The following is a 69,281-nucleotide window of genomic DNA, read 5'->3' on the forward strand; positions in this document are numbered from 1 at the left end:
CACATTTGAATGGACAAAGGAGCCTATTTTGAAGGCGATAAATTCTATTTGTACTACATATAATATATTTTGTTATATTTCTTAAGACGGGAAAAAATTGATCAGTTGGTATATGAACTGTTCAGGATCCTTCCTTCAATACAAAACTAGGCCTCCATCATTCGCATTCCTTCTTAAAACAAAAACATTTCCCTTTAGATTGCTTTGTTTCTATGATATTTTTGGAACTAAAACACTCTAACAACTTAATCATCTCAACGCTTAATAAGGGATAAAAGACTGCATGCCGTATATAATTACTCTGCAGTTATAAAGTAGCTAGCTGAACAGAGCGTGTACGCAAACACTCTGGGTGTTCTGGTCATTCGCGAGACTCCTGTGACAAATATCCGAATGTTACACTCATTCATCGTTTTATGAGATTCAAAATGTCAACCAAAATGTATTGACTAAATATATTACACAACAAAAGCAAAAACAAAACAAGACACTTATCGACACACGGACAATATGTGAGCATGTTGCAACTTTATTAACGCATTTGTGAGTTCATTGTTTTCCTGCGACTCTTCCCTTTCCATGAAATATCTGCTATGCATTGTTGTTGTTGTTGTTGAAGTGGCATAACTTATGCTGTCCGACTTCATTGGCAAACATTTGTGAATCCTAATGTGCTGCGCTTGCGGTGGGTATATATGTAATTATTGTTGTTGTTATGTTAGTTTGTCTCTTCTAACCTCACTCAAGTGGCATAAATATTACACTGTGGCAAAGGCAATCAGACAACAATAATAACAACATGGAAGTTAAATAAATGCGCTGGCAACATAATCAAATTGTCATCACACCAAATCTACAACAACAATGACAAGAATAGATTAACGCAATAGCAAAGCAATCAAAACAACCACAAAAAGAGCGAAAACAATTAACTGTCAAAGGAACGGTGTGTTTGCTTGTGTGTAACCCCACCAAATGGCAAACTCAAGCACTTTTGTGGCAACACAAACACTTTTTGTTTTTGCAATGTGCCTGTGTGCGTGGTATTTGGAACTGCCTTTCCCTTTCTATTTGTTTGCTATGTCCTGCATAGGACCTTCTCCCCTCTTACAGACAGAGTGTCACCATAAACACATATGCCACACCGCAACCGCATCATAAATCATCGCTGCAACGTGCATGTACCACAATGTGTGGCATTGTTTGACAATACCTTCGACTCGGCAGTTTACGAGGTTGTGGAGCGGCGAAAGGCTGAGCGATCGTCCTTCCTGCTTCCTAGCGACCCTCCTTCGTGAATTCTCTGCTTCCGATTGCATTGCGCATGCGTGGCATTAATACGCTATCTATTGTGGTGAGATGCATGAGGCGCATCCGTTGCATACGCATGAGTGATGAATAAATTTGCGAGTGTGGCACGAATTTAATGGCGATTCAATGAGGTGTGAATTTTCACGCGGTGCTTCCTGCCACAGCAGTTGCAAACGAAACAGGTGTTACCAATATAAACATGCCACTTTGTGTTGCACGATGATGAAGCAGACAAGAAATAGAAATGTATGCGGGATATTAGCAAATCTGTTGCAAATTTCGATGAAATATGAGACACCTCGTTCATGTGGCAAGTGTACCGCGCACCGAGAAGATAAATTGCCAACTTGCCACTTCTGATGCAAGTAGTTCGTTCAACCGAAACGCTTCCGCGCAGTTCAGCATTTTTGCCGAAATTTATGCAGCCTCCTCGCACAGTGAGTACCACGTAGCCGCTGGCAGTTGCATGCAACCATAAAGACAAGCGATGATCAGCACATGTACCGGTGTGTATGTGTTTTTGTGTACTTTCCGCCGGTAATTACTGCCACACTGCGACGCATTTTAGCGCCTCAACGCATGCAATCACAACAAACACCGCAACAACGCGTGATTTTTATGCGCCGATAAGGACAACGCGCGGTTGCAAGCAGCTCCGCAGCCACTGCGCCACTCGCTCGCTAATAACTGTTATTAATTATATTGGCCACGTAGCGTCCACCCAAAATTGTTGCACGCTACATATACGCAGTTTCATGCCGCACGTTGGTTGCCGTCCGCCACTTGCGTGCGCCTCGCTTTTGTTCGCATGCATTTCCGCACCCGCCACCCCTCCGCAAGTGCTCTTACCGCACATATTAAGCCATAAAATTGATTTCTCATTGAAAGCCATTAAAAATTTCGTTAAAATTCTCTAAGTGATCATTGTCATCAGCAATTTGGTATGCCTCGAGCTCTGCCTCTTTTGCCAGCACTTGTCGTGTTGCATGCAAAATTGCTGGCTGCAGCTGCTAAAGAGTCGCAGGCCACGAGCTTTGCCTGCCTTTTTATTACCCAAAATCATGGGTTAACAAACAATGAATTTGTGAACATGTTGTGATTAATTTCCTCGTAACCTGCAGCCGCTGCGGCCCGTTGATAACGGTTTAAATGACCGACAACTAATTATTGGGTGTTTAGTGGCGATGGTGTTGCGAATGGTGCATCAAAAAGGTTGGAAATGTCGGCTGTGGGGTGTTGTGGCTCTCATTATGGTCACTGTTGGGTATGGAAAATAAATGTTTGCTTAAAGAGCCAAGAAGATTTAGTGGAATATAGCAAAGAGTTATAAAATACTTGAGAATAACCGAGATTTTGGAACTCCACTTTTTCGGTAACGTCTATGTCTGTCGACCAATTAGAGGCTCTCCTTTATATTTTGAAAGAATATGAAAACATATACTAATTTAAGCATAAAAAAAATGTTGACATTAAAATTGGTGATAAGTTAGGTTAGGTTAATCTGGTAGTTCAATAAGCCACGCATAGACCAGTTTGGTCCTTTGCGATACCAAATGGAGAAGTCATCCTTTAGGATGCTTGCGCTTGATTTTAACAGACTCTGCGACCTCACTATCGATACCTCCTCCAGTGTATCATATCATAGGGACGCCAGATGCTCACAGCATAGTCCTTACAACGCAGGTCAAGTGCACAAGAGATTGTCCATTGTTTCCCTGGTGTCCTTCTCTAGACATTTCCTGCATTCTTCTCGATCTGTCGGTCCCATCCTTCGGGTGGGTGTCGCCAACAAACAGTGACCAATTAGTATTCCTATGATGTTCTTGCAGTCTATTCTATCGAGTACCAATAGGAATTTTGTGTACTTTCGTTATACCATTTTGCATATTAATTTGCAGTTTTGCACTCTGGTAGCTCGATCCATCGGGTTTTGAGTTTCTTTATCATACTTCTGTCAAGATCGTCGTATAAACTATGCATGGGAATCCCAATTTTGGTCACGTTTTAGAATGTTAGCCGTACACCATTCTTGACAATCTCGTCCACTATTTCATTACCCTCAATGCCTTTGTGGCCTAGTACCCAGAAGAAGTGAAGATGCTTACTTCTGACAACATTTTCAACTGCTGACCTGCTTCCCAAAACACTTCTGGCCGATATGCATTACAAGGTTACTGCCTGAATTGCTGCTTGGCAGTCTACGTAGATGTTGACTCTGGATTTGACTGCAGATGCATCAGAGGGCACCTCCACGACTTTCGCAATAGCAAAGACCTTAGCTTAAAATGTACGGCAGTGGTCCGGCAACTTATGCCTAATTCTTGCCAAAAAGGCTTCTGATTCAGCGTTGTTTAGCAGGATCAATACCTATTGTCTCGATACTACTTAGAATAGATTTCGTAGAAACGTTTTTGAATGCTCCAGATATGTGCAGGAAAGAGAGAGAGGAAAAGAGCGTATTACTTAAATTCAAGAACTATTTCGATCTGTTTATACATCAGCTATACAAGTATGGTATAATGGTCCGATATCGATGGTTCAGACAAATGTGAAGCTTCTTGGGGAAAAAAGATATATCAAGAATTGCAGATAGATATCTGAAAAACTGAGATCAACAACAATCATCTTCAAGAGAAGATTCCCTCAAAACGTGGAGAGAAGAATATTAGAATGCTTTTTAAAAAAACACATTTTTTTTTTTTTATTATTCTTGCTTTTTTTCCTATTTGTACTCATATAAACATTAATGAAGTTGGCAAGTCATTACAACAATCTGTCCGTTAGGGAACTCCCCACAAACTCAACATGCAACATAAACATTTCAACAAATTTGTTAATACTCTTAAGTCCCTTGTAATCGCAATTTTTACATCATTAAAGTCAAGATAATTAGAGTTGAGAGGGTACAACAAGTGGACGCGTGCCACGAATGGCTCGGCTTGTAACCCTTTCGGTGTAGGGGAGAATGCCTGATGACTGAAAACCAACCAACAAAAAAACATTTGAGAAAAGTGCGACCAAAAATCGAGAAGGCACTTACGACAAGCCCTCGCATGTTAAGGCAAACATTAACTGATGGCAAAAAATTGATTACACACCTCGGCACCGCCAACACGAACAACAACAAAACCAACATATGCCTTGCTCAACATATTAACTGAACTTTACAAACTCCCCGTTACCTTTTGCAACTCCACTAAGTTTCATCGACATTTTAACGCTTTGCACCACAGATTGCGATCGGTTAATGTGCAGTTCGCAATGCGATCGTTGCTGGAAGCGAGTCACTTGTGGTTCGCATGTCGGGGTTGCGCTGCAATGCAAATACTCGGAGACTAATTACAGATCATCACGTTAACGTGGTTGGCAAGTGCACACCGTGCATTGGCCGGCGGTGGGCCATTACTCTTCGCAACCAGCCGATCGATTGATGCAGCGATCGAATGAAGCGTAAATCGTCGAAGGTGTTGGTTGCGTTTTTGGAAAATTAAAGGTTCTGATTGTGTCCGCAACGGCCGAGCAGTGCAACAATCGGCAAAAATAAATTGCAGAGTTGCATTTACAGAACGGCAGGTGAGCATAAGTAGCCAGCGATTGCCCACACGACAACCCAATCATTATGATGGTTCCGATTAGCTGTTTCGTCTGCCGTTGCCGGATGGAACAGATTGTTGGTTTGATTTGGTGTAAGTGAACTCACACTTTAAGCATGCGCGTTCGAGTCACGCCCACTTCACCCGAAACGCGCGCAAGCGATAAGAACTCAGAAAAATTTGGCAATAAATAAACAGAGAAGTGGCCATTCATTAATTTTGATTTGCCACTGTTGCTGAGCAAGTGTTCACTGGAAATAAATAAATGGCACCTTTAAGACATAAATGCGTTCCGGAAACTTTTTTCCAATTTCTTATATTTAATTTCTTTTGAATTTGAAAAACCTCTTCAATTGGTTCCTTATTGTGCAATGCACTCTTTTTTGTACGGGAGATTTTTTATTTCTAGGTTAGTACTTCCATTAGTTAAATATGCACACAGTACTTAAGAGCGTTAATTTGATTAGACAATTAGTTAAACTATATACTTGTACTAGTGGGGTTTACTTGAAACCTTTAAAATATATATAAATTTATACAGGGTAATCCAATAAGATTGATATGATTTCTTAAAAAAACAAACACGTAAATTATTAAGAAAATACAATTTTTTTTTACAACCATTCAAGTGGTATCCATGACTTCTTTTGCAGATACGAATTTGATGAACCCAATTTTCTAGTACTTTTTCCATTAAATCATGGCATGTCATGAATAATACGTTCAACATTGACTTCTAAGGCTTGAAGAGAGTCTGGTTTAATGCTAAAGACCAATAACTTCAAATAACCCCACAAGAAGTTGTCCAAAGGTGTTAAATCACAACTTCTTAGAGGCCAATCAATGTTACAATTTCTTTAAATAATCGAATCTCCAAACTTTTATCGCATTAATTCGGTTGTTGCACTTGCTGTGTAGCACGTAGCCATGTCTTATTGGAATCAGATGATGTCAAGGACAATTTCTGCCAATTGGGGCCATAAAAAGTTGTTTATCATCGATTTATACCGGTCTTTGCTGCCATTGACAGTAACAGTGTTACCAGCTAAATTTCGAAAGAAGTAAAGACCGATGATTCCACCAGACGAAAAACCACATCACACTGTCAATTTATGTGAATGTATCACATAATGAATGTATCAAAATCAGCAAATTCATGACGTTTATGGTGATCCAATGGCTTCAGCTCTTGGGTGAGAACTATTTTACATAAATGAAAGCCCAAACCTTTCCTCAAATCCGCCAAGGTGTGTTTTGAGACAGTCCCAATTCTTGAGAACATCTTGTGGTCTTCAGCGACTCTTGTCTGAACGGCAACAATATTTTCATTACTTCGAGCGGTTCTTTGCCTTATTGGCACTTGAACGTTATGTAAATCAAATGTATGTATGCTCGAATATTATGAGAAGTGTACAACTTGAGAAGAAAGTTTGATGTTAGTTGCAACTAGCGGTAAGAAATTACAGGCAATATTTGTAGCTCTATATACTCCGTTCTTCAGTTCTGAAATCCCTTGAATTTTAATAATTGTTCTCTTTCCCTGTCATTTACCTCTTTCTTTTAATATCGCCAGACATTTGTACTTTTACCGTCGTAAACAAACAGCTACCAAGCACCCTCTGATGGACATATAGAAATGAGTTTTAACGCCGACTTAAAAAGGTTGTACCAATGTAGGATTTTTGAATACAAATTGAAGAGATTATATTCTAGAATAATTATTATTGGTTATGTGTTTAGAGATTATGATTAGCTTTTATAAAAAGAGTGTGAAACTCCATAACAATAAAGAAAATGGTTTGTCTAATCTACTATTTGGACACCTACATACACACACACATATATCCTCAATTTCGTGCGCTTGTAAATCCTTTAAAAAAGCTGCAAAACAAGTAGAAGTTCATTTAAAAATATTCGAATCAATTTAACGGTTGTCCATCTTCATGCACCTAAAATGGGGCAGCCTGGAGGAACAGGCTAAGCCACAACAGCCACGTTGGTAAACGCTTCAGCCGAGAACCGAAGTTTAAACAATGGCGGTGAAAATAAAAGTTTAAATATGAATGAGATTCATAGAAATAATTTAAGTTTGCAATTTTGAGTGAAATTTTCCAAAAGCATGAGCATTGATTGTAAGCACTTATCTAACAAATATATAAATGGATCTATAAATTTAATTTCATTTATTTTTACATTTAAATAGCTCAGCCAGTCACCGCTTTAAATGCATTTTAACAGTTATTATTTTTTAGAGGATACGTGTAGTTTATCTCCAGCATGAAAAGCTCGCACCCTTTTATGAGCATGCGTACGAATGATTGCGGCGAACCATTAAAATAAACTAAAACTGAGATTTTAACCGTTGACCTGACCGACCACCGCCAAAACGAAGAACTGCGCACTGGCGCAATAGCGATTTTACGAGCTTCGCATTCTCATTCACCTTCAACTGCCGCCATCAGCAGCCGAACGTCAGCGAGAAGAAGTGTGAGCGCATGCGCATCCGGATTTATGCGTGCTACTCAACGGCGCAGCCTTTCTGCTACTGTTCACATACACACATGCAGACATGCATGCAAGTTCAGAGGCATGTGTAGGCTGCAGCAGAGTTGATTGTTTTTGCATAGCTGCCAGCGGAAAAGAATTTATATTCCAAGTTATTTATGGCAAAAGTCGGCAGTTAACAAGATTTAATAGACCAGCTAAATACAGTAGCTCTACTAATTGAAAAAAATTGCAATTGGCCGCAGACTACCGATTATTGCAGCTATGAGTTCGTTTGTGGAAGAATCACGCCGTCGGCGATACCAAAGCTTCGAGCGCGCTGTTAAATGCTCAGTTGCGACCAGACGGCTGGGATTTCGTCGTCTGCGGTCGAGCTGTTCTTCAATAGCCGAGGTGTCGATGCCGATTGCAGTTGCAGTAGCACATTCCACATTTGTGGCCGTAAATCTTCCGGTTATGCATGTGACGCTCAAATTAGTCAACGGCACAATTGGGCAATGAATTCGGCTAGTATGTCGAAAGCGGTTGCTGCCGCAATGGCTGATGGTTGGTGGCTCATAACAATTGCACATTTTTAAATTTAACTCGCTTAGGAAGTATTAGAAGGAAAACAAATTTAATTAAAAGCTAGTAAAATACCTTTGTCTAGAAATATCAGGCGTTGGACTTCACAATGAGTTACGAAATGCTAAAATATCACATAAGCAAACTTATTTCTTGTAAAGTCAAACTAATTTGACGCGTTCTTAAAACTTAATCGAAAACGAATCTACAAGAATTGTGTACAAATATGAAAATTGTTGTCGCGGAACATTAAATAATTACAGTTACATAAAATATCAATATTCAATGGAGAATTCAAGCTTTTTAATAGTTTCAGTCAGATAATGCTAAAATAACTTCAAAGAATCAAAAGATCAAACAATTAGAAATCAAGAAAAACAATAAACTTCGGTTGCACCGACACTTTTATGCCATTCACAACTAAAAATGTTTTCAATACAAAATCTTAAGTGATAGCTTTATTCTAAAGGCGTCCGATATCGGTGGTTCCGTCGAATGAGCAACGTCTTGGCGAGAAAAGGACGATTCAGATCGATATCTCTAAAACTGAGGCACTAGACGGAGGTAGATGAATAGATTCCAACTTCTTGGTGTAATAGTGGTCTTAAGATTCAAATTCAAGGAGCGCTTGGAAAATACGACATGTAAAGCAAATAAAATCTATAATGCTTTATCTAGAATGATGGCAAATAAAGGCTGCGCGTGTTCCCGTCGACGATTTTTAATAGCTTAGCTAATGAGATCAGTTATACTATATGCGGCTCCAATATGGATACAGGCGCTAGACATATAATCATATGCTAGACCAACTGACGCAGTGCATAGGCTTTCTGCAATATGCGTGATAAGGCTCTCCGAATAATATTAAATGACGCTGCTGAGATACTTATTAGTCAGTATGGCGCCGATTGACAATCAGTGAGACGAATTCGCACGAATATATAACTTTTGAGAGACATCTACCGCAGCAAAAAGAGAGGACAGAATCAAATCATCACAATGTGGTAACGGTGGAAAACTTCATGCAAAGGACGGTGAATTCTCAGACCAATTCCGGACATACATTCGTGGATAGATAGCCAACATGGGAACCCGGATTTCCACCTGACCAAAATGCTCAGTGGCTATGGGTGCTTTAGAAGCTACCTATACAAATATGGACATGACTTTAGTCCATATTGTCCAAAGTGTAGAGAGTGTATAAAAGACTCTGAAAACTCCGTAAAATTGAATTAAATAATTATGGTAAGATTAAACCATTTACCACAGATTAGGCGTCAGTCAATTCGTACAATGGAGGAAACTTAAACATCTTATTCTCTCCCATAAAGTAATACTTAGTCTAGTGGTAAGTATTTCAGCTATACTAAGCATCCAGTGAGGTTGTAAAGACTCCGAAAACTTGCGTTGCTCAATCGAGTCTAAAAAGTTAAATAAACATTGCTTAAACATCATCGTATTGGCATCAGAGAGATAGAAAATAATATCCGCACCTCTTATAAATCAACTCAACCAGTTTGGTTAGTAATTTACGTATGAAGATTGAAACCTGCAAAAATTACGTCGATTAGAGGTCGCCAAAAAATACATATGATTGACAACGTAGCGGAGGCTCCTACATACATCAACTGCATCATTACTAGATTTTCAATTGTGATTTTTTGGCATGAAAAATTTACTATATTAATTTTATTTAAAGCTACATACCAAAAAGATCAAGTATTTAGGTATCTACTCAGTAACCATGTATAAGCTTTTATGTATCCTTTTGACCTAATAGACTCATTTCGGCATTTAGTTTTATTGCGTCAAGACTATATTGGTTCAACTTTTACAAATTAGTTTTGGTTTAAAGGCAATTTTTCCTTTTCTATTTTACCTCATTTACACTTACCCATGTCCTGAGACTCACCTCATTCATCTACTTTACATTAAGTGTGGTAGATTTAATATTGAACTTCTGAAACGAATAATATGGTTTTCATGGTATAATTTAATTTTAGATTTTTATTCAATTCTAGAAAGTAAAAAGTGTTTTTAAATCATTGAATGGAAACTTAATACAGTGTTGTTGCGGTTGTACTATTATATTTGACCAACTCTCTTTTTGCCAATAATTCAATACAAATGAACATGTACAAAAATATGATCTTTTCGAGCGAATCCGATTTCACGACGCAAAACTATAAAGTGCGCAGTTTTCTACCGTTCATCGGACCCGAGAGCAGCAATTTGCAGCAATTTCAGTCACTAATCCTTGCGAAAGCAGTAGCTATTTACTCATGAGCCAATTAACGACAGGCATATTATTAGGCTGTCAACAGTCCCACTTTCGCAATTTCGTGAAACCCGTTAGGAAAGCTGGCTCAATCATTAAACTACAACTTGGTCTTTAATCTGTTGAAATAAATGAATAATTGAGGAGTAACTTGATGGAACATTTCAAACCTAAAATTTTTTCAGAGACCTCTTATCAAATTTCTACTCCTTTTCACAGTGAGTGCGATGCTAAAACTTTTATGAAGCCCCCCAGTAACTGACAAATACAAGTATTATGATAAATTTTTTGTGCAATTTCGAGTCCATAATGTCTATTAAACTATAACGGAATTCGAAATAAATTCCAACTATGTTAAAAATTAAATAAATTAATGGGTGTGAGGGCGGTTGTTTGCCGGCCGAGCTACTCATATACGACAGCAAACAACTGATAAGGAGTATGCGTTGGATACCAAACGAGGTTTCAGACAAGGCGACTCCCTGTCGTGCGACTTCTTCAATGTACTCTTAGAGGAAATAATTCGAGCTGCAGATCTTAATAGAGAAGGTACAATCTTCCACAAGAGTGTACAACTGATTTATGCTCCTTTGCGAATTGGCAACGGCGAATACCGCATTCGATGGAACGATGAGCTGTACGAGATATATAACGACATTGACATAGTTCAGCGAATTAAAAGACATCGGCTACGCTGGCTAGGTTAATGAACGAAAACACTCCAGCTCTGAAAGTATTCGGCGCAGTACCCGCCGGGGAAGCCGAGGAAGAGGAAGACCTCCACTCAGTTAGAGGAACCAGGTGGAGAAAGACCTGGTCACACTTGAAATCTCCTATTGTGATATCGGTCCACGCCAATAAAGAAGAAGAAGGTGAGATATAACTTACACAATACAAATTTCATCCATATTCTGGGCTCGTTAAGCGAAGAATATCTCTCAATATCCAAATTTTCTTACAGGAAATTCTATTATTGCTTACCAAAGTCCAATACAAAGTCGCTTATAATTTTATTTGCAGAAGTGTTTCCTTAAGAAATGAAGCCCCAATGCGATGCCTACTTTGTTTCAAAAAGATAATAGCTGCTCTTGCCATTGCCCGGAGTCACCAAAGTTTAACACATTCTAAGGTGCTCATGTGCTGCGAATATTCTTCTATATGTACCGCGCGTACAATAACTGCTCACCACTGTCGCCCTGAAATCCTTACCGCTGTCCTGTCACCGCCATCAACTTTATTGTGTTTGTTCAAATAATTTTCGGTTTTATCGCATTCAATAAACGTCTTATTGCTGCTTCTGCTGCCGCCACAGCCAATTCAACTCGACAGGCTCATCCTTTTCGGTTCCTCTTTATTGGCACAGACACACGCACGCACACAAAAGCACGGCAGTGTTTATTTCAATTTCCTAATAATTATGTCAGTCATTTAATTTATCGCTTTTGCAAGAAACTCGATGCGCTCGCCGCATTTCGCCGGCTGCCAGAGCCACGGCTCGCATTATTGCTGCGATTCGGTTGCACGCAAACTTTTATTTACCTTTTGACAGTGTCCTTTTCGAAAATGTCAGATCAAACACACTTTTGTGAGTGTGTGTGTTTTGTCCTGCCGCCGCACTGCTTGACTTGCGCTAACGCTAGTGGCACGTCGCCAATAATTCTCGAATTATTGCATTCTGGGTCGACCGTTTTGGCTGTCGTGGTGTCCTTTATGTGTCGTCCTTTCTTCGCTGCCAGATTGTAGTTCTCGATTGTCGCTCACATCGGGCGAATCCTGCAAGTGAACAGTCGACGGCAAACCTGCCGGGCTTCGTGTGTACAATGTGAGAAAATGTTACTACATAATGTAATTGGCCGACATTATCTTGATGAGCATCTTGCCAACCACGCACTGTGTCCTGTGCCCGGCGCTCCTTTGGTCACGACCCGCCTGCATTGTTGCAGGTGTTTGCGTCGCTGCCGCTGGCGTGCGCCAGGCGGACAATGCACTCATTACGGACATTACGGTACCGTTCGGCAATTTGGGCAGTTCGTTAATACATCAAGTCTGCGCCCATCACCTGAGTGTCCCAGTGTCCCTTCGCCTAACAGCGCACTAGTACACACACATATGTATTTGCAGGTATATTTTTTGTTCACTTAATTGCACTTATTAATTGGGTCATATTTAGTGCCTTTTTGTTGTTTTGTTGCTTTTTTTCGGGTGCGTGCGCTCTCGTTTTGTCCTTTATGTGACGCAGACACGCGTCAAACGCCAACCACTCGTGACATTTGTAGAAGGCTGGCATTTTCCGAGTGGCGTTGCACATAATATGAGGCTGTTAAAACAAGTTGTAAAAAATGTCGTATAAATTATGTAAGTGTTTACTTTTATATTCAATTAATAAAAATTTCCTCAACACATAAACGTCTTACAACTCACATTTGTCTTCTTTTAAAGATGCAATAAATAAATTTCACTCACCTTTTTCTGGATAAGCGTATGTATGAAATAGACCTCGATTAAAATTTGTAGATGAAAGTAGTTCCTTAAGTGATAAACTTTTTTAAATTGAGAAGTTCTTAAATATTTGAAGACAAAATGAAGCACGTGGACTCATGAATGATAACGCACTAAAAATGAAAAATATAAGAATAAAATATAATTTATATATATTTAAAGGATTATATCAACTTCTCAATTTCCAATCCACTCTCAATTTCATAAATATGCTCCGAGAACTTGAAGTTGATTCGGCAAATCCCGAAACTTTGTTTCTAGAGTTAGTGAGCAAAGAATATTATCCTTATTGTGCGCTCGAAGCCAGCTAGGCTAAGTGCGTCGTCTTCAAACGCGTTTTTCTCGAAACTTCTCTTTGAAGTCGATTAACAAGATTTCTTGAGAACTACTCAGCCGTTCCTCATGAAATTTTGCACAAGTCTTCGAGATACTATTTTTATATACCTGGATGAAGAATTTTTTCGATTGCAAATATTTGAAAAAAAAAAATTTGTTCATTGAAATTTTAACTTATTTGTAAAAATGTCTGCCAAAAGTCCAAATTTCAGTTTTTGTTTCCTTCGTCCAATTTCTAAGTTAAGATTTTAACTAAAACCCGTATTTCTTCTCACTTTGGATGATCCTGTAGGAAGTTAGCCTGCCAGCACGGGCGCTTTTTCTTGCCGAGGAGTTACCGGCGTCGCAATGGCTGAGTTTAAAATTTTTTTCCAAAAATTTCAAATATCTTTGTTAATAATATATGTATGTTTGTAACAAAAAAAATCTAATAAAACAATTCACTTTTTATTTAAAAAAAATTGTTGAGAAACCCATGTAACCCCTTAAACGACTGGACCAATCGACCTAATATTTTCACAAAACCTTCTTAGATTTACATAAGTATGCACTTATCAGGTAATAATCGAGAAAATATAATTGTTAATAATAATTTTGAATTTTATGCTACTCTGAAGTGTAAATTTTTTCGCAAAAACGGACTTTTGTTGGGAAGCCGTTATTTCGTCAAAAATTAAAATTTTGAGTAGTCTTTCGATCAGCATCTGTATTCAACTATAGCAATAATAATTTTTCCAGCTTCCTCGCCCTTGACTACGGCATCAAGGGAATTCAAAATTTTCCTTGTTGAAATCTGTGAATGAATATATTTTTATTTATTAATTAAATAAAATGCCTCTTAAAAATAAGTTCACAAATGACGCGTTTATCGGACTTGCAAAAAGGTATTAGCCCTTAAGGGATTACGTAGATTTTAAAATTCCAAAAAATCATTTTTTTATTTTTTTTATGAATAGAATGTTTTCCCAAAGTTGCAAAGCAATCGCAACTAAAGTGTAGAGAGAGCAGCCCGTCAGACAAAACTTGACAACTTGTTTAACAATTGTTCTCAATAGGATGAACTTATGATTTATCAAAGGATTTTTTTTTTCGATTACAACGAATTTTTTAAAGGCAGTTTGCGGTGTTTTATTTCTACCAATTATTGCTGTAGAGGTGCTCTCTTTGCTCTTCAATGCAATTCTTAGTTTCGGATACTATCCAATTTCATGGAAAAAGTTGCAGATTATCTTGATAGATAAACCTGGGTAAGACTTAACACAGCCGTCTTCATACAGACCAATCAGTCTTCTACCCTGTCTTTCAAAAGTACTTGAAAAAGTATTACAATACCAACGCATCAATTCGGTTTTCGTGCGAAAAATGTTACAATAGTGCAAGTAAATAGAATTACTAACTTATTTCGCATTTGAGCACAGGGAGTACTGTTCAGCAATATTTTTAGATGTAGCTCAGGCGTTTGATAAGGTGTGGCACGAAGGTCTTTTATACAGGATTAAAAAGATTCTACCTTTAGAACTGTATAAAACATTGGAGTCTTATTTAAAAAATAGACGATTTATGGTAAAAGTGGGAGATTTCATATCTGATGAACGACAGATAAGGGCTGGTGTACCCCAGGGCAGTGTTTTAGGCCCAACACTATACATCATATATACAGCAGATCTTCCAACAGCTAATAATGTATTAACTTCAACTTTTGCGGATGACACAGCTATAGTGAGCCGTAACAAATGCCACATTTTAGCGTCACGAATATTAGCGAAGCATTTAAGTTCTGTCGAAGAGTGGCTAGCGAACTGGCGTATAAACGTGAATGAACAGAAGTGTAAGCATATTACATTTTCGCTAAGACCAAAGATGTGCCCGGCAGTAAAAATAAACAATATATTAGTACCCCAAGCGAACGAAGTAACATATCTTGGTATTCACCTAGATAGAAGAAGATGGAGAAAACACATCTCTAGTAAAATAACATGTATGAAGATTAGAGCTGCAAATTTAAATTGGGTTTTAAATAAAAACTCAAAACTTAGCCTAGACAACAAAGTGCTTTTGTATAATGCGGTCATAAAGCCGATTTGGATTTATGGCATTCAACTGTGGGGTACGACCTGTGCAACCAATATTGATATATTACAAAGGTTTCAATCAAAAATGCTTAGAACAATCACGTGTTCACCATGGTACATGCGTAACGAAAATATCCATAAAGACCTTGGTATCCCTATGATAAAGAAAGAAGTAGAAGACAGCAGAATTAAATATATATCTAAACTCCGAGATCACCCAAACCCTCTGGCTAATGCTTTGGTACATTCCTGCGATCAAACACGACTTAAAAGAAGAGATATGCCTGCGTACTAAGGAGCAACGTATCACCAAAACAGCTCAATCACTTGCTTGAGCCTGTCTAGTTTTTAATTAGATTTAAGATTTTATAACTTATTGTTAGGCTTTAAGAAAAAGCAGATTCAATAAATAAAATAATTTTGAAACAAAAAAAAAAAATTTATCACAAACACAAGGACTTGAGAGGCTCAAAGCATTCAGTAAAGGTTGTTAAGTCATCGAAAACTTTCCTTGCCTCAAGCAAGTCGTTGATCCAACTCTGTTAATAATTACATTTGAAAAACATTGAAAAAATTAAAGAAAAAGTGCTTGAAAATCATCGCTTTGGAATCAGAGAGATCTGACATCAACATCTTTTATGAATCAAAGCATTCTTTTTGGGTAAAATTTTGAATATGAAGTGTGTCAATGCAAGACTCGTACCAAGAGACCTGACAACTTGCATCGATTTGCGTTGCTAACGGCAAATTCAACGACTTGCTGTGGTTGATTTGATGAGTAGCGAAGAAATTAAAGCTCATATAAAAATTTAACGAAGACTATTTTTGATTTAAGTTCAAATAATATATTTGAAAATCCGTTAGTGATGTTTTTAAAACTTCCATAAATAAAACTACATACCAGCAAAATTTCGAAGGCTTGCATGGAGTTTGTAAATAAGTACATGATGCGTATTTGGTTGTATAATATAAATGCTCATTTTAAGTGATGAAAAACTAAGAAATTTCAATCTAGATGGCCCTAAGTTGCAAAAATCTCTTGGAGAGATATGCGCCAGGATCAGCGATCCTGTTTAACATCTCTGGCAGTGTGATGGTATGTGTTCAAGTTTGCTATAGAACCTAATCTACATCCAACCAAAATGCTCTTATTTATATCGGGTGATTTTTGAAGAGTGATATAATAGAGTTTTGGCAAAATATCATCAGGACAATTATCAATACACGTAGCTCAGGTCACCAAATCCCTCTTTACACAGCAAAAAATACCTGTATTGGACTGACTCAAATATGCACATATAAATATTTAGTACGAAGACTATTTTTGATTTAAGTTCATTATTAAATATATTTGAAATTTGTGACAACTTTATGTTTTTATTTCGTAAACTTCATCTGTAAATAAAACTACATACCCAAAATTTCGATATTAGCTTTAGTACTTTTTTAATCCAGAAAAAACATGATGCACATATAATTCTTTGTATAATATAAATGCTCACAAGCTGTAACTAATACTAAGAAATTACGCCTCAAAATCTATACTAAGCTCGTCCGAATCTCTTCAAAAAATCCAAATCCCAAAACTAATTTTAACATCTCTAATTAGAGAAGAGTATAAATATTCAAGCTTGCTGACGAACCCAATCAACCCAACCTAAAATGCATTCTTATTTATATAACGTATGACTACCATTCAGAAAATTATCTGTACCCACGAAGTGCTCATCATAGCATTTTATCTACCTTGTACTACATGTACACATTTATATTGCTCCACTCCGATAAAGAGATAAAAACTAATAAACACTTACTTAGAGTTCCCTTAGGAAAAAGGCATCTTACACATCTTATATCTGGCCTTTACCCTCAAAGCGCCACTGGTGTCGGATTTTATTGACTGCAATTACGATTACGTAAATGACAGATAACGACAGTAGACACTGCATTTCGGCCAGTATTGCAAGTGCGGCGCATTCAGCGAACAGGTGACAAGGTGTAACAATGTTTGCAGGTGATTTTTCGGCCAATTTTCTTAATTTTTATTCTCCATAATTTCGCTTTGCCATTGTCTAAGCGCAAACTCCTACTTTTCCCTTTCCCTTCCTTGCGATTGCACTTTCAACATGCCTGTGTCACCGTCGGTTGCGCACTGCAGAGCGCAATTTTTACAATACCTGCCACGAAATGCATTACACAATTATAGCAATGTACTGTTGGTGTTGTTGCGATCGCGTGGCACGCACTGCAGGCTACAACATTTTTGGCCATGCACTTGTAGGTATCTCATTTTTGGCTTCAATCAAACGCACGCATTTTGATGTGTTGGCGTTGCATTCGCATGCGCATGCGCCTGTGCTGCTACAACGCGCGCCAATTTTTGATGTTTTTTAACGCTTCTCAACGGCCGGCTCTGCCACGTCAGCCACTTTGTCAGAGAGTATCAGTCAATCAAACCGACGTCAATTGCCAAAGACGCAATAAACTGCTTTGATGGTGCAGCGTTGCGCTTGCATCTGCCTAGCGTGCACGCTGCCGCTGAACCAGTAATTAGCCCGCCCCTTCAATTATGCCTCGCTCGCCTGTGTCGAATGCAAAAAAAAGCAAGAAAACACCGGAGGTTTTTTGTTATACTCTCCAAGTTACGGAATTTCTAAATAATACTCCGAAATTCCTGTCGAATTACAGTCTGTGTGTGTCTAATTTTCTAAAATTCAAAACAATAATTTCGCTTGCGTGCTACGCTGATGAGTCTGAGGAGTCAGCACACCGTAAATATATGCCGCCGACGCATATCACGGGTACTGCACCCTCGCAATCACGGGTGAAGAAACTCAGAATTTGGCAAGCCATTCCATAATTTACGCATTCCACCACGCTAGCGTATGCTCAAGCCATGGGCGCGTCTACAGTAGCCGCGCCAATCGATTTTAATGCTATGGTAGCGCGGCGGCGGTCCAGTTAAGCAGCCTCAGGCCAGCCACTACCAGCGCAACACACACACAACACAATCTGGATCTTCACTGGTCTTTGTTGGTCAAATTTCGTTAATGACCATGAAATTTTGCAGTTTTTAGCCTGCGGTCCGAATTCGCAGACATGTATAGCCGGTAGCGTCGGTGCTTGACGTACTGCGCAGGCGCTGATTGACGCAACAAACATTACCACGCGACCGTCATCAGCGTCAACGTCTACACGGAGGCACGCTTTGTTGCTTTTTGTGTGCATCTCTGCGAATCCTGCGGCAGCCCCTTCACGGTAATTGCCAAAAATCACGCATGCGCCCTAAGTGCCCATGGCCAAAGCAGACCTCATGGCACTTGACTGTTCACCTTCGATTTCGTGCGTTTTTAATTAGGTTTCGTAATTGAGAGACCATAAAAAAGTTGTAACTCTGCCTATAATTTGCTCATTCTTCTGCAAATTCAATTTTATGCAAATCAGTTGCACGCCAATGTCCAAGTGTCGTTACTTGTCTGCTGTGGTCTGTGCCTGAAATCATTCGTGCTCAATGAGGATGACCAATTAGTGTGTGGTAAGAAAGTGAACTTTTGTTGGAAAATGCGTGTCAGAGCAAGTGAGCATCATCTATCTGCTGTTAGCTCATGAGATAAGTTAGCAGTATAATAAGATTATAAATATAGAAACTTAAAGGTTTTCCAAAACAAGGCATCGAAAATTTGGAATAATTGTTATTCTCTCTGAATTTTTGAAATGCAATCCCTTGGTTTGGCTTAATTTTTCATCCTCCAGCCAGATTTTTCGACTTAGAGGCAGTAAATAGAGCTGTGAGTACGAACTCGGTGGAAAAACATAGGCGGTAACTGTAGCATAAAATGTAAAGAGATTACTAGGGATACTTCACCTGCGCATAATATCACACAACTTCAATAAAATACGACGAAAAACAATAAGAGCATCTATTGTGTAGTTCAGAAAACTGCAACGAACCGAATTCAAGCTGTTTGTATGTAGGTCCGAATGTAAAATATATAGTATATATCAGTACTATTCGAAAATACGATTGCAATTATGCCGCGATAATGAAATTTTGCATCGAGAAGCTTTAAGAAGAAGGTCTGATTTAACAGGACTAAAATTCCTCAAACATTCGAGCTATTTTAACAAAACTCTACGGGAATAGTAGATACATTTCCTTGTTTCCTACTACAAAGTGAAGATTAATGAAACAGGGTAATAACAGCGTCCACCTTCCACACATAAAATACAATTTAGCACATATCGAAATCGGTTCATATCTACCTTATATCTGTCAGCAAAAATCGAATTTGAGGCCCTTCTCGAGGTTCCAGTCGACCATAAACGATCTGATCAAATTTGAACCGGATCTTCAAAATTAGGAGAATATTTTAAAGACATTAAAATCCGGGTCAAATTTGATTAGATCGTTTATATGCCAACGATTATTTTAATTTTCCATGCACTTGTTATAAGGCTCGACTGGATGGCCTCCAGTGCCTTCAATGCCATCAATGAATTTTTGTTCGGTTGCGACTCATTTCTGGAGTGCCATTACAATGTTGGACAGTTTTCCAGTCAACAATAATGATGCGTTTAATGAATGTAGGATTCCCAGCTACGTTGTGAAGCAAAAATTCATGTTTTTCGACATGAGCTTTGCTCTGATACAGTTTATACACAAAACTTCAATGAATATGAGTTGAGTTGATCCATAAGATATTCTGAGACCCTATCTCTCTGATGCTAACCCGACGAATTTCAAGCACTGTTTCTTAGATCTGTTCTATGTATCTTGTGTTTATGATAAAGCAGGCTTCCCTAAATACTTTTGCAACATTTTCCGAGTCCTTAGCCGGGATTACATTAGAAACACAAAAGCAAGCAAACTTATTTAAAAACTTGTTACATTATTTTCCATGACAAAAATCGCCAGTCTAACCTTTCGCATCGTAAACAAACAGTTGCCAAATATATGAGCGGTCATATTTTATGAGATGGTATCAAATGCTGTCATTTCATACAGAAAAAACAACTGGCCAATGGAATTATCGGACCATATTTATTCAAAAATAATGCCGGAGAGAACGTAACCGTCAAAAGCGGCCGTTATCGCGCCATCATAACCGATTATTTGATGCCTGAAATTGAAGGTCGTGATCTCAGCGACATTTGGTTTTAACAAGACGGCGTCACTTCCCACACAACGCCGCATCATTCAATGAATTTATTGAGAGAACACTTCAGTGAGCAAATAATTTCACGTTTTTAGCCGATCGATTGGCCACCAAGATTGTGTGATATCACACCGTTAGACTTTTTCCTGTGGGGATGTGTAAAGTCCAAATCTATGCGGACCATTCCGCTTCCATTCAGGCCTTGGAGCCAAGCATCGCGCATGTCATTCGCCAGTTACCAGTCGAAATGCTCGATTATGTCATCGAGAATTGGACTCAAAGGATGGAGCATCTGAGACGTAGCCGCACCAACATTTGAAAGAGATAATTTTTAAAAAATAAATGACAAATAGTGTTCTTTCGAATGATAATTAACACTACCCATTAAATTCGAAGTTTCTGTGCCTTTTTCTGTAAAAAAGTAGGGAACCTGTAAATGGATCACCCTTTACATTTAGCACTTCACAAAATTTGTCACATTTCTCGAATAAAATTATGTTAAAATAGAAGGCTTAGATTCATGTGATAATGGAAAAATTCGGTCAATGCGTTCTCTGAGGTCCTATAAGATATTGAACTAGACAATTAATAAGGTTGTGACAGAAATTTTAAAGGTTTCGGAATATCTGAAGCATTTCCAATAATATTTTTTTTATATTCTCAATGCTACACTAAATTTTTTTTTTTTTTGTTTATACATTGCAACTAGTTCAAATAAAAGAAAGGACTAACAAGCAACTTGAATAGGACTTAAAAATATAATTACAAAATCACAAAACTACTATGAGAGTATTGGCTAATTTGAAAGATCGCTGGGTTTGAGGCGTTTGAGTCGTCTTGGTGGTCCATCACTAGAAGTTAACATAACTACTTCTTCGTTACAATGCTGTAGCAATCTTGCACTATGTGCTGTTGCAATTTTTAATATTTCTGCGTTAACCGAGTTTACGCCTAGATCACGCTCTATATCAGCACATCTACAATACCAAGGCGCTTTGACAATTAGTCTTAGTACTTTGTTTTGAAATTGTTGGATGACTTTCTTATTGTTTGTGTTAGTACATATCCAGAGTTGTGCACCATAGCTCCATATCGATCGGAGAATTTGCTTATAGATAAGTAACTTATTTTCGATGGATAACACTGATTTGTTACCGATTAACCAATTGTAATTTTTGAGTCGCATGTCCAGCTCCTTACATTTGTTTTTTACGTGAACTTTCCACCGTAGCTTAGTGTCAAGCGTCATTCCTAAGTATTTGGCGGAATTAAAGTGCGGTATTCGTACACCGTCTATGAAAATTGGTAAGTGCTGTATCTTGTTGTATGTGAAAACAATGTGTACAGACTTAGCTTCATTCAGTTTTATCTGCCATTTATTTGCCCATTGTACGACTTTATTTACAGCTTTTTGGAGATTAGTAGTGGACTAGTGTTCACTTCTACCAACAGCAAGCAATGCTACACTAAAATGAGTCGACTACGTGGGAACTCCATAATTAATAATATGTGATTCAAATAACAGCATTTTGATATCGCGTTCTACAAAATATTGCTGATAATTTTGAGATAAATGTAAAGTCAAACCTTTTCACGGCTATACAACAGTTATTACGGCTAGCTTATTTAGGCACAATGGCGCTCAAGTACTTCCTATACACCAATGTTTGAGGGAAAGCTAATCCACCCAAACAGCACAACAACAAAACAGAAAGGTTGCTAAACGAGATAATCAAAATATGAAATCGAAAAGCAAAATTATTCAATTGGAAAATTAATTATAATAACAAAAGCGGAGGGAGGAAGGAAACGTCGGTGGTTAAAGTCGTGCAACGGAGCGGCGCGTGGCAGCAAATATTAAAGCAAGTGAGAAAAATTTTTAGCAAAAAAAAAACACAGAATAAAAAGCGCAACCCTGACAAAAAGAGATTGATTTTTACATCGCTACAAATGCAATAACAACAAGTACTTTATGAGTGTGTGCTGACATATTGTAACACTTATAAAAAAGTAAACACACAATAAGCAACAACAACAGCAAACACTCGTACAAAATTAATGCGCTGATTACAACAACGGATTACCAGCCGCCAAGCTGTTAAGGCACTTAACTCTACCCTGGTTTGACCACTCAACAGAGCAGCACACGCTCGCGTATCGAGATCGCTCGTCAAAAGGACTTCCCACACAGATTTGTGCGGTAATTGCTTGTTAAGCGGATGCATTGGGTGTTGATTATCCTGTGTGAGCTGCCGCGGCACTTCTTTAGTTCGCAAGTACATATGTATGTGAGTGAGTAAAGACCCGTAGATAGCAGTGATTATGGCAAGAGAAGCGTAATGAGGGTTGCAGCAGCTTGAAAATGCAAAACACCACCTCCTTTACGGCTGAGAAGTTAGGAAGTCAAGCAGCATCGCTAAAGTCAAAGTGGCTTACACATAATGCGTCAACGATACCCGCACAAGTCTGCGTACATATGTACATACCAGCGCACAGTCAGGCTTCGGTGATTGTCTGTAGTGGGCGCGTTGACAAAGTGGGCGGACAGCTGCCGAATTGAGCTCGGAGGTCGCCAAAGTTGACAGTGACAACAGTTGATCTTATTACGCTGCGCTTCGGTGAATGGGAAAAGTTCTGGCTTGCTGTGAGCGTCTCTGAAGTGTAGGCAAAACATGCAGGCTTGCCAAGTGGGCGGCCACACTTACACCATTGCTATTTGTGTATGTGTGTCTTGCGAGTTGATGTTCACAGGTCGAGTTCTGAAGGCGTTAGTAAATTGGTGTTGTGTTCTGTATGTTATCAGTTCAGTTGCAGATCCTTGTGTCCTTACCTCCCACGAGTGTAGCCCAAAGCTTCCCAGCCATTCATACTTTTGTACATACAATATATAAATATACAGAACAGTGTAACAAATTTTACACTATTCGTTTTGTATATTGAGGAATATTAGTATTAAACACTGGACGGCGTATATTGTGCTTGCCACGAAGTTTGTAAGTTAAGCGCTACGTCGATTTAGCTATGTCCGTCTATCAATCCGTCTGTATTAAGCTAACTAGTATCTTAATTTTTGAGATATTGATCCGAAATTTTGAACATATCCGTTTCTCTTCAATAAGCTACCCATTTGTTAAAACCGCCGCTATCGGACTATAAAAGGATACAGCTTCCATACAAACAGACAGATCAAACTCAAATCCTTGTATGGAAAATATTTTTATTTGAGCAGATATCTTCACAAAACTTGCTACAGATAGTTCCCAAGTAAAGACTACAATCTCTAAATTAAGATACTGTCTTTTATAACATTTTATGATATAATAAGAAGAAGGATATACTCGTACATAATCATAATACCTGAAACCTGCTACTCATTGCCTAAAAATAAAATAATGTGAACTAAGAAAATCAGGTCATTGCACCTTGGGCCACCTAGCTGCATTTAATTTATTTAAAGGTTGCTTTCTGATTGATATCGGATGCCCACAATTTTTTCCTATCGTATTTTCTGTGCAAAGTTTTACTGTGCCACTTTCCACCTTTTTATACTCTTGCAACATGTTGCTATAGAGTATAATAGTTTTGTTCGCCTAACGTTTGTGCGTATCACCTAAAGCTAAGCGAGATTGATATAGGATTATATATATGTATATAAATGATCAGGAAGACCAGAAAAGTTGAAATCCACAAACAACAAAATACCATTAATCGAAAACGTGTAAAAGGCCTTAGGACTTAGCGTATTAAGATATAGCGCTGTAATTTGGCACAGAGGATCGCAGTAAAAGAGTACTTGGAATGAATTCGGAAGGTAACCCCGTTCACTCTCTATTTAACGGTACTGTTAAAAACTACTAAAAGCGCGAATCATTAACCAAATTCACCAGATACTTAAAATGTTACACACGAAATAGTATAAGAGAGCTTAACGGTAAAAATTAGACGATGGACGTTGCACCGCCCGCTTTTAAGTGAAATCACATATCACGGAACCGCTCTACCGATTTCGACAAAATTTAGTCTGTGTCATTACTCTCACATTCCTATGGCACAATATGAAAATGGTCGAAATCGGACTATAACCACACCTACTTCCCATACACAACAATTTTAAATTCCAAATGAATCTTTCCTTTCCAGTGCATAAATCAAGAAGCAATTAATAAAACGGAATAAAACTTTTCACGAATAATGCCTTTAGCATATGCGTCCCTTATTACCAAATCCTTGGCCCAAATCAAACCAAAACTGTTCAAGCCCCTAGGTATCGAATATGTGGACCCGAGTATCTATAGTTGACTCTTGGCAGAAAATATCGGTCAATATATGGAATATACAATTGAAATTCAGAGACAATATGTTTCTTATAATAGCATCTCTAGATATGAAAAATACCTAATATAAAGATTTTCGAACATCCGGCTGACTTTACTCCATACCAATCATGATTGAGATAGTTTATGAATCACGGAGAACAATTTTTTAGTATGTGCCATGATAATAGTTAATAAGTAAAATCGGGTCGATACTACTCCAACTCCCATATACCACATATAATACTTTCGTTTTCTTAACAAACCTTGTGTCGAATAAGTCGGTCGTTGTATGAGTATAATGAGTATATGTATATATATTATTGCTTGGAGTTCGATCCTCTGGTTGACGTTTTGCACCTTAAGGTATTTTTCTGGCTTTGATTCTTACAAATTGCATTAACGTAAAAGGTTCGATTGCACCCGAACTTAGCACTTCCTTACTTGTTATTTCTCTAAAAAAAAGCCATGACAAACCTTCTAGATGTAGGAATAAACTAACCAAAGTGCAAACATACAACATATGTATGTATGTGTGTATTTGCATAAATGATTAGGGTTTTGCATATGCAAGAGTTGGTCGCCCACAAGACTGTGTTGGACTTTAAGGGATATTGAAACTTTTGCTGTTGGCAAATGTTTTTGGTTAGATGGACATGTAAATGTATAATATTTTTCATACCCACGTACATTAAATATATATATTTAATTTTTTTTTGCATATGAAAATCAAGCATGAAGTGGATTTTTATAACATCACGCTGCTTTTATATGATCTGCTTTGCATGTAAGGTAGGTAATAAATAGGTTTTATTCCCATGTATGAAGGATATACAAAATAGACACTTCAAAAGCGCGAAAAGGCGGTATTTATATTTATTGAGTACTAAGCTAACCGCGAGTCCGAAGGGTTGTTCAATCTATCAAGGCTATATCCTGAAGAAGTTGCATTATATTGAACCAGTTCTTTTTTCTCACATATTGAGAAATGTTGCACGATCCTTAAATAATAAATATAGCCAATTAGCACGTTAAATTTTATATTTTTAATTTATTTATAAATTTAGTTCAGTTATGTAAACGAGTCCTAAAGAAAGGGTTTATTTGCCTAAAATTACGCTTTCCTGAAACTACTGGCAGCAATAATTATAGAAGCTGTGGATAAAAATATGTACATACAAATACATATCTTGACAATTTCATAAAACTCAGTCACCGCAGATTTAATCGATTTTTTATGTTCTACAAAAAATAGAAAATAAAATAAACCCACAGCTTGAAGCCTTTCATAGTAACGCACTCGAATCCATTGAGTATTAGCTTATCTTGATTTAACAATTTCAACATTCAATTAACACCAAATCTGCCAACCATACACCATCCCTACCCCATCCCCGCCCAAGCGCACAAAGTATTAGCCCGTGCTCAAACTGCTTTTATCTGGCAGCGGCACTCGCTGAAGGCTTTCAAATGGCTTTCGCCATTGAAATGCTACACAAAAGCATAAAGACTCATTTATTCTTTCAAACACACACACATGTATGTATGTATGAAGACCACGAAGCGATGAACAATTGTGTCATTTTCAATTAATGTTTTGTGTTGAACCACCGCCTCAGTCTGTGCCATGGAGCATTCGCTTAACGCCCACCGGCACCTTCCACACCCACTCCCACTCATGCTTGCATACGTATGCAATAGGATTCTTACTTTTCTAACAACAACAAAATGGCGCGGTATCGCTTATAGCGGAGCATAATGTGAAAGGCAGAGCGCAGAGTAGAAAGAGACACGTTTCATGCCACGGCTTGTGGCCTTGGCGTGGCGTGGCATAGCATTCCATGGCTTCGCCTCTGGCTCTGGCTGTGACTCTGGCTGTGACTCTGGCTATGGCTATGGCTCTGGCTCGGGTGGAAATTGCAGTTGCGACGCATCGTTCTCTTCTGTTCTGGCATCGCCGATTGGCCGTAACGTGGGTGAAACAGTTACGCAAAAGTTATGCTGCAGCAACGGTTTAATGTTCTACCCCAACTACAAACGCATATACACACATATGTATGTATGTATGTACTTCGATGCCACCTTATAGTTCTGACCTTTTTGGAATGGTGTAACCGCGCGTCGTTTAACTGCTCATTCCATGTTTGGAGAGTGGGAATTTATTTCCAGTTTTATTGTTCGAATTGGTTTGCTTTTATTTTGTAATTCGGTGGGAAAGACTACCACCACACTGTTCATTTATTGATTCCGTGCTATTCAATGCGGCATATTTGCGTAGCACAGTGGAGCAAAGAGCTAAATTAAGGTGAAAACTAGTAAAAATCAGCCTTTTTCTCATATAGAAATGAAATTTTTCTATTCGAATTTTTATTGTTACAAACATACATTATTAACAAAGAAAATCAAAAAATCCGGAGACCCTGAAATGATGTGCCTGCGTTGTCAGGATAGCTCCGTACAGAATCATCCAAAGTGAAAAAGTGCGTGTTTTAGTTAAAATCTTAACTTAGAACTTGTACGAAGGAATAAGAAAAACTGAAAATTAGATTTTTGGCAGACAGTTGTAATCGACAAGAAAAGTCCTTCGTCCAAGTCTTTAAGAGTTATATCTCAAGGAAATGTCTAACATTTCATGAAGATCGGTTGAGTAGTTCTCGAGGAATCTTGCCAACCGACTTCAAAAACACAGTTTCAAGAAAAACGCGTTTAAGGACAGTGAACTTCGCCTAGCTAGCCTCGAGCGCATAAGTTCTCTAGGCTGTATCTCCGAAACTATTACTCGGATTAGCGTGAAAATTGAATTTAATAAGACAATAAAAAACATAGTTTTGAATCCCGTAAACTTATGTAACCCCTTAAATATGCTTTATTGCATATTTCGAAATACATATATGTACATACATACCTTTAAAATACCATTCTAAAATATTAAATGATTGGTTGAGGTACAGCCTTCTAAAGTCTAGTGGTTCCGTTCAATCATCTCCACCAGTTTTCCTTTAAACGCGATTTTCGAGAAACAGTACTTTTCGAATCTGCTACAGTGATACATAACTATAAAACTTTCAGCATATTCAGTATATCGCTATTCATACAAGAACATATGTATGTATGTACCATTTTTTTATGTGATCAAAATTCCAATTTTGACAGGCTAAAAACGATTTAAGTTTGAGTAAAACTCAACTATTTTTTTGAAAACGCCTCTATATTGTTAATTTTTGATATTTCTAAGACCGTAGACCATTGTACAGACAATATATCCTGGAGAGAATCTTTTTGGTTTTAGGTTTCTTCCACGAAAAGAGCCGCAATTGCAGCAGTCGAGGAACTTTTTTAGCGTCGTTTTTTTCTTCAAAAACCGACAAAGGATTTCTCTATCGAGTTTTGAACTTTATTAAGGTCAACAAGGGCTTCAAAAAAAGCATTTTTTGTCTTATTTGATTGTATAGAATATTCTCCTAAAATTATTACAAAAACATTAAGAAACTTTCACAAAAATTTAAATTTTTTTGTGAAAACAATACAAATTTCAGCTTCATCCGATACCTGTTTATCAATTACTATACCAATCTTAATGAAAACACATATTTTTTTACTTCAGATGATATTATTTAAGTTCTGCTGTCAACGAGGAATTAATTTTTTTCCGGGGACTGCCGGAAATGACGTCATTATGACTGCGTTTTTAACATTTTTCTTAAAAAATTTCACAAAATCTATGTAAAATAAAATAACAATTTTGAATAAAATTATATTTTTTATATGAATGGAAAAAAAATAGAAAAAATACCGTTTTTTATAGATGATGGCCAAGTAATCCTTTAAATTGTTTATAATGTTTGTTATTTATATTTATTTTATTAATTTATTTTGATGAAATATTAAAATTCTTCAAAACAATCAATAAAATCTGTCTAAATTTCACAACTATCCACTCACTCTCTAACATTATTAGTTTCACCGGCCCACTGTCTCCAAGCGTGCAATATTTCGCCTTATAATGAACGCAACAACACAACCAATTATAATTTTCACACACACACTCACACAACGCCACATTCTCATCCTGCACTCACATTCCGCCTTACCAGCTATCAGAGCACAACAACAGTGTATGCAAGTGTGCGGTATGCACACACACACACCAGCCAGTGTCTGAGTTGGCACTCCGTACACCACCATAGCCAAGCGCTTCTCTGCTACGCCCATCACGCCAGCATTGCAGCCAATCAGCGCGCGTGTCGGACGATGAAGATGGGGCGCATTCGCCTGAGCATTGCTGGTTGGTCGCATACCGGTTTCGCAATAAGCGCTAGCTGCGAAGCAAACTGGTGGAACCGGTTGGCCGCCGCTGTCCGCACCGCTTTGACTTGCTCAGAGCGTAGCCTTTTCGTTGCGGTTTTGTTACGCCTCCTCCTTGCAGTTGTGTTTGCGTGCGTGTGTGAGTGATCGTGGATTGCTTTTGGTGCCTCTTCTGCTTGGCGTTACGGCATTTTACGTTGCTTGGCATTCGCAACGGTCGGCGGTTACACTAGCGCTAGCACTCACACAAATGCGCGCTCGCGTTTGAATGTTTGTGTTTGAGTGTTGGCTGTGTGGTGCTGTTGGGTGACAGTGGTTTTGGGCTCCATGAACGGTGGACGGCACTATGAGTTGTTTGTATTGGTGCTGGTGGATAACGTTTTTGTTGTTGCTGGCGCTGGCGAAGCGAGACACAGCGCGTGGAAGATTTTTGTTGTTTATTTTGTTTTACGTTTCGCTGTTTGCTGTTGGCTGTTGGTGGTGCGGTTGGTTGGTGGCGCTGTTTGTCTGATTGAGCGATGCCAAGTCATTAGTTGATATTTTGACGGTCGAGTGACAGGGTGCGTTTCGGAACGGCAACAGTTTTTTTCTGCTCTATGCGTTTCGAATAGTCGGTGCTTATATGCTAAATTATTTAATTCCTTTTGTGAAGAAATGATTTTTTTTCAACTTAAAAGTTACGTATAAAGTTACTGAGAGGATCTCTTGTGAGTGATTGATAATTGAAGTGAATAAAGTGTGATTTTGACTAACACACCATATTAATATAGACTGAAGTTATTCACACATTGGTTTAAAACTAAACTGGTACTTGGTGGCAAAAAAAATATATGTATACAAAAAAAGAAACTTCTGCAAACTAAATTCCATACAGTGTTTCTGAACACTTTAAATACAGCATCAGGATACATAAATTTTCAGCATCAAATGGTAAGAAAAAATTACACATTTATCCACATTTTCAAATACTTTTCGCGCATTTGTACATCGACATAGTCACTTTTAACACATCCATGATTATAGACACTAGTCGCTCATAATAAGAAATTGAAATACACTTTCCAATGCTCTATTACACAGTTTTGTTCAGGAATAAGAGAATAAAAAATCTCTTGATCATTAAACGCATAAATTAGAATAGAAAATATATTCAGCCCCGAAAATAATCAACATATATCACAACTAAAATATTAAGGCTTAGACTCAACAATTTCAAATATTATACTTTCCGACGGAGTTCAAAATAATGTCCAAGTCAGCTTTTATTGGCAAATATGAAGATCAGTCACACACATCAAAGAATACATATAGCATATCACTGTTATTCCGAATAAAAGAAGAGAATATATATTGCTATCTCTGACTATGCCACTTTCATTTTGAATTCCATCAATGGATTGTTGAAAAGCGTTGGGTTTCCCCAAACAAATTGGTTTTACAAAGTTTTAATATTTCATGATCTTATATCTGCGTACTAAATTTAAATCAAAACTGAGAGATATGTTGATGAAAATGAAAAGGAATCTTGGTGTACATACAATATTTTATAGGCGCGCTTCGGATTTTTTAAACGAACTTTTAGGGTAACTTATACTTAACTCGACAAAAGGAGACACCTTCATGCATCATACTCTCAATATTTGCGGAACACTTCTAAAAAGATCTCGCAAGACCTAATTAGTATGAAAATTTTCACTTTAAAATTAGTATTAAGACTGGCGTAACCTGGTTATTATTCCATTTTTCCAATATTCCGAATATTGAGTTGGGAAGCTTCTGTCCAATGTGACGGCCCACTGTCTTGTTAGAATTTCCTGCCTCTTATCGAAAGAAATAAGGCTCGATGATGCCGCGATACTCAATTCGCACTGAACAGTAAATTTTTTGGCGTACAATGCGATTCCTGATCTAAGCATGGATCCGACACACCCCAATAGCGACAATTTCGTCTGATGACGAAGCCTTTAGCCAGATATGGACCTCATCTGAGAAGATATTTTTTTGCGCGAAGAGACACTACAGTAGCTGCTGAAGAATGTGAATTTGCCACAGTGAAACGTGACGTGATGCAATGACAAGCCTTACTGAGCACACTGACAGAATTTCGCACAAATTCGTAAATAAAATGGACACCACGAGCGGTTAAAATCACATCTTTCCTATTGGTGACGCTAAATCATATGTTGAACTTTGTGCTTGCAAAAAAGCTTTTGCGGGGAGTTCTTCTTCACTATTCTAATGAGAAGAAAATCTCAATCGAACGTCAACGTATTTTGATGAAAGTTCTTGGTGAATATGTTCTAGCTGAGCGAAAAAGCTAAAAGTGGTTTTAAAAGTGGGGATTTTGGTTTGGAAGACGAAGAACGTCCTGGACGACTAAAAAAAGAGTGTGAAGATGAGGAACTGGAAGCATTGCTTGATGAAGATTTTCAAAAACACATGAAGGGCTTACAGAATTTTTGAAACTCATTCAAGCAGCCATTTCCAAACGTTGAAAGGTGTATCCGGTAGTCAAAAGAAAGCAATTGAAACCGTTGCCTATCAGAAATGCTGCTTGAAAGCTACAAAAAGAAGTCACCTTAACCCTGGATCATGAATAGTGGTAAAAAATAGTTTCATTACGACAACTCTAAATGCCTCAAATCATACGTGAAACCTGACCAACCAGCCAAATCAAGGGCGCTAAGATACTGTACTTGATGTGATGAGAAGGACGTGCTCTTTTATGAGCTTCTAAAACCGGATGAAACCGTTTACTTGCGACGCTACCGCCAACAATTCATCAAACTGAAGCGAGCGATTGGCAAACACGACCGAAATTTGAGACTAGGCACAATAAATTTCGGTCAAGTCAACGCTCGTTCTCATGTTGTAAGACCGTTTAAGAACTATTTGGAAAGCAGTGGCTGGAATGTTTTGCCTCAACTACTTTTTGAGCCATACCTTGTCCTTTCATAAAACTAACGTCCTCACTGAAATGGGGTTCACAACACAACAGGGCTTAAAATATTGGCTACAATGCAAGATGGGAAAATGTTATGGATTCAGATGGGCGAAACTTTGAAAAATTGTATTGTACGTGTTTTTTTAAGTTACCATTAAATATTTTGAATACAGTTAAAGACCTAATATATTAAATCTTTACAATGGTCACTTTGAGTTTTAAAATTTCCCGTTGGGTTTCGAGTTTCTTCGATTTTTTAGTGTTTTGATATTAATTATTATAGCAATATTTGGTTGTATTTTCCAATATTGGGTAGTCGAAAAAGTATTTTCGTATTTTGTCTATAGATGTTGCAGTCGTACATATATCTCAAGTATTACCAATCAAATTGTGTCATACCATATAGTGTTGGAGAGGTGAGACTTTAAGCTTTATTTAACCAAAAATTAAATTCGGGGAAGTTGAAAAAAAGTTACATCTGTTCAAAAATGAGTGAAAATAATGACGAAAAAAAGAGGGAAGAATGCCACGCAAGCCATCAATGCAATTTGTGAAGGTTATGGACACGATGGCATATCAGTTCGTGTTGCACAAAAATGGTTCGCTCGCTTTCTTTCTGGAAATTTCGAAATTTCGTTTTACACTGATGGCATAATGTCTTTAGCGGAAAAATGGCCAAAAGTGGTCGACCAAAATGGTACATATTTGCTTATATATTGATTGGTATAAATATAAAAAAATAGTTAAAGTTTTATTAGAAATACGAAAAGACTTTTTCGACTACCCAATACAAGAATTTTTTTATTTATCTTTTTATTATCTTAATTTTGGTCTTAATGACATAAATGAAAATGACAATGAATAGGTTGCATGCAACCGATTTGACCGAGAAATGTGTTTTTTATTATTCAACACATAACTGTTCCCACAAGCCAAAATAGCAAAAATTTAACAGTTAAAGAGTATATCTAAACAACTTATTAATTAATTATACAGCATAAGTATGTATCGGGTGATTTTTTAAGAGCTTGATAACTTTTTTTTAAAAAAAAAACGCATAAAATTTGCAAAATCTCATCGGTTCTTTATTTGAAACGTTAGATTGGTTCATGACATTTACTTTTTGAAGATAATTTCATCGAGCATTTCGGCCGGAATAGCCCGAATTTCTTCGGAAATGTTGTCTTCCAAAGCTGGAATAATTGCTGGCTTATTTCTGTAGACTTTAGACTTGACGTAGCCCCACAAAAAATAGTCTAAAGGCGTTAAATCGCATGATCTTGGTGGCCAACTTACGGGTCCATTTCTTGAGATGAATTGTTCTCCGAAGTTTTCCCTCAAAATGGCCATAGAATCGCGAGCTGTGTGGCATGTAGCGCCATCTTGTTGAAACCACATGTCAACCAAGTTCAGTTCTTCCATTTTTGGCAACAAAAAGTTTGTTAGCATCGAACGATAGTGATCGCCATTCACCGTAACGTTGCGTCCAACAGCATCTTTGAAAAAATACGGTCCAATGATTCCACCAGCGTACAAACCACACCAAACAGTGCATTTTTCGGGATGCATGGGCAGTTGGCCACCAAGATCATGCGATTTAACGCCTTTAGACTATTTTTGTGGGGCTACGTCAAGTCTAAAGTCTACAGAAATAAGCCAGCAACTATTCCAGCTTTGGAAGACAACACGAAGAAATTCGGGCTATTCCGGCCGAAATGCTCGAAAAAGTTGCCCAAAATTGGACTTTCCGAATGGACCACCTAAGACGCAGCCGCGGTCAACATTTAAATGAAATTATCTTCAAAAAGTAAATGTCATGAACCAATCTAACGTTTCAAATAAAGAACCGATGAGATTTTGCAAATTTTAAAAAAAAAGTTATCAAGCTCTTAAAAAATCACCCGATATATATGCGTATAGCCGATAATGAATGAACTGGACTAATCTTCAACCGAGTATTTAGTTGACATGAGCTTGAATTCATTATAATCGCGACTAATTTATTTACATTTGGCCTAAGCAAATCTTAGCTTGAGCAATTTTGGGGAATGCGGTGAAAAAGAAGCAAAGTATTGCGCGCTTGTCAAACCTCATGATTTGCTTGGCTTATCGGCTCTTATCGGGGTCGCATTCATAGGCGACACAATTGACGCTGCGTGCACTCGTGAAATTACCGAACTCAATAACCTCAATGGGTCACCTAACGAGATTACCTTAACTCTTTGACAGATTGACGAAATTGCTAAGCAGTTGATTATTGTGAGCACTATGTAATTGTTGTACCCCCACACACACACATGCGCTTATTACGAATTTTCGTTCAGCAAGGGTACACCGAATGGCGTGCTACTCTTCCAGTTGCATGTCGGCGCAAAATATTTTTCGACAACTGAGAAATTTGGACGCCAAGCGCCGGTAAATATGCTAATGACAATGGGCCACTTTGATCACTTATCGCACAAAACGACAATAAAAACAGGCCTCCACATTGTTGGTGTAAGTATGTGTGGAATGTTGTAAGAGCACTCGCCTACATAACAACTACATGCATGCATACAAATGTAAGTATGCATGTAGCTGCTTTGAGTAACTAGCAACAAAGCTTAATGGTTGCGCGGCCACAGCGGCAATTAAACGCGCAGCCAATCGTTCATTTTGGCCCGCAGCAAAACACGGAGAATCGCTCGGCACTTGCCAATATGCTAATGTGTCGAATATGCAACCACACATTATGCTTATGTAAGGGCAGCACCGCTGTGCCCCATACATCGGATAATTCCTTGCACCACTTCCTGCCGCTGAAATGTGTTAACTGTTTCGTTTGGCAGCGAAAGCTTCAAAATATAATTATGCGGTGCACATACACATACACATTTGTGTGTATGTGTGCGTTGGTGCGTATTGGCCAGTTGACTGCCACAGGTCAACGGCGCTAAATCGCCTGTCAGTAGGCATGAAAAAACCCGAACCGTATAAATTAAATCCTAATTCGAAGCTAAGCATTCTTTTATCAGGAGCAAAGGGGACCACGGCTGTTGGCGTCTATAATTAGATTGTTTAAGTATGTTTTTAAATGCTTTTCATAAAACATTTGAAACGAGTAATATATCTAAGTGCCTTTTGTACTGCGTTGAGGGGCTTTCTGCGCTAAAATCTTGAACTGAAAATACACTGAGAAAAACTAAACAAGTTTTTTTCAAATATTTGTTTGTATTGAGAGATATACCCCTCATAAATGGCTAAAAAAATCTAAAGGCGTTTTTCTTGAAACACTGTTCTGAGAGGGTGAGGAAAATATCTCCAAAACGGCTGGACCGATCAACTTAAAGTTTTTTTTAGAAATACTTGTCAAGTACTGTTGAAAGAAATAAGATTTTTGAGAATAATTTCGAATTTACTATTTGTTTCGGTCAATGCAGAACTCTCTTAATGGAGCAAAGTTGGCTTCAAGAGAAGCCTGTGAAAATTACTTAACGCAGTTTTTCGCCGAGAATCCAGAAAAGTTTTACACTAATGAAATAATGTCTCTAGTGGAAAAATGGCAAAAATTGGTCTACTAAAATGGTACATACATAGTCGGTTCATTAAAGTTCATTATAAATTTAAATAAATATGTTGAAGTTTGATTAGAAATACGAAAAGACTTTTTCGACTACCCAATATTTTGATATATGAAACTCAAACAAAAGCTGCTGTTATTAATCTTGAAATATAACAACGTTGAAACAAAGCTCGTAAATCACAAAGAGTCCCATAACGCATAACTGAGGATATATTTTTTTGAGTGTATGAAAATATATGCAGCAATAAAATAAATTATGCAGGTGTACAATATACTATATAATCTATGAATATGGACGAAAGAAGTCCACTGGCGAGATTTTCGGCTCATAAAAGCAATGAAATTACGAGCACGGAAACATTTTTATGAATTGGCTGCGACAAACGGCAAATTAAGTTGTTCCTCTCCAACGGCGGCAGAATGAACGAAAAGTCGCAATGAAAGCAAATCAATAAACAGACTTGGATGTTTAAAGTAGCCAAAGCGTGAGCGCAAAAGCTTGAAAATACCAACTGAGCGGTGCAACGATTGCCATTAATCGTGAAAGCAATATAGTTTAAGCCAATTACGGAGCTGATAAGACTTAATTATGTTCGAGCTAACGTTTAGAGAGAGGTGAAGGTGAATAAAAAATAAATCGAGGAGATTTAAGGAATTTAATATAAATATCTATATGAAAGTATAAACAATATATCTTGAGAAGTTGGATGAAAGTATAGAATATTTGACAATAATTCTAAAACTTTAGTGAATATGATGAAAAACTGCGAACATGAAATTTACAAAATAATGTTAGTAATACATCATAAAATCTTGAAAAGTAGGCACTTCAGAATTTTTCTAATTTTTCAAAGTGGTATGAAGCCTTTGAATCTTTAAATTTCACAATAGACTTTAACTGAGTTTTTTTACGATTATTATTGATTATCTCAAACAAAATAAACAAAAAATACCGAAATTATGAAATTAAAATAGGTCATTGTAGTTTTAAAAGTTCTGGAGGTGTTTTGCCAAAATTTATCTTTTTCACAGAAAGTTAGTATTTTTTAAAAGATTCTGTGTTGTTTCAAGAAAATAATTGTTTGTTTATACAGAACAGTATTCCTTATTAGAAATTATACCATCAATTTTGACCCAATAACCAATGGAAAAACACTGGTCTACGAAGTTGCTTGAAATTTGGTGTTTTCAATAGAATCACAGCTACGAAAATGTTGCAGAAATGTTTTGGAAAGTCTACTTTATCACCAAAAAAAGCATTTGAGTGGCACAAAGTATTCGGTGAAGGTCTTGAAGTCATCGAAAACTTACGTCAACCAAGTCGGGCATACACCTCTGTTACTGATAACATAAAAAAGAGCATAGGGAAAGCTAAAGAAACAGTACTTGAAAATTTTCGTGATGGCATCAGAACAATAACCGAAGATTCCACAACCCTTATGAATATCCTCAACACGTTTTTGGTTAATGTTTTGGTTATTGAAGTTTGTCAATGCCAGACTTGTATCTTAAAACCTAAATCTTTTGCAAACACACGGCGAGAAGAAGTCGGAAAAGAGATAATTGTCAACGCAGCTGTGGAACACATTATTACTGGTGACGAGACGTGGATTTATAAATATAGCGCTCAAACTAAAAATATAGCTAATGGCGAAAAAAATAGCCGAAAATGGAAAACCCAAAAGTAGAGGAAGGCACTGAAGATCATCTCAGCCGAGGCTCATGAGAAACGTATGGAAAGTTACGATTAACTTTTATAAGGTTGTATTCGTTCAAAGTGATTTAGGAGGTGATATTAAGTTACATGAAAATGCAGATTTTTTTTGTCAATCTGAGTCATATTTGATCAGAGCACGCATCAATGGCGACTAACATTAGTCTTATAATTATTTATATATATGTATATATCCCAAATTGTGTTATTGAATAAAATTAACTTAAAATTTAACGGCTACGCTGACTAGGTCATGTCGTCCGAATGGATGAAAATACTCCAGCTCTGAGAGTATTAGACGCAGTACCCGCTGGGGGAAGAAAAAGAAGAGGAAGACCTCCACTTCTTTGGAAAGACCCGGGGAGAAAGGGTGAGGAGGGTGAAATATCCAATTGACGTCAAATAGCGAAAAGCACGAATGACTGGCGCACTGTTGTTAACTCGGCTATACCCACTCTACTACAAAAGAAGAACTTAACAGTGGCGAAGTCGCTCATCTTTTCCCATTTTTTGCCATTTTAATTTAGCTGGCTTTTTCGGTTGAGACTTACCGAGCTCTGAAGCATCGCGCGCACCTTGTAGCTAGTCCACCGGAAATTTCATAAATCTCAATAATTTGCATTCGTTCGCCATCGTCGTTGACAATTTAGTTGTTACTACATTATTTTTATTGCTGTTCGCCTTTGTTAGCAATACGATTTGTTTGTTTTGTCGAACGACAAATTTAATGAAACGATTTGCAATTCAATGCAATATTTATTTGTGATAGTTTGAATGGAAGGAAGGGCCAAAAACCCGTGTGATTATAATGAAATTTTATGAATAGCGAATCACTAATTAATTAACCACTTGCTACAGCTACAGCAACCACAAAGAACAACAACAAAACTTACTTATTTCCTTAATTTATTTCTTTGCTTTATGTCAATTCGGCCATTGACCAAAACGTTCATAATAATTTGTGAATATCAACTAACTTCGCGCTGCTCTAAAGAGGCCACGGTAGCTGCCCCAGCGCAACGAGGCAAAACAGTGGCATCGGCAGCGCGCGTTTCAACCTGTCGCTTTGCTGGCGCGCGAAAACTTTTCCCACGGCCCGCGCTTCATAATCGATCGACCACCGATCCCACCATATGGTTTATATGAGCGCAGCGTCTATTGTGCTGCAGGCAGAAAGAAAACGAATATTAGATATCTAATCGCTTGCTTCGCTCATTTTCGTTCCGTTCGACGATCGTTTGATCGCTTAAATGCGACAGCGTTTAATTTATGCAAATAAGGCAGGCAACACCACGGCAGCGGTGATATTAAAGCAGCAAGCGGCAGCGCAATATTTCCATAATGTAGTTGCTGCAGTCGACGCTTTTCTCTTCGCCATCGTTCATTTAGCATTATGGCTCGACTGTGAATTGAAGATTTCGAAAATATATTTGTTTTGTTGTAGTTTTGTTGTCATCAACAAGTCATTTCAACGTCTTTGCTTTTATTGTGTATTTCTTTTATACTTTTATGATCGGCATAATGTTATAGTTCGATTCTGTTGTGGCGCGTTTGTTACCACCAAATTCCCAAATCGCTCACATCGATGGATCAAGTTGCTTTGTACCATTTTTATTCATACTCCACTGGTGGATGATTTGATGTGGGCGTTTGTTTGCACCAATGAGGTAATCTATATGCTTGATTACTTGTTGTATCTTTATTTTAATAGAGCCATTAGCTGCTTAAGAAGGTGTTAAAATTGCTAATACTGGTGTGAAATATTGAAGTCAAGCATAAATTTGTGGTTCAAGTATTATTTATGGAAATTTGAAGTTTTGATTTGAATTTAATTGGAGCATTGTCCGCTCTAGAATGTTGGCAGAAACGATTGGAATATACACATTTTTACTATTTTTCTGACTTAATTATATACTCAAAAATTCTACAGCATTGCTCGAGTCCGTAATTTTCTCAACCACAAGTCCTACATTTTGATTCCTAAAATGCAAAATAACGTAACATCGCTAATAATATGTTTACAGGCGAAGAAAAAACGATATAATGGAAACCGATCATATTGAAAAAATTTGAGTTTTGGTTATTAAATGGTTATTTATTGGTTATATGTTGGTTATATATTGGTTATATCTGACAGCGATGTATGTAATATGATGTAGTGAGTCGTAAGCAATAAAAAACTCAATTTAGGTTTTTTTGATGATACGCTGCTTATGACGATACATACATATATCTATTCAATGAAATATGATTGCTTTTCCTATAGCTGCAGGTCTGGTTTAACTTGTTCACGTGTATATTAAGCTAACATAGCTTCTAAGACTTTCAATAGTATTTTTAAAAGTATTACCCATCTGAAGCTGTAACATTTTTCCATCTATCTGGGGATTTGTAAATTTCGTCGCAACACTGTACACTGTTCTAGTGTGGACATTAGTGAGTGCGTTCTGCATCGTTTAGAAAAAATTTTAGTCAATAAAGGCACCGTCTGAGCTATAAGGCGGGGGACTCAAAGCTTCCCAGCGGTTTTCAAAATAGTTTTTAATCGATCTTGCAAAGTGAGACCAAGCTTGTGATGACGGAAAATGACGGTTTACGCTCTAATTTGATGTTTTCAAATGGTAAATCACTTAAACCGGTTTAAGCAGCTCATAAAGCCGCTTCGGATACCACCAAATGCAGAGCATTACTTGGTTGTCGTAGATATTCAGATTTACTGTTGATTTGCGTAGTTGGCCAAGTTTCGCATATAATTTTTTTCATTAAGAATTATGTATATGTATATAACCCGTTAAGGGAACGTCCCAGTGTGACACTACGAAAAGTCATTGATTTTTGCATTTTTTTTAATGTTGAAATTAACTAATCAGTCTGATGTTTTTTTTTCATAAATAAATACTTTCATGACGAATACAAAATGATTATTTTATGTTTATTTATTGGGTGAATAATAGTTAAATAAATTGTTGAAATGACACGTAAAAAAAGGGTCATGCACGATGTCCACAATTGCGGCCGCAATTTTGATCTCAAAGAAAATTTTCAGAAAGATTATTAATCTGTACGAAAGTCGCTATCGCGCTGTGGAAGCGTATTTTCGTAAGCGTAATTATCGAATTTGTCCGATTTTTCGACAGTTTTCATAGAAAAAAATAGGAAGATTAAAAAAAATAAATAAAAGCTTCCGAAGCGCAAAAGCGATTGACGTTAGAAATGTTATCTCCAAATTGGAGACACCTTTGTTCGCTTACAAGTTGTGAAAGACAAAATATCTTAAGAGTCGGCACAGTAGTCTTCATGTAAAAATTCACCAAAGAGATTTGCGAAACACTACACAATCACCGATGACTAATCATTCCCAATGACATGCACCTGGTTCCAATATTAATTAAAATTTTGATTGCCAACATACACACGATCATACACAACAGCATTTCGTTGCAAATTCAACATTATCTCTTCCAAATGCATTGGCAATTCATGAGTAATCGCAAAAATCTCAAAAAATCTCAAACCCCAAACAACATCTGTCGAATATGATAGTAATATTCATTGAAAGGCCATAATTAATTTCCACCATCACTCAGTGAGTTAATTGTTGCTTTGAATAATGTATTAAGTTGGACTTGTTTTTTGCTGCGGCTTTTCGGAATATTCGATTTATTCGGTATTTAAATGCACGCAAAGTAAGAAATGAATTATTGAAATACACAAAAGTTAGGGCTAAAAATAAATAAACTTAAATAAACACTTATTCATAAGGCTGACAGCTTATAACCGCTAGAAGCGCTGCGACTACGAACAAACAAGTCCTCAACTCAAGGTTCGTCTCTTCACTAGCCACCACTTACAGCCGGCGACAGCATCACATGCGAACAAAATTACAAAAAAAAACTGGGCATGAAAATATTTTCTGTTTCTCAAGTAGTTGCTATTACCTTACTACTTATAATGCCGAAGCTGTTAAATGGCCGCTTCCCAAGTGGTGCGCAGTTAAAAATTAACTTTTAATCTAAAATATTGTGATTAAGCGGTTAATTTGTTTGTTGTTATGTCTCCATAAGCGCGTCTAAAAAAGTAGGAGCTCCACTGCCTGTTGTGAAGAAGGCGCTACACGCGGCAGCAGCTTCGTTACGGTAATAAGCGCTGAAGCGTCGGAGCGTTTGAGCGCCGAGCGTGGAGTATGAAACGCACCAAAGCAGAGCAAAGTGGAATGAAATTATACACAATTATACGCATTAATATTATTCATTCACAAAAACCCGCATTTCACCATATCACTACATCAACGGCAACAGCAGCAACAACAATAACAAAACGAAGTTTGCATCTTCAGTTTGGTTGGTGTACCTGCTGCTCGCTAAGTTTTTATTTTGAGTCAAGTTGACCCCAAATCGCTGCTAAGCTGTGGCCCCAGCTGTGAGCCTTCATCAATATGCAAACATACACACATTTTCATATGTGTTTGTAGATACTGTATCTTAATATGCTTCACGAAATGACAAATCAATTAACTTTCGTCGGACCGCCGCAGAGCATTAGAAGCAGTGTCCCAAGTTGTGCGTGTTGATTACTTGGCCAGATCAGAAGAAATTAGTTAAAGTCCATAATAATTTAGTTGGAACAACAAGTTGAGCTCTTAATTTAAGCATTAATGTTTAAGAATCTGCTCAATTTATTTCTTATTTTTTTGTAGTTTAGTGACGATCCCTTTTGTTGGGTATATTTAAAAAATATTTTGTTAGTGACTTCAAATTCTATCTTTTGATAATATATTTTTTTACTCTATGCTATAAATCTGCCACAAATCTTAATCGAAAACTTGTTAAGAAAAATAACATCGAGAACTTTTTTGCATCAGAGAGATAACAAAAGAAATCAACATCTCTTACGAATCGACTTAAAACAGTTTGGTTAATGTTTTGGGTATAAAATATACGGTGGTTTTGGAAAATTTTGCCAAAGAGATGCTTGACTACGTAGCTGACGACCCTACATTCATGAAATGCATCATTACAGAATATGAGACGTGGGTTTATGGATATGACGTCGAAATTGTCCAACGATCTAGCAATTAGTGTTCTGGCAATGAGCTGAAATTGAAAAAATCACGTTAAGGCCGGTCAAAAATCAATCTGTGGTTCACCATGATGTCGTTCCATTGGACCAAATGGTCAAATAACGAATACTACTTGGCCGTTTTGAAGCATGTATCCAGCTATTCAATAAGTTTGGTAGTTCGATATGAGAGGGCGTTGCTACTAGTCCAAACTATTTCTTCATATGAACGTATGAGAAATTCCATTTCAATCTGTCAAGTCATTTGGTGTCGCCGTGTCACAGTATTTTTTTCAATGAGTGTTAAAAATGTATAACGATTGTTCAACTACAATGAGAAGAGTAGAAAGATGGATTGCTGAATTTAAACGTGGTCGTACAAGCCTTGAAGACGATCCACGTGAAAGACGTCCAAAAACCGCATCAACTCTAGAAATTATAGCCAAAATACAGGATTTGGAAGACCGTCGATTGACTTAGAGAGATTTAGTAGAGGCTCTACACATCTCATTAGGTAGTAAGAGTCATATTTTAAGTGAAATTTTGGGTTTTAGAAAGCTGTGTGCACAGTGGGTGCCGCATTTGCTAACAATGGAACAAAAATACATTCGAAAGCGACTTTCTAGCAAAATTTGGAGCGTTTAAATTTGATAAAGTGAATTTTGTGCGTCGTTTCATCACTATGGATGAGATTTGGTTCTATCACCATGATCCTGAATCAAAACAAGAGGCTAAAGAGTGGTGTGAACTTGATTGTTCGGCTTCGAAACGAGTTCGTGTCCGCAAATCGGACACGAAGGTAATGACATCAGTTTTTTGGGATGCGAGAGAAATTTTGTTTTTGGATTACTTGCAAACTGGTAAACAATTAATTCTGAATATTATTGCAACCTTTTGGAGCAGTTGAAGGAAAAAATTCGTGAAAAACACCCGGTTTCCAGAAAAAAAATTAATTTTCATCAGGACAATGCACCATGTTACAAGAGCGTTTTGACAATGGCTAAAATCCATGAATTAAAGTCGAATTGTTGAAGCATCCACCGTATTCACCAGATTTGGCCGCCAGCGACTTCCATTTGTTTCCAGAACTCAAGAAATTTATGCGTGGTAAGCGTTTTTCATCAAATGATGATGTTATAACGGCTGTTGAAGCGTATTTTGCAGACCTTCACGGATTCTCACTTCAGAGATGGGATCCACAGATTAGAGGATCGTTGGAGCAAGCGTATTAATGTTCAGAGATTGTTTTGAATAATAAAGTGTATTTTGAATCATAAAATTGTGTTTTTCTTATCAAACGACAAAACTTATTGAACAACCTTGTAATCGGCCTACTGTGCGTACTGTTCACAACACAATCACCCATCTTGAGACCCTGCATTCATTACTGGATAATATTCGCCCGAACACACGAAGACTGTGGATAGTCGATTCGCCGCCGTTCTCAGCAACTCGGACTGACGTATGGAAAAGACGTGATCTTAAATTGAAATCATATCACATACAGCTTGTGCAAGAACTGAAGCCGCTAGACCTTCCCAAGTGAAATCGTGTTATTCTATCGCCTCTTGAAAAGTTCCAAGAAGATCGAGCGTTTTCAAGTCAATGGGTTTATAAAAAAGCAAAATTACTATATTTGGGTCGAAGAGCAACCTGAAGAGATTCCAGAGCTGCCATTTAATCTCGAAAAAACAACGGTTAAGAGTGGTTTGTGGGCCGGTCATCGGCAAATAGCTCTCGTTCATATTTCAACAATCAGGCGTTCAATTGCAATCTTAAACAGATTGTTAAAGCTGCAAAAACTATCGATTTGAGCCGCCCAAAATTGCGTATTGGCTCCAGGTTCGAAAATATAGTTTGCAGTTGCAAAAGCTGAAGGAAAAACTGGCGTAATTATTTAGGGTCCTTTGTCTAAGAGACCTGCTTTTTTATATACAATATATTTAAAGATAAAAGTAGCCTATAGTATTTTCATCATTGCAAAATTTGTAAATAGATAAACTGTTTCTCTGATATCTTGATATTAGTTGTCATCAAGATGCCTACATTCACATTATTTGTGGCTCTCGACTCCGCTTTGTCAGATATTTTACAAATATTCATAGTATAAGAACTCTATTCATGAAAATGGCATCAGAATATACAGCACAAAAATTCAACATGTCAAGGATTCAGAAATTAAACCATTTTTGCCTCATTTAATACGATTAGAATGTTACTATTGCTGCCATTGGCTGGCAAATAGTCAATTTTAAACTTTCAATAAAACTCAGTGCATTTTAGAAAAACTTTAATAAGAAAAAAACCTAACGAGCACTTAATGCGCTTGTGGAAGCTGTTGTGTTGCAGTAAAAAATGCATTTGCTGGCGACGAACGGGCGAGTCCAAATTGTCGCTAATGGCACTAAGTACGCATATCCATGACTAATCAGCAGCCACAGAATTTATTAGAACATTTTCCAAAATCAGTAGAAGCTTAGCGTTTATAAAACAAAACTACTTCATGCTATTACGCAACAAAAAATTTAAACACATATAAGTAATATCATCCGTGTAATCTAGAATACGTCTAACTAACGCACTAATTTCCAATTACAGCACATTAAATGAGTTCGTGGAACGCGTAAAAAATTTGTTAACTGCAATATTAGAGTGAAGCGAGATTGCGCGTTGGATTCTGGAGACACTTGCCCCGAGACAAAACGCCAAGCAGTGACCGCACCCAAGCAACAGCGAGCAGCAACTCCAAGGCCTGCAAATTAACCGATAAACCAACGACTTTCCAGTCGCACATTAGACGCTCCAACACCGCGCCATACGCAGCGCGTCGCACTTTTTCATAGCTCAACTGTGGATGCGTGCGTGTAAATAAATCTCAGCGGCGACGCCATTCCGTAATAAACGTTAAGAAGTTTACAAAACACGAAGAAAAAGATTGGGAAATAAAAAACCAAAATAGTGAAAAAAGAAGAAGAAAATAGTTCAGCTGTAATTTTATTGCGCGCGTGATTAAAGCGTAGCGATAAGCGGCCATTAAAAGTGTAACCACTGGCCCGAAATAGAAGTAGCCGGCGAGCGCTGTTGCTGCTTGTGTTGGTGGTGAGCGCGTGAGTGATTATACAAACGCTGGACACGCTGCTGTCAATCAGCTGCAGCGACGCATTGACGCAAGCCGCCGTGCGAAGACGAGGACGTGGTGGTTGTGCTGGCGCCGCAGCTGCTGGTGCTGGTAGTGTGGGCGGCAGTGGAGGCCGAAACATTAGTCGCTGGACTGAGATACCGCTGGGCATAAATACGCGAAATATGCCACATACAGGTAAATGAGTGTTATTTTTTGCATAAAATTGATATGTGTAATATTATTGCATTCCAAAACTCCCTTCATAAGGTTGGAAGAAAGGAGTTTTTTCATTAAACTAGAAACTGTAATATTCAGTAAGAAAGTAGTCCGTATAAAAAGTGCCTTTCAAAAATATTCCATACAAGAACATGATTTTGATCAGTCAGCTTATATTGTAGCTATAGACGGCAGTAGTCCAATCTGGGCAATTTCTTCGAGGATTCAAATATTGCTTCCGAAAATGTTCCGTGCCAAATTTTGTTAAAGTATCAATTCAAACAAAAACTTTGTTCGTTCAACGACCAGATTTGAATATTTCATGGTTATATGACAGCCAGTATGACAGCTTTAGTGGTCCGATATAGGCAGTTACGACAAATGAGTGACTTCTTGGTGAAAAAAGAACGTGTGAAAAGTTTCAGGTTGATATCTCAAAAACTGAGGGACTAGTTCGTGTATGTACAGACGGACACATGGGCATTACTTAATCCACTTGTTACGCTGACTATTTATATATATACTTTAGAGGGTATCCTACGCTTCTTCTTCCTTGTTAGAGTATTATGATAACCTTAATATTATTTACGCTCTTATTAGCTATTCATTTCCGAAACGTCAAATCCAATTAGCTAAAGCAGCGACCTCAGCAATTCAATTAAATTTCAAAGAAATTCATTTAAATTTCAATTAAAAGAAATAAAATAATCCCGAAATTTTGTAAACATAATTCACCATGCAAAATCGCATTATCACAAACAAGTGATTGGCCATACTAGTCGATGTCGATACAACAAGTTTGTGTCTTAACTCTTTCATTTGCCACGCATCGTTGTCGGATATGAAGTAGACAAGGCGATAATTGCCGCCAGCAACTCATTGACTTTGTTGCTTCATTAATCTATTTAGTACGAGAAGCTATATACACACATATATGGCATTACAATAACACAAACAAACAAGCATGAAATACAAAACGTGTTGTATTTATGCCATCAATTGTTGTTGTTGAGCTGCTATTGCTGATCTGTGATTTAAATTTGTGAGGCGAACAAAATTAGTATTGAAATTTGAAACTTGCGCCGTTTTCTGGTTGATTTAATGATAATTAAAATCGACTAAATTAAAAATTAAGCATGCAAACTCTTTCTCTTTTTCCTTTGATTGTTTTATTTTTTATTTATTTAACTTTTGTACTGTGTACACATGTGGGGAGCTGCTTTGTCCAACTTTCATCGGCGTGTTGCACTGCCTGAGGCCACCCTCGAAGTTGAGCTATTCAAGTAACTTACACGCTTCTAATTAGTTTGTTATCACTTTCGTGAAGTTGTGAGTTACTGGAACTCAAAGTAATGACTAGTGTTGGTGCCTCAATTGATTGATCGATTGTGTGTGAGTGTCGTAGGAAGCACAAGTTTCGGTGTAAAAGATATAAAGACCGCTATTATATGTTTCTGATACATCGCATATCAGATTTCAAGCTAGCCTTCTTATTTTGTGGTTTATCTTTTATTTTTATACCCTGAACAGATATTTGTACTACGCAGACAGAAGCCTTGGATGGCCTAAAAAATTTGTGTATGTAAATACGAGTGACGTGCTGAGTCAATTTACCTATGTCTGTCAGTCCGTATGTCGGTATATAAGAGGAAAGAGATGCTGATTTGTGGAAATCACCGATATCGGATTGATATTGTAAGTCGCTGCCATACAAACTGACCCCTCAAAACCACGTCCTGTAGAGAAAAAATTTTTATTTGCCCAAGGAGACGTTATAACCTCCGAGGAATTTTTTTAGTTCGGACCACTACAGCATATAGCTCCCATACATACTGGTCAACCAAAATCAAGATAAATTTTTCTTACAGTCTTTTGTGCCATAACACATGGGAGAGGGTTGTCAGATGTGTAGGCTTAGCTGGGCATGCAAAGAGGTGGTTGGAGTCATGCAAGGACTCGTTGCATACTGGACATATTTTTGATATGTCGGGGTCGTTTTTGGATAAGTCACAGTTTAACCAGCTGTAGAATCCAGAACGAAGCCGCGCAAGGGTAACTCTTAATTTTCGAGGCAACTGGAGCTCATCGCCATTCACTGAGAATCAGTGAAGGTGTTTATGGTTCCACTGTGAATGCCGATCAGTGCATGTCTGAAGTAAATAGCGTCCGAAGAAAGAAGATCTCTTGCTGTTCCTAGAACGCGGTTCCGCTTCAAGCAAATGACTGCAGTGATGATTTCTATGAAAACACCCCAGTAGAACCTGCTTGGAGAGGAGTTCATTATGTCCTTAACTGAGAGCATACGGGCCTACCTACGCTGACGTTCGATAGGAGACATCAAGAGGTATCTTGTTATAGTCCGGAATGCAGTGTTCTGACATGTCTGAAGCTTTCTCATCTGCGTTCCTACATCCAGGCGTCCACATTGGTGCGACGTAGTTAAGAACCGGCCGATTACCTTGTAGTTATGTTGCCAAAAACGTTTCTTTGTCTTTTTCCCATGTGCTGGCGCCTTGAGGATTTTGTTGCGGCTCTGTACTTTGGCAATAATTGCTTTCCTGTGAGAAGTGAAGGAGCTCAGGCTGTCAAGTCTAGCACCTAAAATCTTAAGGTTAATGACAGTCGCGATGGGCTGCAATATTTAAGCCAAGTCTATACTCCTTCGCCTTTGCCTTTTGTCGAATGCATAGATTTTAGATTATGGTTTAAAAAACAGTCAGAAATTATTGAAAATTGTCACTTAAAATACTCACCTCGATCAACCAAACTCACCTCCATCGTTTACTTGCAAGCTTTTAAACCAGTTGCACCCACATCGGAGCCACCGGTAAAGTGTTAATATAATATCGTTTCCTTTACGTTAGCGGAATTCTGACACACGATTTTTTTTGTTGTCCAAAGATCAAAGCGGAGACGCAAAATGCAAAAGCGCAGTGGAGATCCTCCTTCAAATTTGCTTTCACGGTTATTAGTTTTATTGATGCGAAGCGCATTCTTCGTGTCATTACTGTGCGTTGTTACTGAAGTGTTGTTGTTTTAACTGACTTTATGAGGATTGTAACTGTTTTTGTGTTTTTGTTATTAACGTGGTTGTTGGCGCGAGCAGCATTTAGTAGTTACTGCATGACGGCCGTCGTGAGTGAGGAACGATCAAGCAGCGTTTATAGATTGCTCGGCGAGTGTAATAAAATGCACAAAAACAAAAAAAAACACAACAAAAATGTTATTATGCGTTGAAGGCAACTCTGCGTACATATATATAAGTATATACTTATATATTTATACAAACTTATATGTATTCAAAAGTCCAGCGCACAATTTTTCTTCGCCCCGCAAGTTGTACATATAATAAAAGTGGCGCGAACTGCGCTGCAGCAGCATAACTGAGAAGAACAACAATAACAAAAAAGTTACGCAGCATTTGTGCTGATATATTGCTGTCGGTTGTTGCTTTTTGTTTTACGATCACCAGAACAAGTCGCCTTCCATTTAGCGGGGCTCTCGGTGTAGAGGGAAGCCTTAAAAAATAGCTCGAGCGAAAAATTTTTACGATACAACAAACTGCTGCTCTAAAAACATAACGCATATTTTGGTGAAAACAGCGGAGTTAAAGGCTAAGTATGTAGGCATAAAAAATTAAAATTGAAAAGAGCAAAAACTACCGTAAAAGCTGAAATAGCGACAGGAAGCATTTAAGTTACTTCACACCAAGCAGACACTCCCCAACTTAACTGCGCTCAGCGCGGCGGAGACTAATTCACTTTGCTGCCTTTTGCGCATTCACCTCGGCGGTGTTACATATGCTCATACATAAATTGCTTTACACCGGAATGCGCTACTCATCGGGGGGTGGCACGGTTTTCGCAACGCTTCTGTATCTACTGGTGGTGAAGTTGAATGCTTTTGCGTTGCGCTCGTTGCAGGGAAGTTGTAAAATTAAGCGAATGCGCCTACGGGGTCAGTTTGGGTCACTCATCGTAAAAATGTATTGAAAACTGCCGAACACAACGCTCAGTGATTAGTTTTGTCTTGGAGTGCACAAGTCGATTACCTATAAAAAAAAAAAAAAAAAAAACAAAAAAGAACAGTGTGATTTAAATTTTTTCATTCAAAAAGCTCTTTGCTTACTACTTTTGGATTACAAATTCTTACATAACGCTAGTCGATAATCCATTAATTACCATCAAAAACCATAAAACTATCATAGTGACTAAAATTTTGAAAATTGATGAATATTAAATCTCTACGGAGCAAAATATTGAAAAACGTTAACTTCGACTGCACCGTAACTATAACACCCATTAAAAGTACATTTCTTGTACCATAAAAGGGTATAAAAAGCTCTTATATTTGATGTTGATTGGTCAGTTTGGAAGGAAGCTATATGATATAGTGATCCGATCTGAATAATTTGTTCAGACTTTACAGCTTCGCTTTAGGCAATTATCTATTTGTGAAGATTTTTCGGCAAATAAGAAATTTTCCATATAAAACATGAATTTGTTTTGCTAGTTTATATGGCAGGTAAATGTTCCAGTAGCCCCATAGTGGTGCTTTCGTTATAAAAGGACGTGTGCAACATCTCATTCTCGATATCTCAAAAACTGAAGCACTAGTTCGCGTATAAACAGACAGACGGACATGGTTAAATCGACTCAGCTCGTCGCGCTTATGATTTATGTATATGTAAATACAATCTATATTACTACGACCAAAAAATAGTAGCACTTTGTTCCTAACTTTAAATTTCTTAAATTATTCTTAAAAATCTATGTCGTCTCCCTCAAAGTAATCCACATTGGCCCTTATACACTTGGGCCAACCCCGTTTTCAATTCCCCAAACACTTTTCCAAGTTAATTTCAAGGAATGGCCTTCAATGCGCGTAGAGATTTACGTTAAATGTCTTCAACTAACTCAAAGCAGTTTCCTCGGAGCGGTCCTTTGAGTTTGCTGAATAGCGAGAAGTCACACCGTAGCTAACTCAGTCGAATACGGTGGTTGCGGCACGATATTCGTTCAAAATTTTGCAAAAAAATCACGAAGAATCGATGCAGTATGCGACGGTGCATTATCATGGTGCAAAACCAAGAGTTGTCGCCCATAATTCCGACTGCTTTTTATGAATACCTTCGTGAATCAAAGAAAACTGTCAACATAACCTTCGGTTTTGACTTGCTTTTACGTTCTTTTTTTGCTTTTACACACCTTTTTAACGATATTCGGCTAACTGATCGTCTGTTTCTAGGTCCTAAGCACATAACCAAGACTGACGTTGCTTCTAAAAAAATTAAAATCTGCTTTCACTTTTCTTAGGCTCAAATGATCTTTCAAAATAGTTTTTACTGATTCTTTCGATATTCCAACGATGCCAATTCCTTTATTTTATTGATGTGTTGATCATCAGTTGATGTTGATGGCTTTCCTGGACTTGGTTCATCGTGGTGGTTAACGCGTTCTCGACTCTCTTTGAATAATTTGTACTAATCATAAGCACTTGCTCGAGGGACAAACGAGGTTCACTTCTGAACGTTTCGTTACCAAAAATTTGATTCCGCACATTGTTGAATAATTTCACTCATCGTGAAAATCACTGAATGCACTTTATGTACTTCAGAACGACAAGCGTATACTAAACACTAATGATTATTTTGATGTGCTATTTGACGCAGAATCTTCTCTTATTGGGAAAAATTGTAATAACATCCACGAGTTGAGTTTTGGTGTCTTAAGTCATTACATCACAACATTATGTCCATGGAATTTTCTCCTCAATTTTAAAATATCCAAACCAATTTTACAGTTTTTAACTCTTGCAACTAGCTTTAGAGTACAAGCCTCTTATAAATTCATTAAAAATATTTCCACCAGATATTATCTCCACTGCGGCAGCCAAGAAGTGTTGATAACAAGCTGATAAGCTCAGCATGACTTATGACACGAGACATGAATCTTCACCAATTAAGCGCAATTAACGCTCCATCTCAACTCTTTTAGTCACAAAGTACGCTGCGAACCCACCTGTGTTGCCTCTAAAATCGCTGCCGCTGAAGCAGCCACCAACCACTTCGGCCTCCACGGTTGACATGTCAGATCGTTATCGCGACACATTTGAAACTATTAACATAATAAAAATTTGTTTAAAAAGCGGACTTTAGTAATAAGATAAAAACGATTAGCACCCGAGCCATAACGGCGGGCAGCACCTGCTCTAACAAATATAGCATCGATACAATAACAAAACAAAAAACTCCTGCAACAAAGAGCTGTGTTGAAATGGCGACAACATCACTAATGATTTTATCAGTTTGGAAATCAGTCGCTATCATTTTAAAAATTAGTTTGCGTTTAGACAACTCTATTCTTTGCTCGGCTGCGGACTTTCAGTGTTTTCGGCGATTTGTTGTCGAAAAATTTGTGTAATTTATTCACTCCTTCTTTTGTATGTTAGAAGTACATGTTGTATACTACTATATGGTATGTTTGTCGATTGTCTGGAGTGCCTGCTGCTTATCGCGCACAATCTCTTTCTAAATCTGCCATGAAAAAATTGGCTTATCGCTGACGTGCACTCGCTACCACAGCGCCGCTAATTTTTGAAAAATTACCCATAATCAATTACCGCTTTCAGCACCGTCACAATGTGCTTGTACGAAAAACAACAACATAATAAAAAAAATATATATAGTACACATGTATATGCAAATCAGGCATTTAACATTTTCAATGTTTTCATAATAATTCATGTTTTATCGGAAGACCATACTGATCATACCATGCGGCCATACTAGTTTAGGTGTTAATATCGAGGAGTTTGAAAAGTCGTGGAAAATTTTTATTGTTTTCTAATAACAGAAAATAAGGTTGATAATATAAAACCGTGGAATGATTCTTTCTGAAGAGACAAAGTTTGAAATATTACAATAAAGAGGCTTATAAAACGTTTGGATGGGAAACTTTTGATTTCAGAAATAATAAGAGTCGTAGGAAACTAGAAAATATATGGTATGATAAAAGAAATTTAAAATATCATTCTAAGGTGTCCAATGTCTATTGCTTCTAACTCCAAACCAACATAGCCTAATATAGAATAATAGAGTCAAGTAGCAATCAACAGATTGAGCAACTTATTATGTTATTATATTTTGAAATAAATTTAAAACATATTTAAAATAAATTGATTTTAATATAAGAATTCTTTTATATTACTTACGATTTTCTAAATTATTTTCTTTCCTATTTATATTGATTTCTCTACAGGACAAGCTGGCGTTAATCAACTGGGCGGCGTTTTCGTCAATGGCCGACCACTGCCCGATTGTGTGCGCCGTCGCATTGTCGAGTTGGCCCTGTGTGGCGTACGACCGTGCGACATATCACGGCAATTGCTGGTCTCACATGGTGAGTCATGTATAATATTTATTATTATATTCAGAATTTAAAAAAAAAATCGCTTTCTTTATATAAATATGATTTGAGGTACATTTTTTTGAGATGAATGCTATAAGAATAAAAGAAATTGAGTGTGTTCACGGAAACTTGATTCAAAATTGAAGTCATCGAAAATATATCCATGTGAGGGGGTTTAATTTAGAAGATACTAAAACCTGAGTTAGTGCTATGCGAAGATTAGTTACTGGATAAATTTGTGTTATTTCCGTAGAAGCCAGGGTAAGTAAGGCTATAAGCTGAGTTTTTTTCGCAGGCAGTATTCAAAGATAATATATTACTGTGGGCACAAAATAGTAAGACTTTTTAATTTAAGTTTCACGCGAACATCTGTACATCAAAATATTTTTTTTCTAGATTAGTATGACTGTCAGTGTCATGATGTCACACTGAAATGTATATTCATGTTTAGTCTTAAGTAAGTTATTGAACAAAGAAGTTCTATTAAATTTTGTGTGCGGAATCAAATTTCTGGTGTCGAAATGTTCAGAATGTTGGCTAATAACTCGGTGATAATTGTTTGTTGCCAGCGAGTTTTTGCGATTGGTAAAAATTAATCAAAGCGGGTCGAGAAAGCGTTGATGGCAAACCATGTCCAGAACAGCCATCAACGTCAACAGATAATAAACACGTCAATAATATAAAGAAATTATAGCTTGAGAATCAACGATTAATAGTGAGAAACCTTACTGGCATCTTTGAAATATCGGAAAGATCAGTGAAAACAATTTTGAAAGATCATTTGGGCCTAAGAGAAGTGAAAGCACGATTGGTTTTAAAATCACTCAATTTTTTCAAAAAACACCGACGTTAAAGGCTGTGAAACAATGCTTTCCGACTGCCAGGATGTCACGAAACATGATATTACTGACTATGCTTATGACCGAAAACAGACGATCAGTCGGCCGAATGTCGCAAAAGTCAGCCGAAGCCGAAAAACCCACGTCAAAGCAGAACAAAAATCAATGTAATGTTGACAGTTTTCTTCGACTATTGAGGAATGGTACACCGGCCAACATGTCAACAAGAAATACTATTTGAGTGTTATGCGTCGATTGCGCTAAGCTATTCGTATAAAGAGGCCGGAATTATGGGCCGAAAACTCTTGGTTTTTGTAGTATACAGCATAGATTCTTCATAAGTTTTTCCCCAAATTTTTAACCAATATCGTACCGCAACCCCTATATTTGCATGATTTAGCTCCGTTGTGACTTTTGGCTATTGAGTAAACTCAAGTGACTGCTCCAGAGAAACCGTTTTGAGTGAATTGAAGACATTAGATGTGAATCGCTGCGCACATTGAAGGTAATTCCCGAATTAATAACTGTTTCGAGGATTGGAAAGAATGTTGGCACAAGCGTTTTGGGGGGAACTACTTTTACTTTGAGGGGGACGACATAGATTTTGAAAAATAAATTAAGAATTTGAAATTATGAGCAAAGTCATACTATTTTTTGCTCCTAGTAATACAAGTACTGACATATTATTTTGAATGACATCAAGATAGAAGAGAAGATCTTAGAACCCGTTGTTTAATGTATTGAAATTAACTGTATGTATGTAACGCAAAAAAAAATATATAACTATACATTTTTCTTTTCTTTCTATTAGGTTGCGTTTCGAAAATTTTGACGCGGTTCTATGAAACTGGTTCCATACGACCGGGCTCGATTGGTGGCAGCAAAACCAAGGTAAGCCACAACTCAATGAAAATGTTGATAAAAGCCGATTTTCGGTTAGTACCGTTATCAAGTGGAAAGCAAAGAGCACAATTCGACTGCTGACATATTTATACCGACGCACACATACAAACGCACACCTATTTGAAGACAACACGGCAAATGCACAGCCATCTATTTACGTATTTACAACCTGTACTTTCCTCAGCCGCGTACAAATATTGATTCGAAATTTTAATGGCCGCCTGTCGAAAGTTGATGAATGTTATTGGCTGCGACTGCGACACAGACAACGCTTACAAATCACTCCGCGGCCAAATTAATGCGCAAAGTAGTTTATATTTATTTACATTTGTACGTTCTGACATGACATGCTAACATGCTAACACATAATAGAATATAAAACATTTAGTCGCCGCCATAAAGCGCGGAGATCCTACGCGCTGCGCCCTCAAGTGCCAACTGCTCGCGTCACAGCCACAATAATACGCGCACATACGCACGAACATCCCGACCAGCGCGACCTCGACCACCACCCGTCAGGCAGGGCATTTGCACCGTTGTGTTGTTGTTGTTGTTTTATGTACTCAATAACTGTTACAAATCAATCTCGTTTATTAAACGCGATAACGCGCCGCAATTAGCAGGCGAATCCTGTTCAACAGCTGCACTTGAGCGTTTCGGTTCACACGCCCGCTTCAAGTGCGCTTACTCGGCGCAAACAACAATAAGCAAACAGCACACACACTGCCGTCGAAGTGTGTAAATTATGACAAGCGTAATCTCCACGAAACGCACTATTTACGATCGTGTCAGTCGCACTTAGCTATTAGCTATTTGCTACTGTTTTGCTACCTGTAATCTGACAACGCCGTGATAAGCTAATAATTATATGTACTTGGCAACGCCAAAGTCCACCGTGAGCCACCGCAATGAGAACGGGCGCAACCGCCCCCGACTTGTACTGACGACAATGTTTCCTAATGTCGCTGCTCATGAATTTGTCCAACATCGGTTGTTGCCTAACTGTGCAGCGCTTTATTGGCAGATTATGTAGTGTGATGAGGTAATTCACGGATTTTTCGTATTTTTTTTTCATACTTACATGTGTGCGGACAAATATCCATATCAAAGGCGCACATAAATTATCAGAGATAATTTGTGGTTATTTTATGGTTAGGAGTATATACATACCTCCACATGCTTAGATTTGCAAAAATATATGGCCAAAGAACCTGAAACGCATAGGTGGCTTTTGGTACTACACAACGTGATTTGCTTTTCATTCACCACTAGTTAAACAATGGCAAATCGAACAAACTAAAAGGTGTTTTTTAGATATTCGGTTTTCAAGAAGAACTAAAACGCATTTATTCTAATGCTATGAACAAGAATTTTCCTTTATTATAAAGTTAAGAGTTTGCCATTATGTTTTAAAAATGATTTGGACAAGTGACCGCGGGACTGGTTGGAATAAATCGTAGCCCAGAAGCCCAATCTTTAACCAGTTTTTGCAGCAAATTATTATTTTCTAAGACTCCAATACGTCTTCTTATAATCACATAAAAATACTCCAGAGGTGTTAAATTGCTCGATTTTGGAGGCCACGCCACAGACCCACGATGGCAGATAATGTGCTCACCAAAAGTTTCCTTCAATAAATTGATTGTTTTGTTGGCTATATAACATGTAGCGCCGTCTTATGGGAACCAAAAGTCGTCGACATCAACATTCGCCAATTCAGGCACCAAAAAGGCACTAGTCATAGCTCTAGCGCGTTCTTAACTGACCGTAACATTATGGTCGGCTTTATTTATGCGATTTTTATCAAAATTTGGACGTTTATTTATTAAAAATGTGTACAATAGTTTTGCTCCACGTATTACGCATCCGAAGCAACAACATTTTCCTTTCCTTCTGGCAATTTTTGGATTTTATCAGTCAATTTTTGATACAAAGCTCTAAAGTGAATAGTATGAGGGTGTTCTACAACGAACGGAACAATTGAGAGTCAATAGAGGCGAGGTCTGAGCTATAAGGTGAATGAGAAAAACCTTCGCAGCCGCTGTTTCGCAAATAGCTTTTAGCCGGCCTTGCAACATGAAGCAGAGTGTTGTCATGACTATTATCTCGTGTCTTTTTGGAAATTCCGGGCTTTGGAAATCGCTCGTTTAAATTTGGCGAGTTGTTGTCAGCAGCCTTCCCCAGCTGCAGCTTATAATGCAGCACGCGCTACTGCAAATACCTTGCTGCAATGGACATTCGGCATTGTCACTGATTTGGTTGATTTCAAGCAGCGTTTCTGACATGCAACACCGTCTCTTGACTTCAATTCATATGGCACCTAATCTCCTTGTATTTGAATGTATACTGCTGATTTTCAACGTCTTGTAATATAAGCGGCCACAACGCCCAAAAACTTTGCGAAGTCATCTTGGTTTTGGCCAAAATTTATACCAACGCTTCCAGTTCACCATTTTCACATTTTTTTCCCCGATCAGGTAGTTCATCGTCTTCCAAATCAAAATGGCCAATCATCTAAAGTACTTTTGGCACGTTCGCTCAGCTAGAGAATGAACTTTCACCAAATTATGATGACTTCCGGCTGAGGTTTCTTCATATTAAAATAATGAAGAAGAACTTCTCGCAAAAACAATTTTTTAGGTACAAAGTTTGATATATTTGAGAGATAAAATGTTGTTGTTTATGCTTCAATGACATATACTGAAGAAGAGGCACAAGGTCTTATCATAGAATTCTATTTTCTACCATATCTTGTTGCTGTTCATATGTAATTTTTTCACAAGGAACTAAATTGTAATGAAAGAAAAGTGGAAAAATGGCAAATCGGAAAGGCTAATGTTTCAAGCGTATCTAATTTCGATATATATGTTGTCATCCTTGATCCTGGAGTTAACTGCAATCCCTTAGCGAGGTTAGAATTGAATCAAGTATATCACATAATCAAATAAAAAATATAATGTTTTCTTAGTCCTACCGAGACCCTAAAACTACTTTGTCACTATCAGCCATTCTCAAACTAACCCACAATATATCCCTATTTTCCAAACAACATAACAATTGAAGCAATTTTCAACAGTTCCTTCTACAACTTCAATACTGTAACCTAAAATACCGTTCATACCAAGTGAGTATGTGAACAACACCTTCGGTAATACCATCAATCAAAGAACCCGAGCCACCCTAATTAATAGCGCAGCGAAAATAATTTCCAAAGTTCCACGATTAGCCCCGAAACTCTACTGGGATTCACGCAAAGCAATTACAATTCAATAAAGGAAATGCTTTAGTAAACTTTTATTGTACGAACATTAACGTATTTGTTTATAATATGGTTTATTAGAGGAATCGGCGGTGAAATCAGCGCCACAGTAGCGCACACATTATTTACTCGCTGACTTCTTATTTGCTCTCCACCCCCCCACGGCATGTCGACAACAATGGTCGGACAAAGTACGCGTTTAACACCTCAATTGAATGTTGATTGAAGCCTTGTACATTGTTATTGCATTATGTTAGGTCATAATAGAAGCAGGACCAGGTTAAACACGTGCACAGCAGCGACTATAAAAGGGCACTAGACTAGCGTGTTCGCGCGCTGATAAGCATCGCCAACGAAGCGGACAGCAACGACTGTAATTTCAGGGGAAGGAAATTATCGCGTTAGTGTGGAAGTGTGGGGGTAGTGGTGATAGCTAAACTTGTATAAGGGCGCTAGTAGACGTAGAGCTCCGTACTGACTGTCGCTTTATGAATTTTTAATGAATTGTCCTGTGACACGTAAGGGACAACCCAAGGCGCTTACTTCGGTGGGGAAGCACTGTTTGTGAACTCAGTTCTGAATAATGCAACCGCAAATAGATATATATATATACTATATATGTATATTTGGCGTATGCCGTAGAATGCACGCGTTTATACGAAAGCGCATTGATTTGCAAATATTTGCGCATTTCCGTTGCTATTCGTCATGAACTCGTTTGAGGCGTGGCCGCTTAGCACTTGACTATTGTTGCGCTGCCGTTGCGGAAATCCTGTACAGGCGGCCGACTTGAAAGGGCACTTGCTGCAGTTCGGTATGAGTTTTGACGCGAATTGCGTGTTGCACCTGAGCTTAGCTCGTTGCATGTGTTGCATACACAATTTAATTTCACGGTATTTAATTGAATATTTTTTGTTGCAAGCGCCGCTTTACACATATGTAACTCTGTGCAAGTTATAAATAATAACATCCTCTCTTGTTTCTTTGCAGCAAGTCGCCACGCCCACCGTGGTCAAGAAAATCATCCGCCTGAAGGAGGAGAATAGCGGCATGTTTGCTTGGGAAATCCGCGAGCAATTACAGCAGCAACGCATTTGTGATCCCTCCTCGGTGCCCTCGATCAGCTCCATCAATAGAATATTGCGAAATAGCGGTCTCTGGACCGATGAGATGACATCAAGCCAGCAAAATGCCGCTGCTGCTGCGGCGGCCACACAGCAAATGTCGTCTGTTGCCTATTCAACGCAAGCTCATCTCTATGCGAATAGCGCGGCCGCCGCCGCTGCCGCTGCTGCTGGCAGTAGTAATGCTCCCGGCTGCTCACCCACAGCCGACGGTGCTAGAGTACCCACGGCCACATTGGTACATCGCTCAGCTCTACCGCCTTTGGGCTCAGCCCACCATGCGCATGCTTCTTCCCACCTCGCTGCTATGACCGCTCATCCGCATGTCGGCCACACACCACATCCGCTCAGTTTGTCCGCACAGTTCCGCTATAGCTCTGCCGCAGCTGCAGCTGCCGCCGCTGCAGCGGTAGCCGCCAATGAGCATGCCAGCCGAAATGTCAACGCAACGCAGGAGGCACGCTTAATGGCAAACACCAGCGTTACTGGCACGATTGGCGATATGCCTATCAAACCAGCGCCCAAGCATCCAGGCGCCGCGCATATGGCTGCAATAAGCGCCGCTGGCAGTAGCAGTTCGACACTAGCACAACTCTCAGCTACAGTTACTTCGGCCGTATCGGGTCAACTCAGCGCACAGGATCTCACCTACACAGCATTACACAAACACTGGCTGTGGCATCCCTCGCTACTATACTACTCCACGCAACACGCGCAGGCCGCCAGTCAATTTTTACCCTACGCGCAAGCTCAGTGTCCAGCCTATTTCCATGCCGGCGGTAGTGGTAGCAGCAGCAGCGGTATTGGCAGCGCTCTAAGCATCGAGGGCACCATCGATTTGGTGGCACACAGCGCCAGCGATGCGGTTAGTGACTGTGATTCGGGTAAATCCTCGCCAGCGACCTCGTTAAACGCGGCACCCACTGCTAGCTCCCTAAGCGGTAGAGAGTCAGCGCAGGGTAGCGTCACCAATTGCCGCAAGCGCAATCCCTACTCCATTGAGGAATTGTTGAAGAAGCCGGAGAAGCGCATGCGCTTGCAAGGTGCCAGTCCGCGCAAGGAGGACGAATCAAGTGGCAGCAGCGTCAGTTCGAGCGCTAGCAGCCGCAGCAGTTGTTGTGATGACAGCTCAGATGAGACGCGCAGTCAACAGAACGAAGCACTGGCCGCTGACGACTGCAATGATAATGTAGAGGTTGTGAACTAACTTGACTAAATGAGATAAAGAGAGATAGAGAGGGAGGAGCGGAATAAGTGAGGCGTTAGAGTGTAATTTAAAGTATTTATTGAAATATTAATTGTAATTAAATCAAAGACAAACTGTAATATAATTAAATTAAATGTGTAAATGAACTCAATTGTGTATCGTAAAGATAGTATTGAAATGAAAGAGCGCTATATAGTTAAATTAGCTGTGTAGTTAAACGCTTATTTGTGCTTAACATTGTGAATGGATTCCCGAATAAACATAATTTAAACTTAAATAAATTTTGTTTGATTGAAAAATATTTTTTTTTTTTGATTTGACTTAAGTGGTCAGTAGGGTAATCTAGCCTGTTTTTTGACATTTTTTTTTTCATAGAAATTTTTATTCTACAAGCAAAATTTTAACACATATCATGAAGTATATCGTGGACTGCATAAACAAATTTTTTCGCAATTTTTTGATGACATCTGTCGGAGAAATGGCTGAGTGAAAGAGATGCGTCTTTTCACTGGCGGACACGATTTCTCATGTTTGGATCATCCCAATTTATTCTTAAAAAGTACGTGAATGGTTATCGTCTCTATTAGAATCTTGAAAAAATGTTGATAAATAAAAAAGTAATTAACGTTTTTTTTTTAATTTTTCCCCATGTTTTTTGTCAATAAATTACAAAAAATTATGAATCTAGTAGGGACGACAGCCAGACGTTTTGTAAGCATTAAAAAAAAATTAAGCAAATCGGTTGAGTAGTTCGACCGGAATCATGTCCGCCAGTTTAAAAAAGTTTGTTTTGAGAAAAACGCGTTTAAAGTTTGAGTTGTGCACTCCATACGATCCGAACGTCGAGTGATATTAATATTTTTGGACCTTTTTCGAAACCTTCCAATGGTAAAGTGGGTTTCTACATTTATTCTAAAGGTATAAGGGAACAGAAAATGCAAAAAAAAAAAAAATTGGAAAAAGATTACCCTACTGACCCCTTGAAGATTTTTGAAATGCTTTTGCTAATAATCTGACGGCAGTTACACCACAAATATTAACCAAAAACTCATTGCTGCTAAGAACAGTTTGTAAGCTCAATTTGTTTTTGTCGTGACCTGAGCAAGAAATGCTTCAACCCGGTGTACATTTTTTACGGTATCAGGACTCTCAGTGGACCGACCTCGATTTTTCTTATACTTCCCGTATAATGGAAAATGTATTCGCAGATACGAAGTTTTGGTTTTTTTTTTGTGTCATATGGCATCGTAAAATGTCAGATTTCAATAACGATGTGAAGAGATAACTATCAAAATCAGTATTAATTATAATTCCATTATTTCTTCTAGAAAAGTTTAGAAAAGTGGCACGCTTTGCTTTTCCAAGACTTCTTGACCTGTATATTATATGTATATTTATAACAATAAAGTGGGTCAAAAATATCTAATATTTTTTGTTTCGCTTTAAAAAGTATAAACCGCTCACCGCTCTTCACTATGACCACTTAATTGTAACGGAAACGCGGTTCCGCTTGAAGCAAATGACTGCAGTGATGATTTCTACGAAAACACGCCACTGACGTTCGATAGGAGACATCCGAGTTATAGCTTTATATTTTCTTTCATATTATCAAATAGGAAAAAAAAACTACTTTCTTACTAAAAATACATAATTTGTCATTAAAATGCAGCTCAAAAGAAATAAATTAGTTTTTATATAAAAGAAGTTGGTCTATTTGAAAAAAGCTTCTGCTTCTAACTCAATATTAATCAAATTTGATAATTATAAATCACAGCTCTTGCGTACATGGCGCAAAAAAGCATTCCATATAAAACTGCCAGTAGTTCGGAAGTTGACTGAAGCATCCGATGTTTTCTAATTCCATCAAACTCAGCTGTCAACAAGCGACTAGTTTTGTCAAAACAAAGTAATACATAACTTCATCTTCCAAAAAGACATTATTAATCGCCTTTGGCCTATTTTCTTTATTGGCTTAGCCACCGCTGTCGCGGTTATAGCCGAGTATTCAGCAGCGCGCCTGACGGAGCTTTTGGAGCATGGAGCTATGTGTAGAAGTTCACGCAAGTGAGGAAAGTTCTCTAAGCTACATTCACTTGGACGTAGGCAGAAACGATTATTTTACATATGGCTCAAGCAGCTCACGACTTCCGGTCCTAGACCAAGTATCCTCTTGGTAGCCAAAAAAAACTCCGTTTAAAGGCAAGCTAAAATGAGCAGGCGAAACATTCCTCCTCAGGGTTGTGCGCTTAGTTTTAAACCCGCAACGTAAAACAAACACCTTCAATAGAAAGGTCACAACAGCCTCGGAATTCTAGACTCTCACATAGCCATTATCATTATCATTCATTCCCATCGAAGAATTAGACATTGATTACTATGCTACTATGTACAAGTACAATCGGTAAAATTTCAGATGAGTTGTTGGCCAGGCTCAACGAAACTGTATGAACGCTCAAGCTCAAATGTATGATTTCTTTTCCCACAGCTTTTATTTCCTTAATCCAAATAATGAGCACACATGTAGATGTACATCGGGAACATTCCAAATAAAACCAACAATAGAATTCTTCGCTGTCCAGTGTTAGACTTTTAAGCGGATCTCCATTAGGTAAATCTTAAAATGCATAACTAAAGAATTTATATCCTGGAATATTCCAAGGCGCACATACAAACGCTAGCACATGCTTATAAGACTTAAATATGACTTTCCATTTCACCTTGAATCAATAGTCTGAAGCAGCGCCTCACTACGGCCGCTCCCATACTAGTCGATATGAATAAGTATGCGCTATTAACTATAATGTATATACATATATATACATGTATGTGTGCATTGGATTTCTATGGAAGCGATACGAATCATTAAAATGCCTGAGAATTGTGCAAATCTGGTGTAAACTTTGAGAAAAAATTTAAGCAAATGAAAAAGTGCATTACATTCAACACTTTGCTGCACAACTTATTTCACAGCCAACAGACGAACAAGCCGATAAACGCGCACACACGCACACATGAACACGCGAACACGTGCGTGCAACATTCAGCAACGACTTTTTGCGGACACTGCTGTTTACCGCTGCTGCAACTGTTGCGGTCCACTGTCGTATGAAGCTGGTGGAGCTGATGGAGCTGGCGCGCGGCTGGTGGTCTCACACCAGTAGCTGCCACACTGAATAAATCAGCGCGAAAGCAACCAAGACGCGACGTGCTCCAGCATCGGCGGGCAGTGCAGTGTTGTAAAGCGTTGAAGAAATGATGGTGAGCGCGCTGCAGTTGGGCGAGAGGGGCCGGCGAGTGCGCGCCGCCGCGGCAGTCAGCGTGCGCACGCCATGAAAACGTTCCAATCAGCAGTGCCGTTTAATTAACTCGCGCGCCAATGAAGTGTCAGAGGAAAGTGCCAGCGACGACAACTGCGCTGACTGATGGCAATAACAACAACAGCTAGTGCAGCAAGTGCAATTGTAACAACAACCATGGTGGAACAGCAAAAACTCACAACAACTGCACTGCTTGCGCGACGTTCTTATGGCGCAATACAATAACAACCATACAAACTACAACAACGAGGTGTCAACGAAAACGCAGTCATATTAATAAAACTAACTACCTACAAGCTACAACAACAACAACAACTAAAAAACACAACACATAATTTACACGCCGTGGCCGCGGCCGTGGTACGAGCAACAACAGTACAACAGGCGAGTGCTGCACAGAGTCGCATTGACACCCGGGCAGTCGTTGGTAATTGAAGCATTTGTTTTTATTGTTGTTGTTGTTGTTGCTGCATGGCCAAGTTTTGCAGACGACCACGAACGCGTGTGTGGAATTCATAATCGATAAAGACACTACACCGCGCCGGCGCGAACCTCTCACAGCAACGACGCCTTGGACTTGCCAAGTCCGCGGATCTTCCTCGTGCGTGCAACGCAACGCGTCTTGTCACCGCGCGAATACACGCCTATAGTATTGAGTATGTGTGCATGGCTGTAGTTGCGCACATACCGCGCATCGCTCGTCATTTTCTCGTCGCATCGTGCATTTTCATGCGCGCGCTGTCAACGAAGGTGCGAAATACTCGTGAAATGTTGTTGCATTCCTGACGCCTGCAACACAACCACACCGCTTGCTATCCGCTGCTTGACACAGCATACGCGAGTGCATACCTAACCACACGTACCTGCCTGTGTGCAGCTTCTTCTTTGGACTCCATGGCGTTGGGGCAAAAACTTAATTTTCCCAGGCGGCCAACCATGGCGGGCTTGGTGTATCGTCGAGCGAAATAACGAACGCTCAGTTGACGCTTTTCACATTTGGCTTTGGTCGCTCATTTCGCAGTGTGTAGGCAGTTCATCAGTTTCCGAAGAAGGTTGAGATTTACTGTCCAAGCGCACCATCTTCGTACAAATGGATTTCGCTAAGCAAATACTAATAGCAGCAGTAGCAGCAACAAGTGGCAAACGCTCTTTGGTTTGGTGAGAAAAAAATATTGAAGCGTTGCAGTCAATTTGCACTTTGACAACTCTAACTTTAACTATATTACAATAACAATTATGGAGTGTAAGAGTCTGTGTCGGTGTAGAATTGGCGCGAGAAAATTGTAAATCGCACTCTGGAGGGTAGATATGTGTAAACCATCATAATAATGGTATGTACACATATTTGTACAGTTAGAACTTTAACACGTAACCGGAACGGACCCAGTTTTATAATCTGCCAGGGCTGGTCAATTTGGCAGTATTCGTCCAAATTAAAGAACAACAAGTTACAAAGCAACGGTAAATAAGGTGATGTGGTTATAATGATGTGGTGCACTATGAATTTCTTCTTTCCTTGAACTGAAATAGTCGGAATTATGGGTGAACAACTCTTGGTTCCTTCATCACGTCAATGCACTATGTGTCCTGTATTGGCTCTTCGTGACTTTTTTGGCAAAAACTCCACTCATATCGTCTCGCAACCATCGTATTTTCCTCATTTGGCTCCGTGCGACTTCTGGCTATTCAACCAACTGATTATGCAAGGAGGCCGTGTGGGCATGATTGAGGTGGTGAAAGTGAATAAAAAAATGTCTTGAAGGCTTTGCCGGAAAAATTCCAACTGCTTCGAGTACTGAAAAAGACGTAGGAAAAAGTGTGTTCTACCTGACGGAGATTACTTTGAAGGTTTCTTTCTTAGTTGTATCACAGTTTATATGAGAGTGTAAATTTACTTGTTTTTCGAAGACAATTATATTGAAAACATCTTTCCGAAAAAAAACTACATTTAGTCGTCATTAAAGAACTTATTAGGTAAAAACCTTATTTTTGTCTCTTTGTCGAAATGTGGAAAAAATAACAGAAAACGTCGAGTCTTAACGCCATGTAAACTTCCTTTCAATTCCTTAAGGCAGAAGAAACCTTTTGGTATCAAGGTTGAATATGAAAATATGCTCTATGTATGGGCGCCACACGAGCTTACTCAAAAGCTCTGTCGCAACAAGATCGAACTATTTCTAGTTTCTGGTGTTCAAAAGAGAGTCACTTGCGTCAATCGAGCGAAAATGGGCGTGGTCGTATTGCCGTGAGCCGGAGCTAACGGTGGTAAAGCTGGGATCGACTTTCAAGAAGGGTTTTCTTTGTGTTTGGTGGAGTTTACAGAAAATCGTTTACTATGAGTTCCTCTCTCCCGCCCAAATGCTTAATTTGAATCTGTACTGTCAACAATTAGAATTAGATTAGAAGTAGGCAATCGCCAAGAATGGCCAGCTTTGATCTATAGGGGAGAATATTGTTACTCATTCACCTCATTCAAGAGAAGTTTGTGAAGACCGGCTATACATATTTTTTTGCTTGGGTGAGAGTTTCGATGAGAAAAATTAACAAGTTATCGAATGAAATGGTCACATTTTACCAAAGTTAGATAAATCTGGCCTTTCAGATGAATGAAAAAAATTGGATTTTCTTACTACATAGAAATAAAATAGCAATTGTTATTTGAACAAATTTAGTCAGTTGCAATATTGCGTAAGTATACGACACTTACTCTTCATGGCACGAAGGGTGCAAAATGGCACTTGGAAATTAAGAGCGAGTGTGTGAAATATTTAAGACCAGAGATTGAAAATATTCAGACAAAAGTATGGTCAAGAATCATTTTTACTTCTAAAGTAAGGTCTTTAAAATCTGATAGTCCGGATGTCTTTATTTATAAATCTCTTTTTTCTAGCTTTATAATTTTAATCAGCAGTGCTATCCTATTAACTCGATTTATATGTAGTCATAACACTCAAAAGTTTGCTGAATTTAAACATTTTATTTAAAAGTTTTACATTCGCGAATAGCTTTCGGTAAATGAGAGCGAAAAGACTAGCCATATTACTTCCATGTGAACCGAAACCCCACTATTGAAGCTATGTGGCAATGATTGAAATTTTAGTAACTAAGTTCCCACGGTTTTAGATGGCTTACTGCTAGTACTTCATTGAGCAAGGAACCACCTACAACCTCAATGCAACGCCAATATACAACACATGTGCTAAGCTTGGCGGTGGCCATTTGAGGAGAGCCACTGATAAGGAATGGCGACGTGAGCGCAAACGGAAACGCGTCACCGGGGAGTTATAGTGATAATTGGCGTTTGCAAAGCACGCACATATACACACATATCTAAACATATATGCATCGCTCAACAAATACTTATGTACGGTCGCATTGGCAATGGCAACGCTGGCAACCTGTGGCGATTTAATTGCAATCAGTCAAGTGTAAACATGAATAAATATTTGTTAGCCAAAAACGTACAATCGCAGAAAAGCAGAAAATCAAAACGGCCAACGGCGAGCGTTCAATGATTGATCAATGATTGCCGCCAAGCATTGCGGCCAAGAATTGCGGCCACTCACCGCACCGAACAACAACTGATTGTCGCGCTAAGCCCGACTTATTGAATCGCACTACTCAATGTGGTTGGTTGGTTTTTGTGCGCCGAATATTTGTTTTCGACCATAACAAAAACAACAAAGCAGTGGAAATAAACGAAAAGGCAACGCTGTTTGACTGGAAACCCAAAATTAGCGCAATGACTGCAATGTGTGCTTGCCGGTTTCTCTCTGCTCTGCGCGCATTTTCGTGCTTTTTTTTGGTGCGAAAAATCACTTACTGCCACTTGAGCTTTTCGAGATTCTACGCGATCGTGTTAAATATTCGAAACTCGTATATTTCGCAGCTCCACAGCTTCCGAAGCAGAGCGTTGCATGGATGTTGCATTTTTATGTTGCCTGTGACAAGCAAAAACATTCAACGCGCTGGCTGGCAGCTCCTTTTTAAATAATTCAAAATTAGCAAAAACTTGCTATAATTGTATCACGTGCAAGACAACGGTAAGCAGAGAGAAAAAAATTGAATTTTGCACTGATACAAATATATGGAAAAGGAAACCCAGTAAATCACAAAGAGACTGTTTTATAGTGTGATGAAAGGTGTAACATCAGCTGAGGAGATTAGAAACTTCTTTTGGACAACTTTATAAGTAAATTAGTTTTTACTTCGTTCCTTAATGGACTTGAAAGGAGATAAAGAACGGATAATCACCCTACACTGGTTCATCAACGAAATGGGATGAATTGTTTGAAGAGGAAGAGTGGGAGACGGAATCTTCTGTACGGAGCTTTTCATCACTTCTGGCGTCATGTTACCAAACCACTGTGCTGTCTTTTAAGCGTAGATGGCCGCCAACAAAGTAAATGCAGCTTCCTTTTGAGAGGTGTTCCTTCACTCGGATAGCGGAGCAACTATTCCTCGGTGACTATGCGCTCAATGCTAGTCAAAGAGTGCACGACCCCATCATCACAGTGGAATTGCCGAAAACTGCAAAGCCGATGAGCTTGCTAGGCAAAGCACCCTTACTCCAATTTCTAACGAATCGAATCGACTCGGTACTCTACAGAGTTTGTTCGGAAAGTAATAGGACGGATTTTCTTCCGCTGCGACTATACTTCGGAACGGGCGCGCACCGACTGAATACGATAGAGGACGTCCCTAACTAATGAACGAGCGGCTGGTCAGTTGCCCCCGAGCATCTGAAGAGTCAGGACAAACATTTTCGAGCGACTTGTTTCTGTGAGTGGTGCATGCCGAAAATGCAGCGTTCATAAAAGCAGCGGAACGCGAGTAAATTATGTGTGCAAGGCCGGCATTTCAACGCTTCCGCAGCCGCCCTACAGCCCAAATGGGCCCCTCGGACTTTTTTTCCTTGCCTAAAAAGGCCCTTGGAAAGAGATCCAAGCAGCATGCACCTCGGCTATCAAGGTTATTCGGGGGAATGCCTTTTGTGATGCCTTTATTGCTTGGAAATCCCGCTGGCAGCGCTGCATTGACGCAGAAGGACAATTCGTTCAATAACTCTTCATTCTGCTCCTGCGCTTTACCACTCGTTCTATGGACATCCCGCATCTGTACTCCATTCTTTTTCCGCGCTTTATCACTGGTTCTATGGACCTTCCGTGAGCTCAGTAAGTGCTGGTCAACACCCCGAACTTGTGCGGCTGTGAGATCCTTCCGACCCAGAGTGAGCCATAATACAAAGATACTCTGAACTGAGCTTTTTGCCTTAACATAACTTAACCTAGTCCTAACGGATGCGTTACCAGCTTACTATTCTCCCTTGCTCCAAGTAGAAGCTTCAACATAAATGTTTACTTGGCCACTCTCTACGAACCCTCCATGTTGCCTGTGAGGCCGCGTATGTGTGTAACTGCGTTGCGTGCGCATCCTGTGCGCAGTTCATAAACTTCGACAGCATCTCAATTCCACCGTCTCGATTATTTATAAATGCTCGTGTGTCCGCATGCGTGTGTGTTAGCTTTTGACGCGCTGGTGGAAGCTGACTGACAGCGCCCGCAACTGCCAAACCAAAACAACCGCATCAAAGTTCGCCATCATCAATGTCGCGACACGAGCACATCGTACAACTGACCGGCGATCGAGTGTCGTTGAATGATCCAACAACGTAGG

The 69,281-nt window shown here is 38.5% G+C and overlaps 1 protein-coding gene across 1 annotated transcript; it reads left to right on the plus strand.

The window, feature by feature from the left end:
- Window positions 1-29,293: 29,293 nt before the first annotated feature.
- On the plus strand, window positions 29,294-60,563 carry LOC126757657 (paired box pox-neuro protein). Its single transcript, XM_050471742.1, has 5 exons — window positions 29,294-29,862; window positions 44,809-45,526; window positions 52,807-52,947; window positions 54,607-54,686; window positions 58,948-60,563. Exons 2-5 carry the CDS (start codon window positions 45,514-45,516, stop codon window positions 60,286-60,288), a joined length of 1,575 nt encoding a protein of 524 aa, XP_050327699.1. The 5' UTR covers window positions 29,294-29,862; window positions 44,809-45,513; the 3' UTR covers window positions 60,289-60,563.
- The last annotated feature ends 8,718 nt before the right edge of the window (window positions 60,564-69,281 follow it).

Source organism: Bactrocera neohumeralis, chromosome 4 (genome assembly GCF_024586455.1).
Source record: "Bactrocera neohumeralis isolate Rockhampton chromosome 4, APGP_CSIRO_Bneo_wtdbg2-racon-allhic-juicebox.fasta_v2, whole genome shotgun sequence".
Taxonomy (NCBI): domain Eukaryota; kingdom Metazoa; phylum Arthropoda; class Insecta; order Diptera; family Tephritidae; genus Bactrocera; species Bactrocera neohumeralis.

Excerpts from the sequence above, each read along its gene's own strand:
- LOC126757657 (XM_050471742.1), top strand. Across the intron at positions 52,948-54,606 it reads GCAATTGCTGGTCTCACATG|GTTGCGTTTCGAAAATTTTG; the intron begins GTGAGTCATGTA and ends TCTTTCTATTAG. Across the intron at positions 54,687-58,947 it reads TTGGTGGCAGCAAAACCAAG|CAAGTCGCCACGCCCACCGT; the intron begins GTAAGCCACAAC and ends GTTTCTTTGCAG.